The 68,076-nt window shown below is 30.0% G+C and overlaps 9 protein-coding genes across 10 annotated transcripts; 4 read left to right on the top strand and 5 right to left on the bottom strand.

Annotated features, from left to right (window-relative positions):
* Positions 1-119: 119 nt before the first annotated feature.
* On the bottom strand, positions 120-2,538 carry LOC112751859 (heavy metal-associated isoprenylated plant protein 39). The gene is made up of 4 exons (XM_025801145.2): positions 2,498-2,538; positions 1,227-1,574; positions 1,014-1,089; positions 120-651 (listed from the first exon to the last, which is right to left on the bottom strand). The coding sequence occupies exons 2-4, from the start codon at positions 1,230-1,232 to the stop codon at positions 332-334; spliced, it is 402 nt and encodes a 133-aa protein (XP_025656930.1). The 5' UTR covers positions 1,233-1,574; positions 2,498-2,538; the 3' UTR covers positions 120-331.
* A 695-nt stretch (positions 2,539-3,233) lies between these two features.
* On the bottom strand, positions 3,234-5,018 carry LOC112751858 (heavy metal-associated isoprenylated plant protein 39). Its single transcript, XM_025801144.2, has 3 exons — positions 4,746-5,018; positions 4,315-4,390; positions 3,234-3,569 (listed from the first exon to the last, which is right to left on the bottom strand). Exons 1-3 carry the CDS (start codon positions 4,749-4,751, stop codon positions 3,301-3,303), a joined length of 351 nt encoding a protein of 116 aa, XP_025656929.1. The 5' UTR covers positions 4,752-5,018; the 3' UTR covers positions 3,234-3,300.
* A 20,395-nt stretch (positions 5,019-25,413) lies between these two features.
* Positions 25,414-29,434, top strand: LOC112751857 (protein REVEILLE 6). Its single transcript, XM_025801142.3, has 8 exons — positions 25,414-26,070; positions 26,999-27,056; positions 27,463-27,586; positions 27,694-27,861; positions 28,024-28,125; positions 28,428-28,537; positions 28,663-28,722; positions 28,967-29,434. The coding sequence occupies exons 1-8, from the start codon at positions 25,835-25,837 to the stop codon at positions 29,063-29,065; spliced, it is 957 nt and encodes a 318-aa protein (XP_025656927.1). The 5' UTR covers positions 25,414-25,834; the 3' UTR covers positions 29,066-29,434.
* Positions 29,435-35,228: 5,794 nt separating this feature from the next.
* Positions 35,229-36,464, bottom strand: LOC112749435 (putative F-box protein At5g55150). The gene has a single exon (XM_025797685.1). The coding sequence runs from the start codon at positions 36,462-36,464 to the stop codon at positions 35,229-35,231; it is 1,236 nt and encodes a 411-aa protein (XP_025653470.1).
* Positions 36,465-38,187: 1,723 nt separating this feature from the next.
* LOC112751856 (heat shock protein 83) lies at positions 38,188-41,452 on the bottom strand. The gene is made up of 3 exons (XM_025801141.3): positions 40,740-41,452; positions 40,356-40,636; positions 38,188-39,882 (listed from the first exon to the last, which is right to left on the bottom strand). The coding sequence occupies exons 1-3, from the start codon at positions 41,017-41,019 to the stop codon at positions 38,380-38,382; spliced, it is 2,064 nt and encodes a 687-aa protein (XP_025656926.1). The 5' UTR covers positions 41,020-41,452; the 3' UTR covers positions 38,188-38,379.
* A 5,365-nt stretch (positions 41,453-46,817) lies between these two features.
* LOC112751855 (uncharacterized) lies at positions 46,818-48,089 on the top strand. The gene has a single exon (XM_025801140.3). The coding sequence runs from the start codon at positions 46,945-46,947 to the stop codon at positions 47,704-47,706; it is 762 nt and encodes a 253-aa protein (XP_025656925.1). The 5' UTR covers positions 46,818-46,944; the 3' UTR covers positions 47,707-48,089.
* Positions 48,090-48,540: 451 nt separating this feature from the next.
* Positions 48,541-55,465, top strand: LOC112751854 (glutaminyl-peptide cyclotransferase). The gene is made up of 12 exons (XM_025801139.3): positions 48,541-48,562; positions 49,250-52,131; positions 52,599-52,655; positions 52,747-52,782; positions 53,228-53,292; positions 53,579-53,642; positions 53,888-54,005; positions 54,138-54,235; positions 54,361-54,431; positions 54,672-54,699; positions 54,902-54,956; positions 55,144-55,465. The coding sequence occupies exons 2-12, from the start codon at positions 51,850-51,852 to the stop codon at positions 55,257-55,259; spliced, it is 990 nt and encodes a 329-aa protein (XP_025656924.1). The 5' UTR covers positions 48,541-48,562; positions 49,250-51,849; the 3' UTR covers positions 55,260-55,465.
* Positions 55,466-55,585: 120 nt separating this feature from the next.
* Positions 55,586-58,360, top strand: LOC112751853 (probable serine/threonine-protein kinase At1g01540). 2 transcript variants are annotated; one of them, XM_072218105.1, is made up of 6 exons: positions 55,586-56,463; positions 56,661-56,991; positions 57,093-57,242; positions 57,362-57,461; positions 57,557-57,763; positions 57,850-58,360. In XM_072218105.1, the coding sequence occupies exons 3-6, from the start codon at positions 57,238-57,240 to the stop codon at positions 57,898-57,900; spliced, it is 363 nt and encodes a 120-aa protein (XP_072074206.1). In that variant the 5' UTR covers positions 55,586-56,463; positions 56,661-56,991; positions 57,093-57,237; the 3' UTR covers positions 57,901-58,360. The 2 variants fall into 2 exon arrangements, 1 of the variants encoding a protein (XP_072074206.1); XR_011872902.1 differs by having other exon boundaries at positions 57,093-57,461.
* Positions 58,361-58,364: 4 nt separating this feature from the next.
* LOC112751852 (probable polygalacturonase) lies at positions 58,365-61,320 on the bottom strand. The gene is made up of 6 exons (XM_072218104.1): positions 61,139-61,320; positions 60,606-60,929; positions 60,015-60,135; positions 59,725-59,899; positions 59,369-59,439; positions 58,365-59,146 (listed from the first exon to the last, which is right to left on the bottom strand). Exons 1-6 carry the CDS (start codon positions 61,178-61,180, stop codon positions 58,449-58,451), a joined length of 1,431 nt encoding a protein of 476 aa, XP_072074205.1. The 5' UTR covers positions 61,181-61,320; the 3' UTR covers positions 58,365-58,448.
* Positions 61,321-68,076: the final 6,756 nt, after the last annotated feature.

Genomic DNA, 68,076 nt, shown 5'->3' with positions numbered 1-68,076 from the left:
AGGTTAATAAAACGTGTATAATTAATTATAATCAATGATGAAGGAACTAAAAAGCCGAACCAAATAAGACTACTAACTATAACAGAGTATACGAGAAAAAAACTTGTGCGCCATAGAACTGAACAAAAACCTCTCAAAACTTCATTAGTTATTACTAATAACGAATAACATATAACAAATCAAAACTTGGCATAAAATTTTACATCCATGAATTGAAGTACCAACATATATACTTATCCAGCACACATTACATTCACTTATTCTCATTGATGAGAATTTCAATTTTCATGTGATTCTTCATCATAATCATTCCATAATAATAGTATTTAATCTAGCAGATCACACAGCCATTATTATATTCTTCTTCTCCACCACTTGTAGCATATTGGTATGGTTGATAATGATATTGTGTAGTTGCGGGTCTCATTTGGTAATAAAGTGGATAAGCTTCATATATTTTTGCAGCTTCTGGTTTCTTATTCTCTTCTGGCTTCTTAGCTTCTTCCTTCTTTTTCTCTTCTTTTGCTGGCCCAACTGATAATATTTCTGTGTGACACCATTTTCGTAATTTCCCTACTACATGTACCGGATCAATTTCACCAATTAAACTCATTTTCTTGTCCTTCATGTCCATAGATACTGATTCAACCCCTGCAAAAATAAAATAAATAATTACTACAAATTAATTAAATGTTATTTATTTATGTGCTGAATAAAATAAGGGATCCCGCTAGGGAGACAATAGAGTATTTGTACAATGTGTACAATGGCTATTGAGTTACAAAATGAACATCTCTCATACTATCTAGAATAATCATCCGAGTACTAGAGCGCTCTAATACCATGCATGAAACCACTCATCCCAAAAGCTTCAACTGATGGGAAAAAGTAACACTAATGATTATATCTTTAATACTCTCTAAACTTCCATTGTATACATTGTATAAATATTCCATTGGTTCCCCATACTTTTCCTAAAATAAGAGATGCGATGGTAGAATTATTTCAAGTACCTGAAATGCCAGAGACAGTTTTCATAGCTTTTTGCTTGGTTTTGTCATCGTGTAAATCCAACTTCAACACAACTTTCTGTTGAACAACACAGATCAATAAAAGATTTTATTAGGACTAATATTAACATATCATACATGAAACTAAATAATTAATAATAAACTAAATACTCATATTATATACTTTATTTAATGTATTATAAACTTCTAACTTACCTTCATTGTATGCAACTTGTGATCTCTAATCAAGTAGAGAGGCTAATAAGAAAGATTGAAGCTAAGTTGCAAAGGAATATATGTGTATTAGAATTGAAGTGAAGGTGGTGAATTAAAGCAAAGTGTGAGGGAGATTATATAGGAAGAAGAAGAGGGTAGAGAGAGAAGAGGGGTCAACTGAGTCAAGGGGAAAAGTAGTAGGAAATTGGTTTCGTGGATGGATCCCAAGAACTCAATAATGATGAGGATAGTCATAAGGAACTTTCTTAGATGCTTGCTTGGTTGGTATTCATTCATTCATTCTTAGCTGGCACTTGGTAGGTCCATTGATTGGTAAAAGACTGAAAGCTAAAAAGTAAAAAAACTATGATAGCTATAGTGGTTAAAAAGTGGTGTCTAATATTTTAAAAAAATATTAAAATTAATATTTAATTTAAAAATTATAAAAATAAATAATTTTAAAAAATTTAAAATTTATTACAAAAGATAAGTCTGATGAAATTTAGATACTATAAAATTTTATTTTTTATGGATTAGAAATTGTATTTGGCAAAAAAATTGACACAGAGAAATAAAAATTAAAAAATTAAAATTAAATTAAATTTGTATAATATATTTGGTATAATATATGCAGAATTAAATTATGTTTTAGTATTTTATTTAATTTAAGATAAGTACATTTATTTTATTTAAAAAAAATATTATTAAAATTTTAATTTTCGTCTTCATTCAATCTTTTATATTTTTATTTTTTAAAAATATTGAAAAAGGTGAAAAACTAAAATTTTGTATTTTGAGAATAAAATTATTATTAAATATAATTCTAAATCACAGTCTTATAATTCAAATTTCAATATCTAAAAATAAATACATAATGTTCTGTTTTTTTTTTTTATTCTGTTTTCCTTTTCAAAAATTTTAATTTGGAGATATGCTATTTGAACAATTTAAGGTGTGATTTGAGAGGAAAGAATATACAGATCCCAATAAATGAAACATTGAAAAATAAATAAATAAATAATAATGATATACAAATTTTAGAGAAAGCTGAGATATTTCATATGAAAAATATTTGATAACAAAAAAATATTAGTCAAAATCAGTCAGAACTTGCTTTATTTAGCATTCATTAATTGTAATGAATACTAAATAAAGTAATAAATGGTAAATAAGACAAGTTCTGTCTTTTTTTTTTTTTTTTGTCTCTCTAACATTGTCTATTTCATATTTGTGAATTTACTGAGTGATAATGTGTGTATTGAATTAATTACCTTTGATAAATGAGAATGCTGCCTTATATAGGAGGAAGCAGAGCGCCTTACACAATGATAAAATATTAGACTCTGAACAGATCACTAACTAAAAACAGTTATATTACTAACCAAACTTACTATAAATAGAAAGCTAAACTATCTATATAACTAACTGAACCCATATATCACTTATTCTATCAAGTTTCAAGGGTACTATTAACAGATAATTTCCCTTTTTCTTCCTAATATTATTAATAGAAGTAGATAGTGGTAACTGTATTTGCAATAGCAGCAATTTGAAAGAAATAAAATAAAAAAACCTCTATCAACCACTCGTTCAATTCCTCTGAAATAATTATACAAGAAAAATTATTAAGAGTCTTAATTTAAATTAAATTTGTATTTTTTTAAAAAATTTTAAAAATATATAAATTTATTTATTTAAAATTTTAAATATTAGGAAAATGAAATAAAACTCTGAATCATCATTCGTGAATGTCGGTTGCAATAGTCACTGAGAAATATTTTAGTATTGATTCCAAACTATATAGTAGCAGCAATATAAGACCATCTATATAACTGTTTTCCCATCGAGTTAATAACAACATTGCAATCAAGGAAATTACCTTTCACTCCATTGTTGACACACACTATGATGTGTTTGGTTTATGTTTTTAAAATTATGTTTTCTATTTTCAATTTTTATTTTTGTATTCACAAAATTCTAAAAAATATTAAAAATGAAAAATAAAAATACGAATCAAACGTACTCTTAGTGTCTCGTATTTTATTTGATCCATTTGTCTATGATATTACAGAACTTAGCAAATGACACATGAATTAGGATTTTCCTCCATACTTGAAACATAATAAGGTGCTCTGGCTTGATAATAATGAAGAGGATAGGTTTCAAAAACTTTGATAGCAGGTTCTTCTGATGATGCCTTCTTTTCTTCCTCTTTGGCTGGTCCAACAGAAACTATCTCTGTGTGACAACATTTTCGTAATTTCCCTGCTACATGGACTGGATCAATGTCCCCTGTTAATGTTAATTTCTTCTCTGCCATATCCATTGATACTGAAGCAACTCCTACAAATTGTAATAATAACAACTTAATATGTTAAAATAATTGAAATAAAGTAAAAATCAATTTGGCTGCGTTTGTTTACAGAGATAGGACACTGAGACAGGGACACAGAGACACAAAATCGTGTTTGATAGAGGAGATATGGACAGAAACAATGTGTCCAAAACATTGAATTAGTGTATTTTGTGTCAATCCTAACAGGAAGAACACGAAAACACTAACAAGACTTATTTTTTATTTTTTTATTATTTTTATTAATTTTTTATAATTATATTTTTTATCTCAATTTTTTTGAATGAATAAAAATGAAAATAAATTAGATTTTCATAATTTGTTCTAGTTTATCATCAAACAGAATATAAGAACACAAAATTTTATGTTTCCGTCTTCTTTTATATCTTGTTCTCAGTGTCTTATCCTGTCATATTCTCAAAAACAAACGCAGTCTTTATTCTTGAAGCTAGCTAGCTAATTTATGTATGCATGTCCATAAGTCAAATATATACATGATATTAATTAAGAGTTTAATTTTGATGTATTGATAATGTAAAAATTAAAATAGTTTACAAAGTTATTCAATTATATTTGTTCATTTGGATAATTATTCATGCAGTCAATGTAAAAAATTATTTTTGCTTGTATAGCATTACATAATTAGATCCACTTGTAAAACTGTTTCATATTAATAGTGTATTAATATTAAATATATTAATTAGTCAATAATAAGTTGAAATAATTATTGAATACCTTGGATGCCAGAGACTGCCTTCATAGCTTTTTGCTTGGCTTTGTCACCGTTTATGTCTAACTTGAACACTGCTTTCTGTTAATTAATAGAACAAATCAAATTAATAATAGCTCTTAGTTTGAAGCTTTCTATAAGCCAAAATAAATCTAAGCATGTTATTATCATATACAAAAAAAAAAAGTCCTGATGCATGGAAACAAAGCAAATTAATTAATTAATTCAGTTAAAGAGTATCCTTAGATTATTGATTGGTAAAAAAAAAAATTTTTTTTATTCAATTTTTTTTAGTATTCTTAACTTATAAAACACTTGTACAAAAGATCCTAATTAAAACTCAAGATGCACTGATTAGATGATGAAAAATGGGAGACACAACATGCTAGATTATATTGGTTAAAGATTGATGATGCATAATATAATTCTAACAAACCTTCATTACTATCTTGTGACGAGTTTGATGATTTGTAAGAGTTTAAAGCAAGATTATTGAAATGAAGTTTCAAAGGGTGAAATGAAGCTATATGCTAATTAATTAAGATGAGCTTGGAGAACTTGATGAAGTAACGGTCGTATTAGTGTATATTAGATATGAGATATGGTATGTTAATTCAGTTGAAGGGTGGTGAAGAACGAAACTCTTAAATAGTGTGAATTGCCCTATACTATAGGTAGTACAGCTATGTAGGATTATTAGGAAAGTGATGAGAAGCCAATGATGAAGGACTGAAGGAGTCAAGTCAACCCCCAAGTCAAGAGACAAACAATAATAAATTGATATTATTGTAGCCTCTTTATTAGTGTTTATACTACTATTTTTTCGTGGATGGATCCTTTCAGTTGGGAACTTTCTAGCTAGCTACCTGACTAGTAAGGGAAAGTATGAGGAGCCAATAGAATATTTGTAAAATGTGTACAATAGAGTTTTTAGATGAGTAGTATTATAATATGGCATTAGAGTTCTAGATTCGAAAGATCAAGAGTTCGATTCTCGGTGAAATTCAAAATCATTTTAAGCTTTTGGGAAGATGCTTATTATCTCTAGTACTCGGATTGTTATTTTAGATAGTATGGAGGATGTTCATTTTGTAATTCAATAGCCCATTGTACACATTGTACAAATAGTCCATTGTCTCCCTAGCGGAACTCGACTAATAATATACCTTAGGAAAATTATAAGTTATTCAGAAATATTTGATATAATAAAAATTAATAATTAAAATTACTAAAATATCAATATTTTTAAAATACTTATCTAATATCTTAATGACTTTGTTGCTTTTCATCACTATTGGCAAGAGTGTAATTACCAATTAAGTAGGTATAGGTAATTTAACAATAGAGAGTTTAGTTAGTATTTTTTTTTTAAATAGATATAATATTAATATTACTATTAGTAAAATATTTAAATTTGTTATTTTAATAAATAGACAGCAATGTATTAAAATTTTAAATTTTATATTTTTTAGATTTTTTTAATGGATGATTTTAATAATTTTAAGATACATGTTAACCAAATTTCTTAATAAATTTAATTGGTCTTATGGTCCAATCAAAGCTTAAATGTGATTATTGTATGTTTAACTAACAAAAATTTTGAGATCTCGTATTGTATATGCAACAATTTATTAGCCAACAATAAATTTTTAAATAAATTTTATATCTGCAACAGATTAATCATTATTCTATCAGACTAGAAAATACTATAAGCAACAAAAAAAACTAACAAAAACCTTGAGACTAATAATACTTAATAATACTCTTGAGTGATAAAGCATTTAATTATTTCCCTAGTTTGGCAAAAAGAAAATGATCATGAAAGCTTTACCACAACAATTCATGATTTGTCGCATGCAATCATGCATCATGCATCTTTGATCCAGTGAAAACTAGCTGACTCGGTCCATATTCAAAGCCCAATGGCATGCATGGGATACGGACATGGACTATAATTATAAAAAATATGACTAAGCAAGCACACACGTTTACTTTTTGTCAACACATTACTATTAAAAAAAATGAGTAATTTTATACTATTAGATATAATTTTATACTATTAAAAATACTAATAATAATTAATTGATGATTATAAATTACAAAATTTATTGACTTTGACACTCCTCTAATAAAATTACAACTATATTTACAAAGGAGACCACCACCTTAATAAAGACACTAAAAATATCTTTTTTTTTTAAGATGTTTACATATGTTATATTATTATTGGACATCTTTATTAAATCGGTTAATAATTTATTTTTTAATAAACCAGAAAAAAATTAATTTATTATAGCAACAATAATAAACTCAATTATCTGCATTATAATTAATTAATTATTAGAGCCGGTTTGATCCAATCGAATTACACAATCTAAATCGAATATCTTTAAAATTTTTTGATAAAAAAACAAATATATCCCTGATTTTTTATTTTACGGACATTTAAATTCCTAAAAATTTAAAAATACAATTAAATCTCTAAAAGAAGTTGGGTTTATTATTATTGTTATAAAAAAATTGGTTTTATTCTAATTTGTTAAAAAATTTAAAAATAACAGATTCATTAATACGTCCAATAATAATGCAATACGTAAACATTTTAAAAAAAAAACGTTTTACGCATCTTTACGGAAATATCCCATTTACAAAACAGCACAGGATGGAAATGCATTCATTAAAATCGCATATGTTTTGAAGGTACATTTGTCCCATTAATTGACAATTACCTTTATTGTCATTCTATTATGGAGCTAAATTTGTTGAATTCGTTGAGCAGTGAAAGTACCATTTAATTTATTTTTGTCCACATTAGTCAGTCAATCATACTATCATAGATTCATTAACATTACTAATTACAATATGTTATTTTATTTTATTTATTAAGACCCTGTTGTTCTTGAAAATAAAATAAAATTGAAAGTTTGAAACAAAGACTAGCGCAAGTCAAGGAAACACAAAGCCCACATCATGCATAGGATGGTTTCAAGGTCAAATTTTTATTTGGGGCCTAAGATTTCTAGAGATGATTACGACTTCAGAGTTTAGACCCCAAAAGCAAAACATATCTACACGTACAAAATAAAAATTAAGTATCTGACAAAAAGAAAAGAAAAGAAGAGTGTATAAATATCTAGTGAAGACATGTCCAAAAAAAAAAAAAAACACCTAGTGAAGGGATTATGGCCTGCTTAATAAAGCCTTTTTGAGCTTTTCTTGGGAAGTGTTTGTATTTGTACTCATACTAGTGTTAAACCCGTGCGATGCACGGGCTTATATTTAAATTTGATAAGTTAAATTAAAATAATATTTTATAACTATATATTTTTTAAATTTAGTATAACACTATCATCGTCGTTATATAATAAACGTGTTAAATATGTTGTTTTATCTTTATTCAAAGTAAAATATAAATAGAAGAGTTTGAAATTTATAATATTCTTGAACCATAAGGAGGAAGACATAAAAAAATAAGAACATATATAACGGTAATAATAGCATGTTAATTTTACCCTAAATTTTATATCAAAAAGCTAATAAAAATTTATCTACAACCTAGTATCTTACTAACTTCATTAGAAAAGCAATTGGCATAGGATGTTGTGCTCCTTGTTACACATTTCATTTCAAATTTGAAAAAAGAGTTATAGATAAATTAGTTATAGGGTTAAGTACTGTTTTCATCCCTAAGGTCTGGGGCGAAAATCAAATTCGTCCCCGACCTTTTTTTTTATTAAAATCATCCCCAACGTTACAAAACGTTATAAAATCGTCATTTACTACTTTAATTTTATTATCTTGACCAAATTACCTTTATAATTAATAAAATAATATTAAAAAAACAAAAACAAAAAACCCTCCCCCACCCCACTCCCACCCCCATCCCCATTTCCATCCCCATCCCCATCACCGATATTTCTTCCTTTCCATCCCCTTCCTTCTGCTTTTTTTGGATTCCCCCTTCCTCCCCCTCTCCCACCTAAAAAACTCCAATTCTTCTTCTCTTCTTCAACAACAGCAACGACTAAATCTAACAACAACAATTCTTCTTCTCTTCTTCACCAGCAATAACAACAAATCCAGCAAATTCAACAATAACAAATTTAGCTTCCTTCTGCTCTTTTCGGACTCTCCCTTCCTCCCCCTCCCCCTCTCCCACCCAAAAAACTCCAATTCTTCTTCTCTCCTTTAGCAACAGCAACAACTAAATCTAGCAACAACAATTATTCTTCTCTTCTTCACCAGCAACAACAACAAATCCAGCAAATTCAACAATAACAAATTCAGCAGCAACAACAACCACAAAATAAATCACTAAAATTTATATTTGACAACAATTCAACAATCATCAATTGCACTTCAAATCCAAAATCAGCAACCATAGAAATTAAAAAGAATAAAAAAATGTTTATGTTCTTCAAAAAAAAGGAAGAACGAAGAAAAGGAGGAACGAAGATGAATCCAAAACCCCCTAAAATAGCCAAACACCACCAACCCATGCTCTCTCTACTAATGGAGAACATGCATTACGTCTTCCGAGACTTCACCAACACTCTCCAATCCTACGACTCTGAGCTCTGAACCGATCTTGGAAAGGACTTCCAAGTCGATAAGATCATCAACTTCTCTTCTCCACTTCTTCGTCGTTCACGCCTTGCAAGCCAATCGCAGGGACAGAGTCACCGACTTCTTCACTGTCCATGGCAGTGACCTCTTGCAACGCTCATAGGATTGGATTCGCTGGTTTGGTGCATTTTGCTGTCGATGGAGACGGCGATGTGGGACTGGGCGGCGAGGTTGTGGACCTCATCGGGGAGAAGAAGGTAGAAAAGAAGACGGGGGCGGAGATGGTACGGTGGCGGAAAGAGAGAGAAGAAGAATTGAGGTTGTGGTTGGGAGGGGGTTTCGAAAAAATGGGTAGGAAGAAGGGTAAGAAGAAGGGGATGAGGGGCTGAGAGGGAAGAAACTGAAGAGATGCAGGATTTGGGTTCGGGTTGGGGGGTGGGGAGGGGGGGAGGGTGTTGTTTTGTTTTTTTTTAATATTATTTTTATTAATTATAAAGGGTAATTTTGTCAAAATAATAAAATTGAAGTAGTAAAGGACGATTTTATAACGTTTTGCAACGTTGGGGATGATTTTAATAACAAAAAAAGGTCGGGGACGAATTTGATTTTCGCCCCAGACCTTAGGGACGAAAACAGTACTTAACCCTTAGTTATATCTATAGTAAATATTTGTACAAAAGTGTAAATCATAACATGCTATTAAAATGAAAATAATATTATTCTTACATAAATATTATTAAAAACCTCTTTGAACACAACATTTGTTGTTGATGACTTTGGATTACCGTCTTCGTCTAGAATTAAAACCCTGAGGCCACTGCGACTCTTAACTCTTGACAAAGCAACATAAAGTTGTCCATGGGTGAACACTAATTTTGGCAAATAAAGCTGTACATGTGATAATGATTGACCCTGACTCATGTTAATGGTCATTGCAAAGCATACTGTTAATGAAAATTGTCTACCAAATGAGAGAAAGGGTCATCAGTAGTTGTAATCAATAGATCATCTGAAATTTCAACTTCTGATTCAACACCAACAACAGAACCAATATTTCTATTTCCAACATCAAGTATCCAATTAGCAAATCTCTTCATTTCACCTTCATCTTGATCCGAAGAAGACATTATAAGCCTCATATTCGTATGCAGTTTCAGAACCTTACAAAATGACCACAGATGGGATGAGTTAATAGCGGATGCCAATATATCGTGTCTACTTCCTTTCGGAATCACCGGAAGTATCTGTCTGAAATCACCTCCTAGAACAACAACCTTACCACCAAATGGTTTATGTGTCTTATGTTGATCGGTAACTGACATAAGATCCCTAAGCGTCCGATCAAGTGCTTCAAAACGGCAGTTGTACCTTCCCTCGCATACAACATATTGAGAACTCAAAATTGGATCATGTTTTGGACTTCTCTGATCTCTCCTCATACCACATCATGGCGTCGCAATGCCGACAAAAAAATTCTGGGTCACCAATATCTATCACATCTAATAATCACCAAGATAATAAATTGTTTCAGTTATATCTGCAACAAATACTTTATATAAAAATATACCTTTCTTTCACCATGTTAAGTATAAAAATAATATTTATAAAAGATTACCGAAGAATGCAATTTATGGATTAAAAAGATGAGATCATATAATACAATTTCATTGTGCCAACCTCAAGATTTAAGTTTTACATACACGTTAATTAAATAATAAGAATTACAATAAATCAATGTTCAAATACAAAAATTATAATATATAACCATATCTTAGTTTGAATTTTAAAACTTGAACACTAAACGATAATTTTTTGTTTATAAAAAGCATAATAATAGTAAATAATAAAGTACTAATATTGCTACTTCTTAAATTACCTGTATTCTCAGCAACATCGAATATGGCCGGGTATTCAATTTGCATAGATCATCTAATATAATCGTGTTTTTAGTAATATCCTCAACTTCTTCAAAAATTTTTGAAAGATTTATAGTCAATTCCTTCAAGAATGTTTTTCTTTGTATCAGGTGTCTTTCTTTTTCAGCTATGCACACTTCTTCTAAGTTTTTAGTATCTAAATTTGAATTAGATGTACTTGCTCCTGTAATCATTAGAGATAATACATCAAGTACTTTATATTATAAAAAAAGAAAAATGAATATATGTTAAATGTTTGAATCAGCTGAATTATGAATATATATTATGAAGGTAGTATTAAAGATAAAAGAAGTAAAATTTTAGTTTTGTGATAATTACAATCTATCATGCTTATCTTACCAAGTCTCTTTTGAAGTAGCATAGTCTTCCTATTCAGTCTTGCATTCCTTTGCAATCTAATTCGATTTGTGTACTCCCATGAATCTATAATAATTATTTTGCATATACCAAAGTGCATGTTCCAAAAAAAATCATTCAAAAATAAATCTGTATTAATGCTATTTGAAATGTTCGACAACACCGATTGAGAATGCACACCATTGAAACTATCACTCGAATTTCCTGTAATTTTTTCATAAATAAATTTAGTAACATATTACGAAGACAATGTAAATTAATAATTTATTACTTGTCAATAGCTAAATAATATATAGAAAATATTATATTTTATGGGCTTTTATTCGGCCAAAATACTCATGACATGTTAGTTATTTTGTATACACAATAAAAACTAAATATATAGAACTGACATACTTAAAAATACCAAATAAAAAAATATATTATTCTAACTTAAAAACAAAAATGATAAAATAATTAATTTATTTTCTTATATAAAATATACCTTGAATTGTGCTTCGCTTTGTATTTTCTTTGTCTTTTAATATCAATTTTCTCTTCAATATAATCTTGCTTTCCTTTGGACTTCTTGCATCTTTCAATATATACCTAAAAATATTAAATAAATAAATTTTTTAACCAATTAAAAATATATATACATTATACATAATACATTTTTATTATCAAATTTTTTATATTATTAAAAAAATAAAGTAGTAAACATATGACGGCGTTTATTTTTGGTATACATGTTCATCAAAATATAGATACAGGAGTACACAGGAGTACATGTATGGTGTTTGTTTACTGAGATAAAAATGATGGAAGGTATAGTCATACACAAACACCCATTAAAAACATGTATTTTGTATCTCTCTAAAATGTTGAAACACTAATTTTTAATTTGAGACACTAATTTTTTTACAATTTTTTCTCATGTCTAACTTACCAAATAGAATATGTAAAATCGCACAGGTTTTATTTTCAATGGCCGCTTTAATTTCTTTTTTATTCTCATTTATTTAGTTACGTAAACATATTTTACAGAAAATAATATATATTTTTTTACAAAAGTATCTTTTTTCAAATAAATATAAGTTTAATCTCAGATCAATAAATTCAACTTATAGTTAAAATCTTTTTTTTTTATTTCCTTAAATAAAGAGATTGAAAATGAATAACTTATAAGTAAAAAGAGAGAAAAAGATGAAAGTACTTCTATTGTTGTGCTGAGATAATCTAAAAAATAACAATGTAAACGAAGTAAATAGAAAAAAAATTATAAATGTGACAAATAAAAAAATTTAAATTTAAAAATCAAAACGGTTAAGAAACCACTTAATTAGGAATTAGTATAAGAATTTTAAATTTTAAATTTTTAAATAGAGTCTTCTAATTAGCTAGTGTAAATTTAAAATTTTTAAATAAACTTCTTTAATTAAACGTTTGTTATTCATTAAGAATATAGGAATTTGTTAATTTAAAAATAATTTTTATTAGTTTCGTTATAAATAGTATCAATCCTATTATTTATCGATAAAAATAAATAAAATTAAATACAATCTAAAAATTAATAATTTTATAAATTACGTAAATTTAGAAAAAATACTTAAAAAGAGAGAAAAAGATGAAAGTACTTCTACAATCTAAAAGATAATAATAAAAATTTATAAATGTGGCAAGTAAAAAAATTTAAATTTAAAAATCGAAATGGTTAAAAACTTAATTAGAAATTAGTATTAGAAATTTACGTAGGTCTGATTGTAGGTCTGATTGTAGGTCTGATTTCTGCGATTTTGTGAATACCAGCCATTGGAATAAGTAGAGAAATTTTAGATTTTGGATGTATATAAAGAAAGAGTTTGATGTACTTTGAATTGTGGTGCTACACATATCTCATAACTTATACTTTTATAGTTGAGTCATAACTAAAATTTTTTAAATTTGATTGACTTTAATTTAAATTTAAATTAAATTTGTAGATAAAGTAAATAAATATATTAACAATTTTTAAAATTCTAAATTAACGTAAATATATTTAAATTTAGATATGTAGCTGCAATTTTTGAAAAAAATCTACAAAAATTTAAAAAATAGTGCTAAAAAGAATCAACAAATTTTTAAAAAAGTGTTAAAATTTTAAAAATAATAACCTAAGTAAAACAATTTAAAATTTTAAAAATAACAACCTAAATAAAATAATTTAAAAATTATAAAATAACAACCTAAATATAACAATCCAAATAAATAATTTAAAATTTGAAAATAACAACCTAAGCAAACAATAATTTATAATTTATAAATATATATCTAAAAATTTATAGTGACGACACCTAAGCAAATAAACTCTTATACTCAACGTATGAGCGCCACGTCAGCATATGAGCTCCCCATTTGTATTACTACTAGTGTTAAACCCGTGCGATGCACGGGCTTATATTTAAATTTGATAAGTTAAATTAAAAATAATATTTTATAACCATATATTTTTTAAATTTAGTATAACACTATCATCGTCGTTATATAATAAACGTGTTAAATATGTTGTTTTATCTTTATTCAAAGTAAAATATAAATAGAAGTTTTACATTGTGCCAACCTCAATATTTAACTTTTACATTCACATTAATCAAACAATAAGAATTACAATAAATCAATGTTCAAATACAAAAATTATAATATATAACCATATCTTAGTTTGAATTTTAAAACTTGAACACTAAACGATAATTTTTTGTTTATAAAAAGCATAACAATAGTAAATAATAAAGTGCTGATATTGCTACTTCTTAAATTACCTGTATTCTCAGCAACATCGAATATGACTGGGTATTCAATTTGCACAGAATCATCTAATATAGTCGTATTTTCAGTAATATCCTCAATTTCTTCAAAAATTTTTGAAAGATTTATAGTCAATTCCTTCAAGAATGTTTTTCTTTGTATCAGGTGTCTTTCTTTTTCAGCTATGCACATTTCTTCTAATTCTTTAGTATCTAAATTTGAATTAGATGTACTTGCTCCTGTAATCATTAGAGATAATACATCAAGTACTTTATATTATAAAAAAAGAAAAATGAATATATGTTAAATGTTTGAATAAGATGAATTATGAATATATATTATGAAGATAGTATTAAAGATAAAAGAAGTAAAATTTTAACTTTGTGATAATTACAAGATGCTTATCTTACCATGTCTCTTTTGAAGTAGCATAGTCTTTCTATTCAGTCTTACATCCCTTTGCAATCTAATTCGATTTGTGTACTCCAATGAATCTATAATAATTATTTAACATATACCAAAGATTGTTTTTAATAGATCAATTGAAAAGTTAAATATTTGGTCTTTAAGTAATAAAAGCATATTAACATACGCTGGCTTTGTAACTGGTCGATATTGTTTGATGTTTGTTGAAGATGTTGTTGACTTGTCTAATGACATGGGCTATCATATGCTTCACGTGTGATACCCGAATTACTAATATCACTAATATTGGAACATCGTTCTTTTTCATCTACAGAGTGTAGATTAGTAGTTGGAGTCCTTGATCGATATGGTGTTGGGTTATTACCTAATAAGATAACTCGAGATATTAGTTTTGAACATATTTTCTGTTAAAGTTTATAATTGAATAAATAGTAGGAAAATCAAAATACATAAAGTGCATGTACATTTACATAAGCAAGTTCCAAAAAAAATCATCCAAAAATAAATCTGTATTAATGCTATTTGTAATGTTCGACAACACCGATTGAAAATGCACACCATTGGAACTATCACTCGAATTTTCTATAACTTTTTCATAAACAAATTTAGTAATATATTACGAAGACAATGTAAATTAATAATTTATTACTTGTCAATAGCTAAATAATATATAGAAAATATTGTATTTTATGAGCTTTCATTCGGCCAAAATACTCATGACATGTTAGTTATTTTGTATACCCAATAAAAATTAAATATATAGAACTGACATACTTAAAAATACCAAATAAAAAAATATATTATTCTAACCTAAAAACAAAAATGATAAAATAATTAATTTATTTTTTTATATGAAGTCTACCTTAAATTGTGTTTCGCTTTGTATTTTCTTTGTCTTTTAATATCAATTTTTTCTTCAATATAATCTTGCTTCTCTTTAGACTTCTTGCATCTTTCAATATATACCTAAAAATATTAAATAAATAATTTTTTTAACCAATTAAAAATATATATACATTATACATAATACATTTTTATTATCAAATTTTTTATATTATTAAAAAAAAATAAAGTAGTACACATATGACAGCATTTATTTTTGGTATACATTTCCATCAAAATATAGACACAGGAGTACATGTATGGTGTTTGTTTACGGAAACAAAAATGATGAAAGACATAGTCATACACAAACACCCGTTAAAAACATGTATTTTGTGTCTCTCTAAAATGCTGAAACACTAATTTTTAACTTGAGACACTAATTTTTTACAATTTTTCTCATGTCTAACTTACCAAATAGAATATGAAATTAGTGTCTTCTTATGTCTATGTAAAATCGCATTTATTCTCATTTATTCTCATTTATTTAGTTACGTAAAATATATTTTACGAAAAATAATATATATTTTTTTATAAAAGTATCTTTTTTCAAATAAATATAAGTTTAATCTCACTATCAATAAATTCAACTTATAGTTAAAATTTTTTTTTCATTTGCTTAAATAAAGAGATTGAAAATGAATAACTAAGAGAGAAAAAGATGAAAGTACCTCTATTGTTGTGCTGAGATAATATAAAAAATAACAATGTAAACGAAGTAAATAGAAAAAAATTATAAATGTGACAAATAAAAAAATTTAAATTTAAAAATCAAAACGGTTAAGAAGCTACTTAATTAGGAATTAGTATTAGAATTTTAAATTTCAAATTTTTAAATAGAGTTTCCAAATTAGCTAGTGCAAATTTAAAATTTTTAAATAAACTTTTTTAAGAATATAGGAATTTGTTAATTTAAAAATAATTTTTATTAGTTCCGTCATAAATAGTATCAATCCTATTATTTATCGATAAAAATAAATAAAATTAAATACAATCTAAAAATTAATAACCTTATAAATTACGTAAATTTAGAAAAAAATACTTAAAAAAGAGAAAAAGATGAAAGTACTTCTACAATCTAAAAGATAATAATAAAAATTTATAAATGTGTCAAGTAAAAAAATTTAAATTTAAAAATTGAAATGGTTAAAAACTTAATTAGAAATTAGTATTAGAAATTCAAATTTAAAATTTTTAAATAGAATTTTTTAATTAGCTAGTATAAATTTTAAATTTTTAAATAAAATTTTCTAATCAAACGTCTGTTGTCCATTAGGAATATAGAAATTTGTTAATTTAAAAATAATTTTTTTTAGTTTCATCATAAATAGTATTAACTTTATTATACTTTTTCTAAAATTTAAACAGTATTATATTTTTTTTAAATAGTATAAATAACTTCACATCTTAATAAGACTGATAATTCTATTTACTTTATTATAATCCTTTGTAATTAGCATAGTAGCTTATAAATTATATAAATTTTTAAAAAATATTCTCAAACCCAATTGCTTACTTAAAAATTAAAAAAAAAATATATTTGAATTTAAATTTAAAATTCTAAACATAATACTTTAATTAAAAATTATAATTAGATTTTTTTTAAATAAGTACACATTAAAAATTAATAACTAACTTAATTATATCAACAATAATTCAAAGAAGAAATTTATAACTTTATGACATTAAATATTAAATTAAAAATTATCATAATATCAACGGTGAGAATCAAATTAAAAATAAAATCACAAGTAATAACCAAATAACTTCAATTTATATTTAAAAAAATTCTAAATTCCAAACATAAAAATCGAAAAGAACAAAAAGAAAAATAACTCAAGAAAAGACAATGTTTTCACCAAAACAAACATATGCTTGGCATTATTCTATTAGATAGACTCTAAAAGGGATTCCAAAACATGTGCATCCAAATTCTCAAGTTTCTTTCTCAATCTTGATCTTCTTGCAAGTTGAGGTATTTCCTTCCACCTTCGAATCTTCCGACTCCGAGGATAGTCGCTTAGTTGGTATAATAGCATTTTCCAACAATTCGGATTCATCATTGGCCGCAACTTCGTTGGAATTCAAGCAACAAATTCTGTACAAAAAACAACATTATCAGTCATCTTCTTAACTTTATAAGAAGGTGAAAAATGTGGATTATCATATATGTGAACTTCAACGATGAAGAGAAAGATCTTATCAATTAGGTTGAGCAAAAGTGTAGGTGTATCCAATAGATTTCCTTTCTTTAGGGTATTACATAATATATTAATAATAAATAATATAAAAAGTACCAATAAAAATATCTTCACTAATGTTTTTAGAAATAAATATTGGTTAGATCTTACCAATAGGAGTGAATCAAGTATCTCTACACAACTCTTTCCCAAAACTTGTTTTGCCTCCTTGTCAAAGACTACATTACATGCACAGTCAGAATCATCAATGACACCAAACTTTATTCGATACCTGCTTAAAAAAGAAAATAACATAAAAAAAAAGTTAAATATAGACTTATTCAATATCTAATCCAATATACATAGACTTTAATTTAAAAAAATAAATAAATAACCTTGGAGTCATGGATAAAAGGATATTAGTAGAAAACTCGTGTCTTCATGTCAAACAATCTCAATTGAGTATGGCAATGGAGAATTTTTGTAACTTGATAGTGTTCATAACCGTATCACTCGTATATGTACACACAAATTGTCGATGGTAGGATTGATGTCAGCAATTTTGTGAATACCAGCCATTGGAATAAGTAGGGAGATTTTGGATATATGTAAAGAAAGGGATTGATGTACTTTAAATTGTGGTGCTTTACATCTCTCATAACTTATCCTTTTATAGTTGCATCATAACTAAAATTTTTTAAATTTGGTTGACTTTAATTTAAAATTTAAAAAATAACAAACTAAGTAAAACAACCCAAACTTAAAATTTGAAAATAACAACCTAAACAAATAATAATTTAAAAATTCTAAACTAACGTAAATCTTTATTTATAGTAATATTAGTATGTAACAACCGAAGAATAATTAACGTAATTTTTTTTAAAACTCTAAATTTCTTTAAAAGAATTTATGTAGCTGCAATTTAAAAAAAAATCAATAAAATTTTTAAAAATAATGCTAAAAAGAATTAACAGATTTTTAAAAAATAGTGTTAAAATATAAAAAAGAACAATCTAAGTAAAATCTAAATAAAATTTAAAAAATAACAACTTAAATAAAATAATTTGAAATCTAAAAAATAACAACTTAAGTAAAACAACCCAAACAAATAAAATAATTTAAAATTTAAAAAATAACAACCTAAGTAAAACAACCCAAACTTAAAATTTGAAAATAACAACCTAAGTAAATAATAATTTATAATTTATAAATATAAATCTAAAAGTTTCTAGTGACGACACGTAAGCAAATAAACTCCCAGACTCAACGTATGAGCGCCACGTCAGCAAATGAGCTTCCCATTTGTATACTATAAAGATTTCATCATAAATAGTATTAACTTTATTATACTTTTTCTAAAATTTAAACAGTATTATATTTTTTTTAAATAGTATAAATAACTTCACATCTTAATAAGACTGATAATTCTATTTACTTTATTATAATCCTTTGTAATTAGCATAGTAGCTTATAAATTATATAAATTTTTAAAAAATATTCTCAAACCCAATTGCTTACTTAAAAATTAAAAAAAAAATATATTTGAATTTAAATTTAAAATTCTAAACATAATACTTTAATTAAAAATTATAATTAGATTTTTTTTAAATAAGTACACATTAAAAATTAATAACTAACTTAATTATATCAACAATAATTCAAAGAAGAAATTTATAACTTTATGACATTAAATATTAAATTAAAAATTATCATAATATCAACGGTGAGAATCAAATTAAAAATAAAATCACAAGTAATAACCAAATAACTTCAATTTATATTTAAAAAAATTCTAAATTCCAAACATAAAAATCGAAAAGAACAAAAAGAAAAATAACTCAAGAAAAGACAATGTTTTCACCAAAACAAACATATGCTTGGCATTATTCTATTAGATAGACTCTAAAAGGGATTCCAAAACATGTGCATCCAAATTCTCAAGTTTCTTTCTCAATCTTGATCTTCTTGCAAGTTGAGGTATTTCCTTCCACCTTCGAATCTTCCGACTCCGAGGATAGTCGCTTAGTTGGTATAATAGCATTTTCCAACAATTCGGATTCATCATTGGCCGCAACTTCGTTGGAATTCAAGCAACAAATTCTGTACAAAAAACAACATTATCAGTCATCTTCTTAACTTTATAAGAAGGTGAAAAATGTGGATTATCATATATGTGAACTTCAACGATGAAGAGAAAGATCTTATCAATTAGGTTGAGCAAAAGTGTAGGTGTATCCAATAGATTTCCTTTCTTTAGGGTATTACATAATATATTAATAATAAATAATATAAAAAGTACCAATAAAAATATCTTCACTAATGTTTTTAGAAATAAATATTGGTTAGATCTTACCAATAGGAGTGAATCAAGTATCTCTACACAACTCTTTCCCAAAACTTGTTTTGCCTCCTTGTCAAAGACTACATTACATGCACAGTCAGAATCATCAATGACACCAAACTTTATTCGATACCTGCTTAAAAAAGAAAATAACATAAAAAAAAAGTTAAATATAGACTTATTCAATATCTAATCCAATATACATAGACTTTAATTTAAAAAAATAAATAAATAACCTTGGAGTCATGGATAAAAGGATATTAGTAGAAAACTCGTGTCTTCATGTCAAACAATCTCAATTGAGTATGGCAATGGAGAATTTTTGTAACTTGATAGTGTTCATAACCGTATCACTCGTATATGTACACACAAATTGTCGATGGTAGGATTGATGTCAGCAATTTTGTGAATACCAGCCATTGGAATAAGTAGGGAGATTTTGGATATATGTAAAGAAAGGGATTGATGTACTTTAAATTGTGGTGCTTTACATCTCTCATAACTTATCCTTTTATAGTTGCATCATAACTAAAATTTTTTAAATTTGGTTGACTTTAATTTAAAATTTAAAAAATAACAAACTAAGTAAAACAACCCAAACTTAAAATTTGAAAATAACAACCTAAACAAATAATAATTTAAAAATTCTAAACTAACGTAAATCTTTATTTATAGTAATATTAGTATGTAACAACCGAAGAATAATTAACGTAATTTTTTTTAAAACTCTAAATTTCTTTAAAAGAATTTATGTAGCTGCAATTTAAAAAAAAATCAATAAAATTTTTAAAAATAATGCTAAAAAGAATTAACAGATTTTTAAAAAATAGTGTTAAAATATAAAAAAGAACAATCTAAGTAAAATCTAAATAAAATTTAAAAAATAACAACTTAAATAAAATAATTTGAAATCTAAAAAATAACAACTTAAGTAAAACAACCCAAACAAATAAAATAATTTAAAATTTAAAAAATAACAACCTAAGTAAAACAACCCAAACTTAAAATTTGAAAATAACAACCTAAGTAAATAATAATTTATAATTTATAAATATAAATCTAAAAGTTTCTAGTGACGACACGTAAGCAAATAAACTCCCAGACTCAACGTATGAGCGCCACGTCAGCAAATGAGCTTCCCATTTGTATACTATAAAGATTTCATCATAAATAGTATTAACTTTATTATACTTTTTCTAAAATTTAAACAGTATTATATTTTTTTTAAATAGTATAAATAACTTCACATCTTAATAAGACTGATAATTCTATTTACTTTATTATAATCCTTTGTAATTAGCATAGTAGCTTATAAATTATATAAATTTTTAAAAAATATTCTCAAACCCAATTGCTTACTTAAAAATTAAAAAAAAATATATTTGAATTTAAATTTAAAATTCTAAACATAATACTTTAATTAAAAATTATAATTAGATTTTTTTTAAATAAGTACACATTAAAAATTAATAACTAACTTAATTATATCAACAATAATTCAAAGAAGAAATTTATAACTTTATGACATTAAATATTAAATTAAAAATTATCATAATATCAACGGTGAGAATCAAATTAAAAATAAAATCACAAGTAATAACCAAATAACTTCAATTTATATTTAAAAAAATTCTAAATTCCAAACATAAAAATCGAAAAGAACAAAAAGAAAAATAACTCAAGAAAAGACAATGTTTTCACCAAAACAAACATATGCTTGGCATTATTCTATTAGATAGACTCTAAAAGGGATTCCAAAACATGTGCATCCAAATTCTCAAGTTTCTTTCTCAATCTTGATCTTCTTGCAAGTTGAGGTATTTCCTTCCACCTTCGAATCTTCCGACTCCGAGGATAGTCGCTTAGTTGGTATAATAGCATTTTCCAACAATTCGGATTCATCATTGGCCGCAACTTCGTTGGAATTCAAGCAACAAATTCTGTACAAAAAACAACATTATCAGTCATCTTCTTAACTTTATAAGAAGGTGAAAAATGTGGATTATCATATATGTGAACTTCAACGATGAAGAGAAAGATCTTATCAATTAGGTTGAGCAAAAGTGTAGGTGTATCCAATAGATTTCCTTTCTTTAGGGTATTACATAATATATTAATAATAAATAATATAAAAAGTACCAATAAAAATATCTTCACTAATGTTTTTAGAAATAAATATTGGTTAGATCTTACCAATAGGAGTGAATCAAGTATCTCTACACAACTCTTTCCCAAAACTTGTTTTGCCTCCTTGTCAAAGACTACATTACATGCACAGTCAGAATCATCAATGACACCAAACTTTATTCGATACCTGCTTAAAAAAGAAAATAACATAAAAAAAAAGTTAAATATAGACTTATTCAATATCTAATCCAATATACATAGACTTTAATTTAAAAAAATAAATAAATAACCTTGGAGTCATGGATAAAAGGATATTAGTAGAAAACTCGTGTCTTCATGTCAAACAATCTCAATTGAGTATGGCAATGGAGAATTTTTGTAACTTGATAGTGTTCATAACCGTATCACTCGTATATGTACACACAAATTGTCGATGGTAGGATTGATGTCAGCAATTTTGTGAATACCAGCCATTGGAATAAGTAGGGAGATTTTGGATATATGTAAAGAAAGGGATTGATGTACTTTAAATTGTGGTGCTTTACATCTCTCATAACTTATCCTTTTATAGTTGCATCATAACTAAAATTTTTTAAATTTGGTTGACTTTAATTTAAAATTTAAAAAATAACAAACTAAGTAAAACAACCCAAACTTAAAATTTGAAAATAACAACCTAAACAAATAATAATTTAAAAATTCTAAACTAACGTAAATCTTTATTTATAGTAATATTAGTATGTAACAACCGAAGAATAATTAACGTAATTTTTTTTAAAACTCTAAATTTCTTTAAAAGAATTTATGTAGCTGCAATTTAAAAAAAAATCAATAAAATTTTTAAAAATAATGCTAAAAAGAATTAACAGATTTTTAAAAAATAGTGTTAAAATATAAAAAAGAACAATCTAAGTAAAATCTAAATAAAATTTAAAAAATAACAACTTAAATAAAATAATTTGAAATCTAAAAAATAACAACTTAAGTAAAACAACCCAAACAAATAAAATAATTTAAAATTTAAAAAATAACAACCTAAGTAAAACAACCCAAACTTAAAATTTGAAAATAACAACCTAAGTAAATAATAATTTATAATTTATAAATATAAATCTAAAAGTTTCTAGTGACGACACGTAAGCAAATAAACTCCCAGACTCAACGTATGAGCGCCACGTCAGCAAATGAGCTTCCCATTTGTATACTATAAAGATTTGGTAAACTAAAAAAATTGTTTGTTTGAGTTGTTAGTTTAACTCGTTTGCTTAAATAAATATCGCAAATTCGAAGATTTCCTTTGTGAGCGGCATCCCTTCTCCCGAAGTTACGAAGCTATTTTGCCGAGTTTCTTAGAGAGAATTGTCTCGCGCCCTTAGGTATTTTCTACCTATCCACCGGTGTCGATTTCGGATACAGGTACCCTTTTGTTGAAGGTCGTTCGACCGGTTTGAACAGGAGAGGTACGCCATGCTAACGTGCCTTGGATGATATACATCTCAGGGTCAGGCACCGATGAGCATATTGAACTATCCATGTGGTTGAGAGCCCTCACAATCCAGGCACAACGACGCAAGGGAATGTTCCCTTTTTTCAATTTTAGGGTACTCCGGAAAACAGATCCAGTGGAGACGGGATGAGGCCTGTAGCTCAGAGGATTAGAGCACGTGGTTACGAACCACGGTGTCGGCCCTCCTCGCCCACAACTGGCCTTAATCTCATCATATATATACTGTAACTCATTAATTAGTTCAAAATTCTTGAGTGTAGTTTAAATTTGCCATGTCGTGATTATTGTTTCTCATTGGAGACAAAATAAACAGGAATTTGTTTTTATGCTCCTCTTGTTGCAAGTAAACATCACTTGTTTGAAGATAAAAGTACATTTAATAGGTTATATACTATACATAACACAGATGTAAGGGACTAATTCGTCGCAAATCGAAGTTTTATTTAAGAGTTTATCGTTAGTCAATAGGTTATTGTATATGTAAGGCAGAATTTGAATCTCCAATATTTACTTAAACTAACTAATAAGCTAACAACTACATCAACCTAACTTGAGTTTTTTAGGTGTTATTATGTTAAGTTTAACAAACTTCATAACCAATATGTTGGAACAAATGAGACAAATCCTAAATCACTCACTTTTTTAAATTTTCTTTGTATTTGAGTAAATCCAAGTTGTTGCTTGCATTGCACTCACTCACATCATGGTCCACTAGGTAACACCCTCTTGTTTCCAAGCAATGTAACTGTCCCTTCCATTTTCGATTTCTACATCACCAACAAGGAATCTTCATTCAAGTGGACCATCATCATTCCAAATCTAGTATCTGACATATGAAAGTTAGTTAATTATTAAGGGACTACCGTGTATATATGTAGATTTTGTGGCTAAAAAGAATTATTGTTTTCTTTATTAATTGGAAAAATAATGTGATTTAATCAAGGTTAAATCTTTGATCAACTTAATTAACTCGTCATTTACTCTTAAATATGAATGTGAGGTGAATGTTACGATTTAGCAAACATTTGCAGGTATCAAAGTCTTTGTTAGTCACTTATTCAGCTTAAAATTCTACCAAGACTCTTAAGAAAAGAAAAAATATTGTACAAGAGAAACATAAATACGAAGAGATAATTTTATTGTATAGTTATTCAATGAAACTCAAATTAGTTAAGGCTTCTAATTATTCAGGCAAATACAACCATAAAAATATGAAAAAATATAGGAATAAAATTAAAATCAAATAAGATAAGTTAACTAATTTTGGCAATGCTCTCATCGCTCACATAGTCACATAGCCACAAGCCCACAACCTCTCCATGGACCCAAAAATATAAATAAAGGAAATTCTTAATAACACAAACAAATAGGATTACCCAATTGATTATTATGAGTAGGGGTGAGCATGAATCGGTTTGGTTTGATTTGGGTTTGTGTTTTTTTGTATATGTATTCGAACCAAACCAAACCGGTTAAGAACGGATTGGTTCGGTTCGGATAATGGAGTACTCGATAACTTTGAAATTTATAAAAAAAAACTAATTTTTTATCTAAAAAATTCAACAAGTACAACAAATATGTAAAATCAATAGAAATAATCCAAATATGTTAACAACCAAATACATTAAAAACTAAACTCATTAAAATCTAAACATATTAATAGTGAATAATCGTTGTCTAATGAAAAAGTCATATATATATATTTTATTTTTTTATTTAATTAATACATGATCGGATTTGCGGGTTGGTTCGGATTCCACACCCCTAAAATTGATATCCGAACCAATTACTAATAAAGGTTATCGGTTTGGTTCGGATTGGACCCAATTACCGTTGGTTCCAGAACCAATTTAATTGGTTCGATTTGGATTCGAACGAATAATCGCGTACCCACTACTCATGTTCACCCCTAATTATGAGTTTCAAAGGACTAATACCTAAAAAAAGGTTTTATGTTGAAAAATCAACACTCAAAAAATAGTTTTATAAAATCTTAAATTCTCCCATGTCCCATCATCATAGTTAATTTTTGTAGTAATATTTTTCTCAAAATTTTGTTCCCTTGGTACTTAAACAACTTATAGAAGATTCTTATTAGTAAAATATACGATAAAGTGTCATCCAATAAAATATTACAACTTACAACCGTGTTCTGAATTGAAATTTGATAATAACAAAAGTTTTATAGTAATACATTTTTTTTTATTTTTAATATCCTTGTATGTTGTGTCTTAAATTTGAAATGACTAGGAAAAATAAAAAATCGATTTATCCACAATTTAGTTTTTTTAATTTTTAATTTTTCAAAAACAAGCCACAACCTTTAACCTAATAAGACAAGTTGTAATTCGCCGCAGCTATTAGAAATTAGAATTTAGAACTGCGAATTTCTCTCCAAAAATATTGTGATTCGTGAAATCCAATTCCAATTCCAATTCGATGGTATCCAAAAACCCGAACCCGCCGGAGGGCTTCTATTTGGACCCTACCGGTGCCGCTCTTCCCGGCCTCGCCCCCTTCGCCTCCGTCACTGCCGCCGCCACCGCCACCGCTGTATCCGCCCCTAACTCCGCGGAGGACGCCGCAAAGAAAATCCGAAAGCCATACACTATCACTAAGTCCAGGGAGAATTGGACTGAACCCGAACACGACAAGTTCCTCGAAGCTCTTCAACTGTAAGTAAAGTTTCCTTTTTTTTTCCCCTTTGTTTTTTGTTGCTATTTTTAGCTTTATTTTGTTCTCTTGATTTTGATTCTGAAAAAATGTAATCGATGAATTTGACTGTTTTTAGGTGAGAGTATGAGACATTGGTTAGTTCTAGTGTGGTGTGTAAAATTCATGTGAATATTTTGTTTGCTAAGGTGTAGACTTTAGGGTTTTTAGGTTGGGGGAAATTTTAGGGTTGGTTTGATTAGTGGGTGAACTGAAAATGTTGGAAAATGAACAAATGGAGTAGGGTGAAGTTTGATTTTTGAGCTGAGTTAGGATATTGGGTTCATCAAATTTGTGCCTCTGTTCTTTTGAGCTGTGCTTAAGCTTTTCCACTAGCTACACTTAAGCATTTTGGGTTGTTGACTTGGTTACTTCTTTTTGGTGTTCAATTCTTTGATGCCTTTCATTTTACGTGGTTGTATTAACTGTTTTGAAGTGTAAGAAAAAAATTACTAGGAGTAGGATAAGAATTTCCCGTTAAGAAAAGAGACGGGAAACAAAGGAATGAGTATACCAAGTTACAAAGTTGCCAAAAAATTGCTAAGCAGATGCATAGTCACTTTGCATAGCAGTTATTGGACTTTCGTAGAAACATCTATTAGCAAGTAAAGAGAACGAAGTAGCTAATTCTTTCCAGTGGCAAGTTTAGTGACACCACATAACCTTAAAAATATGGACATTCTTCTCCAATTATTATATCTTTTGATATTTGAAATTTTATATTGCTTGCAATGTATTGGTAGAAGTAGAAAGCTTCATTAATTGCTTGCCTTACATGAAAAATATTGTGTTTCAAGTTAAATCATAGTGAGTTTCTTCGTTTGCTTTCTCAAGCTTGGTGTCATTGTCTTGCAGTGTCCTGATATTTTGATCTTTTCTTTCTGCATCCAGGTTTGATCGTGACTGGAAAAAGATTGGAGCATTTGTTGGATCAAAGACAGTTATACAGGTTATTCCAAACTAAAGGAAAACAAAAAACTTGTCTTCTTCAGAAATGTTTGTCTTAAATATTTCATGTTTCTGAGTCTAGGTTTTGCATTCAAATGAGTAACTTGTTAACATGAAAAATGTATATTGGAAGAAGCTTCTCATAATATCTTGGAATGTGGTTAGTTGGTTACAGAAACATCAATACATTGGCGGAAGAAAACTTTTTTTTATGTAACTTAGAAGAAACATCTTTTCTGGGGAAATATATTTGATCGTATTTCATGCCGTTTGCTGGTTGAGTGTCAACAGCTTAACCAGTGGGAAACATTTGTATGCATGTACTGTAGATGTTTATGAGTTGTTGAGGCTTGTTCATTGTTATATGGATAATTTAATTCAAAACGTAATGTCTGTTGACTTTGTAGATTCGTAGTCATGCACAGAAATACTTCATAAAAGTTCAGAAGAGTGGGACAAGTGAGCATCTTCCTCCACCCAGGCCGAAAAGAAAAGCTGCGCATCCTTATCCTCAAAAGGCTTCCAAAAATGGTCATCATCATTCACTATATGTTTGTTTGTGTGTATGCTGTGTTTGTGCCGTAAACTCATAATTTAATGCTATATTATATTTAATAATCTGTAATTGTTTAATGCAGCTCCTTTACTCTCACAGCTATCAGAATCTTTTCAATCTTCATCTGCTTTACTTGAGTCCGGATATGTCCTGAAACATGACCCCTCCACAATGCTTAAAACTCCTATTATGAACACTGTGGTGCCTTCATGGTCAAACTCCACCTTGCAAACCACTAATTTACTGCATGGTATTAAATACTACAGTTTTTTGTATATAAATTTTTGTTTATATATTCTTTGACAAAATTTTCTGAAAATTTTGTTTATAAACCATGATACTCATTATCAGGGGGAAAAAACAGAGAGACAGTAACAATATTTTGTTTTCCCCTATCAAACTTGTTTTGCAGTACCAAAAGTGAACGACCCTTCTGGTAGCAGTGAGAGTACCCCCAGAGTGCAGCCAGGTGATGAATCCAATGGACAGGGGAATAGTAGCTTTCCACTAAGAGGTAATGTTTTTTGGTTTTAGTTTACAATTATCAAGGCTTTAAAAATATAGTTTGTATTGATGGAGGCAGATAATGTTATGTTTAAGCGTATATGTAAGTTCCACTTTGCTCAACATGCAAGATCCTATTTGAAAATTTATGTGCTCTTGTTCCATGATTAACTCTCTCTCTCTCTCTCTCTCTCTCTCTCTCTCTCATCCAAGTTTGTCTTTTGTTGTACGGTTACTCTTTTATTTTATGCTGTCTACATTCTATATAGATTAACTGCCATTATAATGAATTTCCGCACTCTTCTAATGCAGTGCTTCCCGATTTCACTCAAGTATACAGCTTCATTGGCAGTGTATTTGATCCAAATACAACTGATCATTTGCACAAACTGAAAAACATGGACCGTATAGATGTTGAGACGGTATGTTTATGTTCTCTACTTCTCTCAGTCTAGTCTATCCTATTCTGCTCGGCAACTGTATAAATGAATTTATGATTTAACAGTTCTGACAAATCTATTCTTTCTATGACCTTGGCTCTATTTAGGTCCTGTTGTTGATGAGAAATCTCTCTGTCAATTTAACTAGCCCAGATTTTGAGGACCATGTAAGTATTCATGCTACTGAATCTCTGGCTTGCCATATCTTTGAAAAATAAAATGATTACATGTCTTTACTGGACCTGTAATAAGGATATATGTCATCAAATGAAACAAGAGATATAGTTGGAGAAAAGAAAAGTCTAGATGAAATTAGTTGAATTGAGAAATAGTTATTAATAATTGAAAATAGTTTAACATGTTTGTTGGTCAGCTTCCTTACAACTGCGCATGTTGTTGTAATTCATGCAGAGGAAGGTTCTTTCAACATACGAGGTTGAACTTGATACAGATGACTACATCAATGCAGATATACTTCAGGATGATCAGTTGAAGAGTGCTGCTACCTAGATTGGTGTTGGAAAGGGAAAACACCTCATCGGAGGTTCACAATTTTGCATGATTATGCAAGATTCCTTGGAAAGGAAACAAGCTGAAAGGCACAAGTCACAGCCTAGTATAATGTCCTACTGTGATTTGTAATTGCTATCTGCACAGCATCTTGGCTAAGCAAAGCCTTAGTTTCCTTCATTCATTGTGGTGTTCTTTGTATATATCAATTACCATTACAATGTTGTAAAAGGGAAATAATAATGAGTGTATAGTTTTCCTAGTTTTGTGTAGGGTCTGTACACTTGTACAGTACTTAAGATGTATGTATGTATTATATTATGATTAACCAAACATCAAATATCTACTTGCAAGGTTTAATTTGATGTATTTTGTTTCCTCGATTACTTTCTTTATCTATTTGATTGTCATCACTAAAATGTAGAACCACATAAGTGATATGTTTGCAGTTTGCACACCATAAGACCCTTTGAATCTCAAAAGGGTTTCATCCTACTGAACCATTTTTGTCAGTCTCGCGCCATATCTACCGACGAATCACTTCTTCCTCTTATTTATAATACTTGTATTTAGTTAAAGAGTGTTCTAATAATTTACTATGTATTTTCTACAAATTTTTTAATATAATATCATTAACTAGTATTTTTAAAACATTTGTTAGCAAGACTTGATAATTTAATTAATACCTATAAAAAAACAACAAAGTCTTGTCCCATTAGATGGGATCGACTATATGGATCAAACCATAGTTATAAAAATTAAATTGGGCCGGTTGATTTGACAAAAAATTTGGTAAATCATACCTTAAGCTGGTTTGGTTTACTTTTTGGACCATTCAAGAAAAAGAACCGGTGTGAACTAATAAGAATCGGTCAAAATCAGTGAGAACCGGTGTAAACCAGTCTAACTGAACTGGTCTGTTTTGAAAATTTTCCAAAATGCTGAAGCAAAGGTTCGGACCAGCATTCTCCCTTTGCCACTCAACCATCATGCTTCTTGTTATTATATAAGACAAATAGTAATTATATAGTATACATTCAATTACATAATTTTATAGATATTTAATTTAATTTAATTTTGTATTATCTATTTTTTGAATTAATTATATTTTAATTATGTGCCATTATTAATATAAATATATATTTCACTAAAAATTTATTAATTTGCTTGGATCGATTTCAATGCTATTATTGTAATTAAGGTTATTTGTTTTGATACTAGTGTTAAAATCTACTGATATTATAATTAGATGATAGGCTTTGTGAATTAATTGTTACTTTTATTGTGTCAAATTAAGATATTATTGTAGTATTAGTGACAAATTTTATATTTTTTTATTAGTTATTTTTAGAATTTAAGATTTAATTTTTCATAAAATATTAGTGAAGATATGTATTTCAAATTTTAATTTTAAGTTTTTTGTTATTTTATATTTTTATTTACGTCATACCGGGTTTACCGGTTCAACTAGTGATTTATCGGTTGAACTAATAAACCAATAAACCAGTAGCTTGACCGATTCGATCACCGGTTCGATCCTGACAACTATGGATCAAACGACGCCATTGAGCTCTATCATATATCATGCCTATAGAGAGACCATTTACATGTAGATCTCGATTGACAACCTCATATATGATCTTCCTAGATCTTCCTTTACTTTTCACCCCTTGTCCATCTTCCATCTCATCCACTCTCTTGACTGGGTGCTCTGTGCGTCTTCTTCTCACATGTTCAAACCATCTGAGATGCGATTATACAATCTTTTTCACAATAGATACTACTCCAACTCTCTCTCTCATATATTCGTTCTTTATTCTATTTAATCGTGTATGACCACTCATTCATCTCATCATCTTCATCTCTGTCACACTTAACTTATGCTCGTGCTCCCCTTTGACTGCCCAACACTCTACACCATAAAGTATAGTCGGTCTGATAGCAGTGCATTAGAATTTACCTTTAAGTTTTAAAAACACTTTTTGTGTGACATATAAAATCAGACGCACTCCCCATTTTGACTAACCTGCTTAGATCTTATGATTTACATCATGTTCAATCTCTCAATTATCCTGTATGATGTACTCAAGATATTTAAAACTTTTATCTTTTCGTAGGATGTTTTCTCCAATCTTCACCTCTGTATTAGAGTTTTTCCTTCGACGGTCGAACTTACATTCAGTATATTCCATATTGCTACGGTTTATGCGCAAACCATACACTTTTAGAGCTTCTCTCCATAAATCCAACTTCTTATTTAGGTATTCCCTTTACTCTCTCATAAGGACGATATCATAAGCAAAAAGCATACACCATGGCACAGGCTCTTTAATATGCTCTGTGAATACTTACAAGACTAATGTAAAAAGGTATGAATTTAAGGATGATCCTTGGTGTAATCCTATACCAATAAGAAACTCTTCTGCCAAATCAGCTTGAGTTTTCACACTAGTTGTAGCCCCAGCATACATGTTTTTAATTGTACGAATATATGCGACCCTTACTCTCTTCCTTCCCAAAACCTTCCATAAGACCTCCCTTGGCATCTTATTGTAAGCTTTTTTTAAATCAATAAACACTATAGGTAGATCTCTTTTATTACTACGATACTTCTCTATCATCTTTCTTAACAGGTATATAGCTTCAGTGGTGCGTGAATCTTTCTGGCATAAAATCAAATTGATTCTCTGTTATTTGTGTTACTTGTATTAGCCTCCTTTCTATCACCCTTTCGCATAACTTTATGGCATGACTCACGAGTTTGATCCCTTTATATATAGATCCTTATTCTTTAATTAATACCTATATATAAAATTAATTGTTTGGAAATTCAAATAAAATTGATTTTCCAACTTCTTTCATAGGCTTCACTAATACAATAATATTAATTAGGTTATATTTACACAAAAATAATTATTTATCAGCTATCATATATAGAAATATGTATTTGATATCTTATAAAAAAAATTAATATACTATTATTATTATAAATAAGTTTGAATATTTATCTATTAATATTATAGCTTTGATTATTTTACTAGGTTAAGTTTGATTATTCTAGTGACATTATTTAATTAAAAAAATGTGTCAATTAATATACATAAAAATATATAATCGCTAATTTAGTGATTATATTTTGGTATACACATAATATTTTTTAAATAATAATTACATAATCTAAAGTCTTAACTATTCATTTGCGTATAAATGTTTTAAACACGTCTAATTAATTTATACTTAAATTTTGTATTTTTATCTATGCATTAACAATTTTTATTCACTTCAAGTGCATGTAAAATATCTTAGTGCTATTGTTAGGGAGTACAAAATATTACTCTCAAGAGCCTTTTTGTTTGTTTTTTGGTCTTGATGATAACTTTTGTGTCACATAACACATGGTGGTCTAGATTCTGTCGATGCACGTGTTATTAAACTATTTTTTTTATCTTAGTCTATTCGTAACAATAAAGAAGTTTTACAATTTATAATTTCAGTCCAATAGAGTATATAAAAATTCAGTTTTAATTTTAATTTTTATCATTTTATCTTATCTTTATATTATTTTTTATCTTATCTTTGTTTTTATTTTTTGTAGATAATATTCTATAGATATTTAGTTTTACTTTTATAATTCAATCAATTAAAAAATACATAACAAAATGTTCTTTATTTTTATGTACTCTTTGTATACTCTTTCAGTTTTATTATATATGAATGCCATAAGTTAGCTAATCGGCCTATTAGAGATAAAAGTCGTTGGTCACATCCTTATTTACATTTTTAGATTTTTTTTACCGAGCATGGACGGGTAGTGTAAGAAAGGCGCTCCCGGTGAAAGATCATGCTACGCCATCGTTCCCGTATATGAATAGAGATAATTCATAATTTGTATAAATGACATAGGTGTATTATTATAAAAAAAATTATCATTAAAATAATATTAATTTAATTTTTATTATTAAATTAATTTAATTTTTAAAAATTAAATATTTTTATAAACGATCTCTCTAATATAATTTAATTTTATACAATAATATTAATTTTAATTTTAATAAGAAACTAGTAATTTAAAATTATTTATTTTAAATAAGTACATTATTTTTCTAAAAATAAGTCATTTGAATTAGTACTCAAAAAGAGTACATACAAAATATATTGAATTAAATTGATTTAAATTTTAAAAAAAATAAATTATAAACTAAAAGTATAATATAGTCTATTTGCAAATTCTGTCGCAATCGGATTTATAACACAAAGGAACTTACTATTCATGAATTGGAGGTAATTAATATTCTTATATATTTTTTTTTCTTCTCTTTTTCTCAATCAGCAAAACTTTTTCAAATTTTTTATTTTTATTAAAGTTTTTCTTTTGTTTTTTTCCAACTAAATTTTGAAACATTTAATGTAGTGTACTGTTACAAATAACAACAACATTTTTCTTTGTCTGTTGAAAATGAAAACTTGAGCTAGGGTGTTCTCGTGCAACACCTTAGACCTAATTATAAAGCATTATTATTAAAAATTGAAAATAAGAGAAAGGAAGAAAATATATAGTTGCAGATAACATTAAATGATGAAATGATAGAAGATAAAACAACATTTAATGTCAACATGGTGGATATCTTAGACATTTTTATAATGATCATTAATAAAAAATAAAACTTTTTATTTTATTTTTCTGCCTTGTGTAATTTTTAAACATTAATATTATTATACAAAATTCTTGAAAAATTACCTCCATTATCAAAGTATATTTTACTGAAGTTAAGCAAACTCTTATTAGATTAAAGAGAAGAGGTGAAAAATAATTCTCATTCATCATCTATCATGTACAGTTTAGATATATATACATGTAATGAAGAGAAGGAAAGAAAAAGGCAACTAACTACCAAATTACCAATAGAGTATAACTAATTAAGGTTAAAAAATGTTGTTGGTTACCTATACTTTTTCACTAATTAATTGATAGATTAAGTCAAGCATGTAAGATAACAAGTCTCGCCTGAATTAGATTGTATCAAACCTACATGTTACAACAACAACTAAACCACTTCACATGAGTAGCATTATCATTGTCATGGTTAACTACCTAAGGTAAATTACCATTCTTTGATGATATTATGTTGATAAAATTCATTTAAAATAAAAATATGTTGAGATTTTAGCTGTTACATTTAAAAATAGTAGCTAGAGAATTTGTATTTAAGTAAAATAATAGTTTAGAATCATTTTAAATTACATTAGATCAATTAAAAGAAAATAAATATCAGACATAGTTAATTTTATACGATAAATTTGATTCCAAAAAACTTAAAATACTTTAAATTAATTTATTAAAAATATAAAAAATCTAATCCAATTAAAATTATCTTATGTTTTATTTTATCTTATGAGTAGATTACTTTAGTTTTATTTTATTTTAAATTTCAATTTTTGGTGAAAAAATTTAAATTAAATTCACGAGAAACAACTATCTATTCACTATCCATCTATTTATAATTTATAATCTATCACGAACTACATTATATATTTATTCTACTGTATTATTTCTTTTAAACGATTATTTACATCATGCAAAACCCTATTTAAAAATTTGTGTGCTCATATTCCTTAATTCTCCATTATCGTTATAAATAAAGTTTTAAACATTGCTATTTATAATATATTATTTGTATATATAGTAGTAATTTCTTGAATTTTTTCAATAATTTGATTAATTTATATGTGAATCTATTGTGTTATTATTAGTGATTTCAATTCCCAAAATTTACCATGGACTTCACTAATAAAATAGTATGAATTATATTAGGTATACACAAATTTTATAAACCGCCGTCACGGAGAGAAATATGCATTTGATATCTGACCAAAAAAAATTTTAATATTTTATTATAAATAAATTTAAATATTCATCTATAAATAAATTTGAATAATATTCATCCAAATAGCAGTACTGAATAATAACAAAATGGAGATAAACACGAACAAACACTTTGCAAATAATCTTTTTTAAAAAAAAAAAAAGCCAATGAGTTATAGTTCAAATGGCATAGTTTTTCCATACTCAATTAAGAGGTTGCGGGTTCGAGTCTCCTGTCTTTCCAAATGGCATAGTTTCCTATTTTTGGTAAAAAAAAATCTTTAAAAAAAAAAAAAAAAACTAAAGTAATGAGCTAGAATAACACCAGACAGGAGAACACATGAACTTTACATCGGATAATAGTCTTTGACAACTTCCATCGTCCAAGTCGAAGATGCCAATATTTTGATGTTCGGCACAGTTCCATGTTTTCCAATCTAGTAGGTTTTCATCAGTAAAGTAGATTTGATTTCCTTTGGTTTGAATACTCGCAGGCAGCATTTGAACAGAAGAGTTGAGTCCAATGATCACTACGCAATTTTTCAAACTATCTAGTCTGCACCATTCTTTTGCATTCTTCTTCAATTCATAGATATCAAATTTGTAAATACGAGGAACTCCACGATGAAAGGTAGAATGTCTCACCAACATCAATAAACTTCCATTAGCACACCCAACCAAATATTTAAGCTGCAAAGGACCCCGCGCAGCATCATCGTAGGGAGGTTTGGCTTCATGAATACCACCTACAGGCCCTGACTTTGTGTTTGTATCAAATTCGTATAGCTGGCCACGTTCTTCCACTGCATATATCTTCTCTCCAAAAAATATGACATCATGAAACAATGGTTTTCTAGTTGAAAGATCTAACCATCTCTTATCATTTGGTTTGTAAAAGGCTAACGTAAGACGAGGTCCATATATAGCCACTGCCATAAAATCTTCATTGTCATTACTAGGACATGAATTTATAATAACCTTCCAAACATGGGAACAATTTACGAAACCGCTCGATTCCTGCGGCCCGTAATCATCCATATGGACATCACCGAAATCCCGAATAGTATATTCAAAGCCACGATTGTTAGGATTGTAGTCAATTATATCCGGAAAAGTTGATATTGGAGGAAGATCTAAACGGACCTTTGTAAATGCATCTAACATATACATCGAACCTTGGTATATATCTAGGACGATCAACCATCCACCAAAAGAACCACGGATCAATTTGGTCTGCATCTCTGGTAGCTTGAGATGGTGGATCTTGTCTTCATCAAGAGACTGAATATCAAGTGGTACTTCATCAGCAATAGGTTGCCTGGAATGGTAGCCTGCCTCCTCTTCCTCAGAAAAATAATCACTGAAAGATTCAGGTACCAGCAGCCACAAAATCTTGCTGGAGATCTCTGGAAGTTTCAAGCTCCATTGCTTGCAAACTAAACGTAGTTGGATGAAATCATCGTATGAATAGAAGTGCTTTGAAATTTCCTGCAAGATGTCATGGTGAATGTTTGCCCATCCATCAATGTCACCCATATCTAAGACTCAAGCTATGTTATTCTCAGATATCAAGAGAGACGCAAACTGCACAGAAGCCTTAGACTTGGATTGATAAAAAAAAAATACTTGGACGCTTAACATTATATATAGAGAGAGTCTATCTCTGTTTGGTTTTTTATTTTTATTTTGTTGTGATTTTGATACATATTTCTGCTTCTTTTTTGTTTTGGGTAGATTCTGCTCCGTTTTATTTGACTTTAAATTTTAAATTTTATTGAAAATTTAAAATTAAATTGAGGAGGATAACTAGTCTTTCTTCAGAACACTATAATGTCAAATATGACTAATTGACTTTGGAATCTATCTATCTAATACAGTAATACCTCACATGGTCATATTGGAAATTTGGGATCTGTATCATTATTTATTGTTCAGAATTTTTATTTAACTTTTAGGGTAACAAAATTAATTGTAGTTAATTTTATTTATTTTGTATAAAATATTTTATATAAAATTTTTTAATTGAATGTAAATTTCATAGCATAAATCTAATCCATGTAATTATTTTAATACACCAACCATTATATCTACATGGAGTCAATGGTAAATCGAATTTAATTAGTTCGATAATACTAGTCTATGAAAAAAATTGCATTTCATAAAGTTTAAAAATATTTATTATGTGATAGGTTAGTAACGAGTACATTACAAACTTTTATAGTACTCATAGTAACAATATTTAATTTAATAATTGTTATTAAAATTTTAGTTGTACTCGTTACAAAATAAATAATTCCAATATATATATATATATAATGAATTGACCAATTTAAAAATAAGACAATCTAATAATATTAAAAGCCATTTAATTTAAAAACGTAATTTAAAAAATAAATCCTTCACATACTTACATAATTATGAATTTATAATATGATAAATAATTCTCAAAAAATTATTCTAAGATTTAACTTCTAGACACCGAATTATTTATTTAAATAATTTAATTTTTATCTAACCTAATATAATAAAATATGTTTAAACCTCCTCCTCCTCCTTATTATTATTATTATTATTATTATTATTATTATTCGAATTGGTTTAATTCAAATCATCATGTAATTCGAACCAACTTACTTCGAATTACAGAGAACGCCGTCTTCTTGAGTAATTCGAACTCACTTAGTTCGAATAATGCTCAATTGTAGTTCGAACCATATAAATTCGAATTACATCCATCACGTGTTCCATCATAATTCGAACTCCATTGGTTCAAATTACATATTTTTCTAATTCGAACCAAACTGGTTCGAATTATATAATAATATATTTTGGCTGATTCGTAAATTAATTTTAAGTTTAGCTGATTCATGTAATTTCTTCCCTCCCTTGATTTAATTGTGTTTTTTACCCTTTTTTTTATATGACCTATTTTTATTTTTTCAACTTAGCTTCTGTTACCTCCGAATCATTGTATGCATGACGTGAGAGGCCCTTTACCCCTCATTCTTAAAAGTTTGCCTTTCCAAATTAGAGGCAGTGAAAACTAAATGGTACATTCAATTGTGCTTACAAATTAGTACCTAAATTTTATCTAATTTAATTTTTGTAATAAGCTTTTATTTTAAAAAAATATTTATTTTTATATTTTTTAAATTAAATATTAATTTTTAATTTTTTTTAATAAGTAGATACTACTTTTTATACTTTTCCTTTTAAATACCATAACATTCACCAAACTAAATACTGATGTACAATAATATTTATTCCGAAGGAAAAACCGCTTTTTCTGTTTTTCATTGATGTATATTATATTAATTTGACAAAATAGCAGACTCCATGGGAACACATTTTCACATCACAAGATTACAACACAAACACAGGAACAAAACATAATTTGACCGACTAAGACTCCAATACCCATTATCAACCTAACTCACAGACCCTTTAGCACTTAATCGACTTCTTCCATCTTACTTTCCTCGGCACCATCCTCTTCCAGTGCTGGGATGTCAGCATCGTCCCCACCAGTTTCATCCTCATCGATGCTCAAACCCAGCTTCAACATCCTGTGGATTCTTGCAGCAAAGGTGTTTGGATCATCAAGGCTGAAACCAGAAGTCAAAAGAGCGGTCTCAAAGAGAAGCAGCACAAGATCCTTTACTGACTTGTCATTCTTGTCAGCTTCTGCCCTCTTCCTCAGTTCTTCCATAATGCCATTGTCAGGGTTGATCTCCATAGTCTTCTTGCTAGACATGTAGCCAGCCATGCTGTTATCTCTCAAGGCCTGAGCCTTCATAATCCTCTCCATGTTTGCAGTCCAACCATACTCACCAGTAACCAAACAGCAAGGTGAATCAACAATCCTGTCAGAAACCACAACCTTCTCAACTTTGTCTCCCAATATATCCTTGATAACTTTGCAGAGGTCCTCAAATGACTTCTTCTTTTCTTCCTTCTTCTTTTTCTCTTCCTCTGTCTCATCATCCAACTTCAATCCCTCCTTTGTAGCTGAAACCAGTTTCTTGCCTTCATACTCCTTTAATTGTCCAACAGCGTATTCATCAAGGAAGGGTGAGTTCTCCACTGCTTTCTTGCTTTCTCCAGTGATGTAGTAAATGTCCTTCTGGCCCTCCTTCATTCTAGTAACATAGTCCTTCAAACTTGTCATCTCATCTCCACTCTTTGTAGAGTGATATCTGAGCAAATCAGCCAATTTGGCTCTGTTTTGACTATCCTCGTGGATACCCAACTTGAGATTCTTGGAGAAAGCCTCATAGAATTTGTTGTAATCATCCTTATTCTCAGCAATCTCATTGAACATCTCAATGCACTTCTTCACAATGTTCTTCCTGATCACCTTCAAGATCTTGTTCTGCTGCAACGTCTCACGAGAGATGTTGAGTGGCAAGTCATCGGAGTCGACAACACCCTTAACAAAGCTAAGGTACTCTGGAATGATCTCCTCGCAGTTGTCCATGATGAACACCCTTCTGACATAAAGCTTGATGTTGTTTGGCTTCTTCCTTGTGTCAAACAGATCAAAGGGTGCTCTCTTGGGGACAAAGAGAATGGCCTTAAATTCAAGCTGGCCTTCGACTGAGAAATGCTTCACTGCTAAGTGGTCTTCCCAATCATTGGTGAGGCTCTTGTAGAAGGATGCATATTCCTCCTTGGTTATCTCTTCCGGCTTGCGCAACCAGATTGGTTTCTGCTTGTTGATGAGTTGCCATTCGTGAGAAACCTCCTTGATCTTTTTCTTCTTCTTGGAGTCCTTTTCCTTCTCTTCATCAACTTCCTCAACATCGCCTTCCTCCTCTTTCTTGGGTTCATCGTCCTCATCATCACTGATCTCTTTCTCGGTCGTCTTCTCAGTCCAAAGATAAATGGGATAACTAATGAATTCGGAGTGCTTCTTCACAAGATCCTTAATCCTCCTCTCCTCCAAGTACTCCAGCTGTTAAAACCAAAGACAATACCAATCACTCAGCCATCATCTCCGTTGCAAGCTCAAATTAAAGCAACTTTCAATTAAAAGATTCCTGAAACATTTTAAATGTTCCCCTAAAGTTTAAAAACTAAGCACGCACTTAATGAATCAAATTGATGTGCATAATAATGTGTTTCTAAATAAATTCATACAGAAATTATGTTGTTCCTTACGCTCCTAAGATTCCAATTTCGACGTGTTCATAATTATCCATTATTATTTTTTGTGTTCTTCGAACTCATTGAACTTCATATCAAATATTACTATTGGTGAATTATATAACACGTCAAATAACCTATTAACCCAAACATATCCATATCATATAGATAAAAACACCAATCAAAGAATACAACCATATCCAATACAGAAGAAAACGACAGCAAAAATATCAAACTTCTGAGCAAATAGAAATCAAAATGGGGCTGAGGTGTCTATATTACCTGATCCTCCTTGAGGAAGAGGGTGATTTTGGTTCCTCTTCCGAGTTGCTCCCCACTGGTATCCCTGGTCACAGTGAATGAGCCACCAGCCTGGGATTCCCAAATGTACTGCTCATCATCGTTATGCTTAGTGGTCACAATCACCTTCTCGGCAACCAAGTATGCAGAGTAGAACCCAACACCGAATTGTCCAATCATGCTGACGTCAGCACCCGCCTGCAGAGCCTCCATGAACTCCTTCGTCCCAGACCTCGCTATTGTTCCCAAATTATTCACCAAATCTACACACACACACACACACACACGAACAAATCAGTAATCAAACTCAAAGAAACAGCACCTGACTGAATTCAGAACAAAATTGGAAAGTGCATTTTACGGTACCTGCTTTGGTCATTCCAATTCCGCTATCGATGATTGAGAGAGTCTTGTTGGCCTTGTCGGGGACGAGACGAATGAAGAGCTCCGGCTGAGCATCGAGCTTGCTCTTATCGGTTAAGCTCTCGAATCGGATCTTATCCAATGCGTCGGAAGCGTTGCTGATGAGTTCGCGAAGGAAGATCTCCTTGTTGGAGTAGAAAGTGTTGATGATGAGGCTCAGCAATTGGTTGATCTCCGCTTGGAATGCGAATGTCTCAGCGTCTGCCATCTGTACATCCGCCATTGTTAACGAGCTCGAATGAAATTGGCAAATTGCAGGGAAAGATAGAGCGCGAAGCGTGGAGAGAATGAGAATAGCGAAGCGCAGAGAAGATTGGTTGTTGTTTTGCGTGTTCGGCGAATAAGGAAGAAGAGGGAAGGGGTTATTATAGTAGCAGAGAGGTTCTGGATTATTCTACTTCTCTCCGGAACGAGAGAGAGAGATCCTCGTTTTTTACTTTATTTTATTTTCTTAAACGTTTTCTTTCAAATAGCGCGGGTTGGTTTCGTCGGGGGACAAAAACGGTGTCGTTTGTGACGTGGATGCCGTTGCCGTTGGTTAAAGTGGGGATCGGAAATTTCGCGCGAATGGGGTTCGCGAACTTTCTATAAACTTACTCTCGAGTCTCGAATGTTCTTTGTTTTCACAAAGTTGACTAGACCGCTAAATAAAATCTCTACTCTTGTGTGGATAGAAAGGACTAAGAAGTAAATTGGATTAATTTTTTTATATTTTTAAGAAATTAATTTAAATTATTTTAAGTTTTTTGGAATCAAATTTATCATATAAAATTAATTATTTCTGATTTTACTCTTTTATTTTCTTTAAATTGATCTCATGTAATTTAAAATGATTCCAAACTATTATTTTAATTAAATACCAGTTCTCTTTTATTTTTTAAATGCTTTTGCATGAAATCCAAAATTATAAATTACTAATTTTAAATGTAAGAGCTAAATCTCAACATATTTTTATTTTAAAACATTTTTATTAATATAATATCACCAAAAAATTATAATATACTATCTATGTAAAATGATTTAGTATTGGTGTCTAAAAAAGAGGTCTAATTTATAAAAAAAATATATATTTAATTTAAATACAATTTCTCTTACATATTTTTGTACGAAATTTATGGTAGATTCACAATATATATGTGCTCCACTTTGTTTTCAAGTGTTAAGCTTCTTTTCCTTAAAAAAAAAAAAAACGAAAACAATTTTTATATGATTTTTTTTTCAATACACACTACAATCGTTTTATACACATTTTCTAACTACTACAAATCTACAATATTACACTCAGAAATTTACTTTCCTACTTACCTTACTAAATTTATATCACATAAATATCATATTTATCTTGTATTTTTTATAGTATTTTTTTTTGTGACTAAATAGAAAAGAAAGAAAAAAAAAAGAGATAAAACTAAATTAATTGGTTAGGGTCATATCTAAATCTATTAGATATTGAAGCTCACTCCATGGTTGGCTCCAATTCGAGTGAATGTCCGCGACAGAAGCAGCTGCTTTAGCCATACAATCTGCAACACTATTTGCAGTCCTCTGAATTAAAAGAATAGAAACTCTCCAATTCCAATTCATAACCTCCTGTATATACTTTGCAAAATCCCATTCCAGAATATCCTTACCAAGCATTCTTTGGTTTACCAAGAAAAGAGCTTCTAAACAGTCTGTTTCACAAATAACCTCACGAAATCCACTCTCCCAAGCAAGAAGTAAACCTCTCCAAATTGCATACAATTCAGCAAAAAGAACACTGCACACTTCGACTTTCCCAGTGCAACCTTTCAACCAACATCCATCAGGATTGCAAATGATACAACCAAAACCAGAATAGCCAGAAGGAGCAAACCAACTAGCATCACAATTCAATTTAACAGAATAAACTAGAGGTGGAACCCAATGCAAACAAAGTGAAGGAGGAGACAGAGATTGATGCATAGCAAAAATAGTGTGAAACTTCCTTAGTGAACTACGAATCAAACTCACCACTTTACTAGCACTCCATGAATCATCTATATTAAATAAGTCATTATTCATGCTTCTCCAAATCCACCAGATGGTCGAAAAGAAAAGAAAAATATCTCCACTCCTTGCACCTCTGTAGAGCCAATCATGTAAATTCGAGTTATCTGAATACAGGCCTAAAAGGTTCCAGACCTCCTTGGCATTAGGGCACTCCCGAAGACAATGAAGAATGGATTCAGAACTATTTTGACACCGATGACAGGTGCTAGATAAAGCTAAACCACGACCCAAACGAAACTCTGCCGTAGGAATAGCATTATGAAGACTGAGCCAAATCAAGAACTTGTACTTCTCAAGAATATGCAGTGGCCATACCCACAACCAATTATCATGCTCATTCCAGTCAAACTTTCTTTTAGCTAGCCAACTGTACCCACTCCTAACTGAGTAGAGTCTAGAAGATACCACACCCCACGACCAACCCGAACTCTCTCCAGCATTCAAATCCGGATTATAAGCATTCAAACGCTATTTGACATTTTCTGGAATGATAGAGAAAATATCATGGAGATTCCATTGACCATCTTTTCAAACGTCTCTAATAGTTAAATCAGAGTCAGATGTATGTACAAAAGGGACATCTTGAGCAATTGGGCCCTCAATACTCCAATTGTCAAACCAAAAAGATTGATCAAGTGACCCAACGCACCAAGAGAAGGCATCCTTAAGAGCACCAAAAGCCTTTGAGATACTCTTCCAAACATGAGAAGCATTGCAAGGGACAGGGCCATCTAACACTCCTTCATTCCTCAGATACTTCGCCCTCAATAGAGCAACCCAAGGCTTGTCCCGACAATGAAAAAGTTGTCACACCAATTTACCAAGTAAAGATAGTATATATACATTTAAATTTATTTGCTAAAATTTATTCATCTTAATCTAAATTATTTTAAAATTAATATATTTTACTTAAAATCAATATTTATATTAATTATATGCCTTTTGAAAATTATACACCTATATATTTTTTATTTTTAACTCATAAAATAATATTTATGTTTTTTAAATATATTTTATTTTATTGTAAAGTGACAAATTTAATATAAAATTTATATAAATTATTTTTTTTACTAATTATAACATTATCCAAATCATATTCATTTTTTCATAATCATATCTAACAAAAAAAAAATATACAAATACAAAGTACATTAACACCAATTTCATTTTATTCAAAACTAATCCTGCAAAATCATATTCATACCAACATTCATTCTGTAAAAGCCTCACCAACATTCATTTTGTAAAATGTAAAGCCTCATTTTTTTTTTTGGGTTAGATCATCAATAAAAGTAAAAATCCAAAAACTTCTCATTAATTGAGGTCAAAGCCCATAAAGGCAGGCCGGTATTGGTTTACTGCTTAAAGAGAATATAGGTAAATAATTCCTAACCAATTACCCTTAACTTTAAACAACTGCAATTAATAATTAATAATTTTTTAAAAATATAATTTAAATAATCATTAATCAATAAAAATTCATTAGTATGTAATGCAATTTAAAAATAAATTTATAATAAAATTAGCTACCACAATTTAAATAATATATCTTGTGTCACATCTTTCTTTCATACTGTGGTCACACAATCAACCAAAATATCTCCAAATCTTAGAAGCAAAAAACTAAGGAAAAATAGTCAAATTTTAGATGAAAACTCACTTGTTTTTTAAATTAATTTTTAAAATTTTTTTAATTAAATTTGTCTTTTAAAAATATTAAAGTATTCATATTATTTGTTTTATTTTTTTTATTGACAGTATCAAAATTTATTGATGTAACATATTAAGTGATTTTACAAAATTTGAGACATTTGAATTTTTCAATTTGGGATTGATTTGATCTAATTTTTTAAAATGATCCTGTTAACTGCTTAAGATGATTATGTGTGTTATAGTGTCACTTAACGTACCAATCAATAAGTTTTGACACTGTTAGTAACAAAAGTGACAAAAAGACTAAAATGACTCATTTAAAATATTTAAAGAACGAATTTAATTAAAAAAATCTTTTGATGATTAATTTAAAAAATAAGAAATTTTTTAAAAATTAATTTAACTGTTTACTCAAAAAACTAATAATTACTCAAGAGTCAAGACAAACAAAAACTAATTGACGCATTTTAGCACCATTGCTTGACAGAAGGAACACTACATTGCCATGGATTCTTTTGAGCAAAATTTCACTCCACAAAGCCATACTCCAACAAGATTAGTGGATACTTATTCAAATGAGAAATAGAAGGCTAAGCAGCAGCAACCACTAGTAGAAAATGGCATGAAAATCACTGTATATTTTCAATGTTTTCAAATAATTCTCTAGTTACTTCAGCTTAAGTCCATGATAATGATATATTTTGAGCTTAGGTCTTTAATTTGACTAAGATGGGAATAATATTTTCTTTCTAAATCTCTGTTCAAAGTGAGGGGACATAATCATCATTTGAAGGTGTGTGAGGCTAGATTGCAGGAGAAAAAAAAAAAAATCTCTTACTCCTTATGCATTTGTTGAAAAGCATAGTTTAAACAGACTTAAAGACAAATTGAACCTTGTCACACAGCATTATGAGCTGAATAGCAAATAAATTTTTGTAAAATAGTCATTATATATATTTGTAAATTGTAATAGGAATACAACTTCCATATAGTTTCATTTCACTAAAATCTCCTACTTATGTAGATTACAATACTTTTTTTACTATAATAAATATTGGCTTCAAAGATGAATGGTATATAACTTGGTTTGGTAAAATTATTCGTAGAGAAAAGTCTAAACAACTCATTTTATGTTTGTAGCAAATTTAAAAGTTAGATATACTTTTGAAAGCTCATAAAAAAATCTTTTAAATTTGGTTTGTACTTATCAAAATTTAAAAGTCTAATATAATCCTATATAATAATAATTATTATCTAAAATTATCTTTATTAATTATCAACACCAAATTTCATTTATTTATCCACACACACTTTCAAAATCTTCGTATATTTCTAATTTTTCATCATAATCTTCACAAATTTCATGCACTTCACACATCATATATTTTTAATTTCTCAATCTAATCTTCACAAATTCCACCCACATCACCCAGACAAACACTAGGTATGAACTTCTTCTATTTATATTTTTTTTTGTGCTTCTTTTTTTTGAAAAACAAAAATACTAAAGAAATCAAATACAAGATAAACATTATGTTATTGTTGGCTTACTAGAGTAGAATAATGTTTTATGTTTATTAGTATTATTAAATAATAATAATGTTTTATAAAGTTCATTATTTAATAACACATAATAAGTATTTAGATATATTTGACATAAAAATTAATAATTTTTTTTTAATCTTTCAATTCTTATATGAGCTTATAGAATAATTTTTTAATATTTATATTATATAAAATTTTAAAGTTTGAAAAAAATATTTTTTATTATAAATATGTCTATTATGATTATTTTTTTATTTTAAAAAATATTTTATTAAATAAATATAATTGCAATGCTTGTATTTATTAAAATTTATTTTTATTTTGATTTTATTAAGGTACTGTTTGTTTGTATCAATAGAAAATGTAAGGAAGGAAAATGCAAGGAAGGAAAACAGATGAAAAAGTTCATTTTTTATTGATTGGATGACAATGGAAATTAGAACGAAAGAAAAAATAGTGGCGTGGAACCCACTTCTAAGTTTTTCTCTCAAATTTGCAATGAAAATGGATGATAATTTTAAAATAAAAGTCAAATTACTAATTTATTCATAGTGTTAAAAAAAGTAAAAGAAAAATGAAGAATATTAATATAATTTTACTTAATTATAATTTTTTATTATTTTTTTTTATTAATTTTTTTTTCATTTAAATAATATAAAAAAAATCAACTTTTTTTTTAATTTTTTTTTATTTTTCATTTTTCATCCAAACAAAGTGTAAATATAGGTGCCGTGAGTTTTTAAAAGATTATCCTTTAAAATACAATTTTCATAAGCTGTTAAAATAAAAAATAAAAAATATAAATTATTTTCCCAAACCATGTTCTGCTTGCCCAAGAGCAACTAAGTGGAGGACATCCCAGTGCACATCCCACATATCTGCCTCCAAAAACAAAAGGCAAGGCAGTGAAACCAGGAAAATGGAGGACGTAATAACAGAAGCACCCCCTCCTTCAAGATTCTTAGAGGAAGATCTCAACACCTTCACACCCCCATCTCCACCCGTTACCCCTTTTCCCTCCCTCCACTTCCCCCAACACCAACAACACCAACAACAACCCCTAACCCCCAAACTCCTCATCATAGCTCTCTCTCCCATTTCCCTCTCTCTCTTCCACCCCCACCTTGTCCCTCCCTCCGTTCCCCTCCTCGCATCCCTTACACTTCCCAACACCAACCCCATCACTCTCTCTCCCCTCACTCCCAATTCCTTCCTTCTCTCTGTTCCCTCTTCAATCCCCTCACACCACTCCCACGCCATCGCTAAAACCCTAATTGGCCACCAAATCCGCCCCGATTCAGTCCTCATCTTTGATTCCCTTTCTCCGTCAAATTATCGCGGCCGTCTGCCGTCTGATGAGGCGGTCGTCTTCAAGCTTGACACCTCCGCCGAGCGGAAGGCCGCCGAAGGGGAGAAGATTCTAGAAGGAGTTGAATACTACCCTTCTGGAAGCGTTGTGGATGGGCTTGCCGCTGCGTTCTTGGCCAGGTGCCAGCTGTTGAACCTCAGGGCGAGTTTGTGTGTTTCCTGGCCTGAGTTTGATCGGAGCGTCATGGCGTTGATTGAGCCCTTGCTTCGGAACGGAGTGCTGCGCGGTTGCGACGGTTTGAGGTTTGGTAGTCAGGTCATGAGGTTCGGGAGAAAAAAGGCGCGTGGGGTTGAGTCTGAGTTATATACTTGACCGTGACTGAATTTCTTTATAATTTTCTTAAGGCATGGATTGCAGAGCTTAAATTGTTGATTTTTGGTTTGGTTGGAAAAGCAGATTTATTGATTTGCGAATATAAGTTGCCTTTGGGGCATAGTTGTGTTGAAACATTAGTAGTAGTTGCCTTCTTAGTCTAGTAAGTTTTGTGGTTTTGGTATGATTACAGGAACAGGAACAGCAGTATATTGGTGTTAAATTTTTAATTTAGGATTTTGTTCAACACTCAATTTTAGTTGGATAATTTTATTTTACACCTCTCACCCTGTTGTGAATTGAAAACTGTCTCAATGTTACTGCTGTTGTGTTGTTTTCTGAGCTAATTGTTGTGTAGCCAATGGAAAAACTATTTTTCTTGATGTTTGTTGAGTTGAATCTTGAATTACTGTTTAATTTCAAATTTAGGACCATTTACGCAAATAAAACCATTGGAAAGAAAGCTTACGCAATTACAACTTTACAAATTACCAGATGCATTTGCAACTTTTTAATTTATATGTAAACCACTACATTCTGTCGCGGCTAATCGCGGTTTACACTAAGAGCATAAACTGCTACACTTTGTAGCGGTATGGTAATCTGCAATACTCTGTAGCAGATTATGAAGGAAGGGGCTCATTATATAAATTGCATGAAGCTGTAGCAAATTTTAATTTTATTTGTGAAAATTTTAGTGAGATAGAGAGAGAAAGTAGAGAGGAGTTAGAGAGAAAAAGTTGGGTTTTGTTTGAGTTTTTTTGGAGCAATTTTTGCCAGCGGAACCATGGCAAATGAAAGACGCTTGTACCGGCTCAACGGCATTGCTCACGTAGCCGGCGATATTAATGAAGATGTAAGTTTCTTTATCCTCTTTTGTTTGGATAATATTCGTATATTTATTTAGTATTAATGAACTTATAGATTAATTAGAAAAACAGAACCTTAGTTTAGTTTAGGATTTGAAAATTAAAATTTAAAATTTAAAAATAAATGTAGATATTAAAGTTATATATGTAAAAATAAATATTAGAAGGTGAAATGTAGAATTTGGCTGGTTGTTAGCTGGAATGGACTCAAGGGGTGGAGGGGGACAAGTAGCGACCTTAACCCCCAACAAATTTTAAAACGCATATATTATTACAATAGTTGTATTGTATAAAGTAAAATTTAATAGTATATAGTGATAGTTATTATGTAAATTTAAAATATATTAAAGTCTTTTTATATAATGTATTTTAATGTATTAGGATTTAAATTTCTCTACATATATTTATATTATTTGTATTTTTTATTTAATTTAGACTTTTTTCATTTATTTTGTTAGGATTAATGTTAACGTTTATAATCATATAAAAATACTTTAATATTATTTATAATAATGTTATTTTTTTCTAATTTTATTTAGTTGTTTCTTTTTATTATTTTTTAATTAATTTTTATCCATATTATTACATAAAAAAAACTTTAATATATTTTACATTTACATAATAACATTGTTAGAATTTAATGAGGTGTTCATTATTTTTGTCACAATATGCAGCCAAATCGATGTGTTTATAACGTTCGCAGACAACAGAATATGCCGTTATATGATAGGATCAAACCCTATTTGGAGAGGGCTGGGTTGTACCACTTGGACAGGCTGAACGCGCATTGATTCTGGTTGGATAAGCCTCTAGTCAGCGCATTTATTGAGAGGTGGCGGCCAGAGACCCACACTTTTCATATGCCGTTCAGAGAGTGCAGTAGTGCACTATCACGCTCCAAGATGTGGCATATCAGTTGGGACTGCCCGTGGATGGACAACCTATTTCTGGGCGCCTGACTGACTTCCACCTCAATATCGAGGGGGGCAGACCGGCGTGGGAGTGGTTCCAAGAGTTATTTGGTGAGCTTCCGCTACCGGAGAAAGTGAAGTAGTACATGATCCACTTCACATGGTTCCATGAGAAGTTCAAGGTATTACCCGTTGATGCTTCTGAGGAGACCGTGCAAATATATGCATGTGCATATATTATGATGCTTCTGTCGACTCAGCTGTTTGGGGACAAGAGTGGGAATCGGGTCCACATTCGTTGGTTGCTATTTGTGGCGAGACTTGCCGTAGATCTGTGCTACTACCTTCTGTTTTGCCAACCAGGCCTTCCTGTAACTTGGCTTGAACCCGTGCGTTGCTTTGGTAGCTTCTTGCAGCACCTTTATCGATACCGCCGCATCGGCTCGAACCAGAGGAAAGATCTTCGCACAGATGACATGATAATCAAGCTATCGGAGGTCACTGGATATCGATGTAGCCAAGCATGTGTGCAGTCCGTTGTACCGTCGAACTTCCCAGGTACTCTTTCGCTGCTAAAGGCTGATGCGAATCATCCATGTCCAACCTTTACCAAACTCCTTGCACCTCCCATGATACTTAAGATGATTTGACTCCATCACCCTGTATTCGACACCACGGCGAATGCTGTAGTCCTTTGCACTCAGAACAGTTTCCTCCTTACTTTGGAAAGATTGGCCAACTTGAAATTCAACTGCAGCATTTCCCTCATGCAATCCTTGACCCCAAAGGTTGGAACTATGTCCGGCGGTTGGCTGATGGCTTCTAAGTTCAGAGTAGAGAAGTGTGGAGGATGCTGATGTGTGCCGGAACTTGACGGCACCTGATCTGTTGCTGGGTTTGTCGGAATCTCATTGTCACTGTCCCCACCAATGTCAGCAGGCTCTTCATCCGAATCATTCTCTCACATCGCATTTTCAACCCAATCCGATTCCCCCTCATTCCCAACATCTGGACTTGGACGGGCTGAAATAACTACCCCAACTACACCAGCCGAACGATTAGCCAACAAACAATTAGGTGCAACGACAGGCATCGAGGTAGAAGCACCACCCATCGTAGTCGACTAAGGATTCGGCGTCGATACCTCAGAACTATCGATGCCATGTTCCAACTTCGCAAACAACTCGTGTATCCTCACCGAAAAACTCCGGCGACAATGAAATAACACCTGCATATCTTCATCGGATCCTATAACAAATGTTTCATATTTCACGCCGGTTGACACAACCGCAATAGAAATCTTGTAGAACAGTTTCTTCACCGACTTTATGCCGTACACGCCCAACTTCTGCAATATACTGGTTTTCAGATCTAACGGTGTATTAGATGACATGATAAAGACACTCAGTAATTCTTTATCGGTAAACTTTACACCGTGACTTTTACTATTTTTTATTTTTCCAGAGCAATGCACTAACACTAAAAAGCTCTTCTCACTCTCCATTCTAAAGTTTTCAATGAAAATGACATACTACACAAATGGTTGGGTATATATAGGCATTTTCGAAGCTGTCACGCCCTTCATAAACCCTACAGGGTCTCGCGGATTACGCTTGCAGCTTATCTCTTTATAAACCGCTATAGGGTGTAGCCGTTTATGTTGTTTCAGCCTCTGAACGTAAACCGCGATAGGGTATAACAATTTACATACAAATTAAAAAGTTGTAATTGCGTCTGCTGTTTTGTAATATTATAATATGTTAAAGTTTCTTCTCAATTATTTTATTTGCGTAAATTATCCTCAAATTTAATTATATAATAAAAATAAATAAATTTTATTATTATGTATTATTTGAAGAATCTTTAAAATTCATAGCGGCACTTGCCAGTTGCCCCACAGCTATAGCCTATATAACATGAATCCGCCCCAGCAAACACAAATTACATTAATGCCAATCTCATTTTATTCAAAATTAATTTTGCAAAACCACATTCATGCCAACATTCATTTTGTAAAGCCTTTTTCTTATGGGTTAGATCATTTAACGAAAGTTAATCTAAAAACTTGCATCAATCTAAGTGAAAGCCCATCAAGGCAGGCCGGCATAGGCTTATGGTGGAGTTGGCCGCAGCTGATTAATCCAACCCCGTGACACGGCCTTCTTTCGCGCCGTCACACAGTCAACGAGCTATTAATACCAAATCTGGAAAACTAATAAGTAATAACTACACAGACAGACACAAATTAGCTGGCGCATTTTAGCACCATTGCTGATTTCCGTGCTATCGTGCGCCGCCAAATAACCTTTCTCACTTCACTCTTTTCTGTCTCTTACTCTCTTCAATGAAAAGCCACCGCTTCCATGGGAGCCAGATCGCTGAAGAAGAGGAGGCACGGTGAACATCTCGCAGCGCCACAAGCTTCTTCCATGGCGGCTGCTGCTGCTAATTCTCCACCGCGCCGCAATAAGGCTCGTCGCCCTTACGCCACCGTCTCCGTGCTTCTCTCGGGGGTTCTCTTTGTTTCCGTCGCGGCTCTCTTGTTCATTTCGTCGAACAAGTGGCGCGCATTCGGAAATTATGTTTCCTATGAGATGGTCAACGTGGTCAACGAGTTCCCTCACGACCCAGAAGCCTTCACCCAGGTAAATCAATTTTTTTTTTTGGTTATGGATTTCGAATATTTTGTATGATCACTTTTCCCCCTGTTTAGAATTATATGGTTGCGACTTGCGAATTGGTATGAGTTAATGTATTTGTTTGCAAATAATTTGGATAATGCTGTGTTTGTGCTTCAAGGTTGTTAAATGGCTTGTCCAAAACCTGAAGATTCTAGTCTGTCTTCTATGTCCATATTAGATAAAAAAAAAGCATATCAAACTTTTGTGTGATCATAAAAGCAAGAATAAATTCAACAATGAACTTGAGAACTTCATTAGCAGATAGTCATCCTAATGATAGTGAACAACAAGCTTTGTATTAAGGAGACTTAGTCTTTAAGAATTTGGGAAAATTGTTTAGCATGCATCATATAATTTATGGAATGTCAATATGTTAATTTGGTTATTATTTAAGGTCTAATTGCGGGTAAAAATGGCTTTTCTGCTTTCAGGGCCTTCTTTATGCTGGAAATGACACCTTATTTGAATCTACTGGTCTATATGGCAGGGTATGTTGCTTCTTTCCCTTTCCTAGTTTTCCTTTTACTCAGGCTTTGTGATAGGACAAAATTATAATGTTTTAATTATTTGTTGTTTCAGTCATCTGTCCGAAGAGTTGCTCTTCATACAGGCAAGGTACAGAACCCTGGTTCTTAAACAATTTTGCATGCTTGTTCAGATACTCGGTTCCATATGTTTTCAAATTATTATTCATTCATAAGAATAACAATTGGTGACAAGCAAATTGGTCCAATCAAGAGACATGCCCTTTTATTATGCATCTACTTGTATGTTGCAATGGTATAGATATAATTTCTCTTATATGAAGTAATTTTCTTTATAGACTTTAGAACACTATGAGAAATTTTAGACAAGTACACTACTGGACCTAATTTCAGAAAAAAGTAACTTAAACTGAATGTCAAAGATAAAGATGTACCACCGCTTAGGTATGAAATTGGTAATTAGACATTTCAATTGGGGCATAGATATGTATATTGTTAGTGCATCCCTTGATTGGATATTGCACAATATGGAAGCTATTGTAATTTGTAAACATCTATATTTTTACTGCATGAAGGTGGAGGAGCTTCAGAGGATGGGTGATTCTTTATTTGGAGAAGGTTTAACTCTACTTGATAAAAGGTATATGATGAAAATTGACATTTTCTTTTTTGGTTTATTTTGATGCACTATGCATATGCAGATAAATTAAAAAAAAAAATCTACTGTTGATGATTAGGCAGTAGTAAAAGAAGGAAAGGGTGAATGTCCATGTGTTAAGGAGTGTTGTAGGGGATGTTTACCTAGGGTCTCTTAATGTGTTATTAGCTTATACATTTGATGCCAAGCAGTTTTAGTTGTTTTCTTTAACACTTGCATGTTGGTTTGATACTCTGATTCTAATAAGTTACTGTTGCATATTTTGTAGGCTGTTCCAAGTAACTTGGCTGCAGAAAGTTGGTTTCATATATGACCAGAAAACTTTGGGCGAAGTTTGTGCTTTACCTTCTCAGTCATACAATCATTTGTTTCTTGTCATAAATTAAGTAGCTTCCATTTTTTAGATTCAATAGGACTCTGCAAGGAGATCACAGCATGATTAGATTGTGGTTGGTTTGCATTTGCTACATGATCATGTTCTTGTTCTTTCTTAATCTTTTGTTATTTCATATGTCCCAAGATGACTATTAAACCAACTAGTTAGATTTCTGAAATCTTGCTTTTATAATTATTGTAGTTAGGGACATTCAATCATGAGATGAAAGATGGTTGGGGTCTGGCGACTGATGGAAAAGTCCTCTTTGGAAGTGATGGCAGTTCAACATTGTATCAACTTGACCCTCGAACATTTAAAGGTCTGCCTCTAATGAGATTTTATTCCTTTCCTTTTCTCCATTTAAATGCATGGTCTCTTCCCCAACCTTTAATTAGTTTACCTTTGCTTGTCATGTACTTTCATTGAATTTAACTCACCCTCTTTTATGTAGCTTTATCAAAGCATACTATCTACTATAAGGATCAGCAAGTGTATAATCTCAATGAATTGGAATATATAGATGGTGAAGTTTGGGCGAATGTTTTTACAGTATGTCATTTTATGTTTAACTATTTTTGTAGTTAAAGCTAAAGCAAATTGATCTTATATGCATCATGTTTTTGGCCCAAGATCTTTGTTAAGCTGGACTTTGAGGTTGATATTTTACTATGCAGACCGACTGTATTGTAAGAATCTCTCCGAATGATGGCCGTGTTCTTGGATGGATTCTCCTCCCAAATTTAAGGCATGGCTTATTTTTTCTTGTCTATATACAGACTAACTACTTAGTGCTTATGAGTAAATAGATGATATAATGATTAAAGTAAACACCAATTTGATCATTACATGGCAGCAATGTGCTAAAAATGATCATTCGAGTTCCAACTTGATTATCTATTGAGGAATGAGGACCAAATAGGGGAGAACTCTAACAATTATGTTTGTCATTTGTTGCTTACATTCACATTTTGTCTACAATATGCAGGAAAGGACTAATTGATGCCGGGTATACCGTAAGTAACCTGAACCTTTTGATCTCTCTAAACAAGATTTTTTTGGATCCTATGCATATGTTTGCATGCTTGTGTGTTGTGTTGCAGCTACAATTTAATAATGGGATTGAATTAATAATCCTCTGTTCCGTTTTTATTAGATCAAATTGTTTCAAGAGGTAACTGTTGGATTTGACTCATTGCTTATGCATTTACATTTTAGGCTATTGATGTTTTGAATGGGATAGCATGGGATCGTCAGCAGAAAAGAATTTTTGGTAAGCTCCAACGTTTTGGTTTATTTTTAGTTCATTTAAAAAGAATTGCGGTCAAACTTCCAAAGATTATATATAAGCCCTTCTATTTCTATTTATTTATTTATTTTTCATTCCAACAATATCTTTTTTTGGCTTAGTTTCCGTTATCGTTTTCAGCAAGTTTATGTAATTCATGTATTGCTTGCAGTGACTGGAAAATTGTGGCCAAAGCTGTATGAAATCAAGGTTGTTCCTATAAATAAACCCATTGATGAAGGGATCATTGAGCAGCTTTGCTTGCGTCAGCCATTCAAATTTACATAATGTTACCTCTTTGGATGTTGGGGTTTTTCTTTATTTGCAAATATACTTTGGGAGGGGATATAATATAATATCCATTCTTTTGTATATGGTTGGGATAAGGTTGTAAGTAACATGTGAAAAATGCTATCTATTATGTTACAAAATTAACGTTATTCATATATGTTAACGTACTTTAGTTGTTTAATATATAATTTGTAGTGCAGAAAGTCTTGTATATTGAAAACAATTTTCTTAAACTTATATTACATTTTGATTAATTTTTTGCTAGTTTATGTATTGATATGATGATATCCATTATTAATTTTGTTTTGGTTTGAATTTCTGCCGGAGTAACAGCTAGAAAAAGAATAATATCAGACATACAGTGAGGTTAATTTTTTCTTTTTTTTTTGTTATACAATTAAAAAAGGCTTTCTATATTTGAAAGAATTTAACAATTTTTTTTTTCAAAAATAAAAACATTACCAAATAGCTCAGATCACTTCATAAATCACATACTATAGCAGTCTCCAATTCAAACTCAACCTTACAGTAACTAACTAGCATCAATATTTCCGATTTTCCATGTGGTTTTGTCCCATATTATATAACTGAAATTCAAACGTTGCTAAGTGCAACTCTCACTTTTATCTTTCTTTACCTTTTGTCTTATTCTATCATTCATCATGAAACTGCAGAATCTCTCATCATTGCTATCAACACCAATATTCTTTGGAATACCATTATGGGTTTTGCTTGTATCTTCCATTGCAGCATTCATTCTTACAGTATGTATAATCATATGCATCTGCTGCATACACTATCATCCTCGTCGTCGAGAATCCTACCAAGCACGTTTCTCTTTATCCAAATCAGATGTCTGCAGGCGCCTCAGTAGTGTTCTTCATAGATCTTCATCCCTTGACAAATATAGATCATTGTTGCTTTCATCAGCATCATGCAACTTTTCAGAACTTGAGAAGAACTCTGAGTATTTATCAACTGAAGATGATCTTGATGGTCATGATGGTGCTGAGTTACTCCAATCTGACTCACCAGAGTTCAAAGGAGTTATGTGTCAGCACTTTCAGGTAGAGGAGTTAGAGGATGCTACAAATGGATTTGCTGAAAGAAATGTGATTGAAAGTGGGGACAATGGAACAGTTTATAGAGGTCTGTTAGCTACTAATATGAAGGTGGTTGTGAAGAAGCTACCTTGTCACAGGTATAAACAAAGTTGTTGCTCCATCTGTTCCAAAATATCTGTCACTTGACACAATACATTTAGTTCATGTTATTTTGGAAAGGGGAGAGTATCAGAGTATATTACATAAACCTTGCTAGTGAAGATTATATGTTATTCTCTGCATTCCATAATAATGGTGTGATTGTTTTATTATTTGATTTGTTTACATGTTTTAGTTGCCAACCTGAGGAGTCTTTTGCTTCACAAGTGGAGTTAACTGCACGTGCCAAGCACAAGAGGCTTGTGAAATTGATAGGATACTCTACTAATAGAACTTGCAGGTTTTAATGATTAAACCAAAGAGGTCTATTTATATTATCTTATAGTATATAGTATTCATATTTCATGTACTAACTAATTAACAGGCTAGGCTTTTTGTATCAGGCTGTTAGTATCTGAATATATAGATAATGGAAATCTGCATAAATGGCTTCATGAATTTCAAGGATCACTGAGCCCTCTAACATGGTCTATCAGATTGCACATTCTACAAGCTGTTGCAAATGGGTGAGAATCCGGCCCCCAAATCATGTTATGTAAGAACTTTGTTAAAGAAATTTATGTTTACAATAAGGTGTATAATGAAGAATTTAAATTTACTTCTGCAGAATTGCATACCTTCATGAGGAAGTTGAACCAAAGATTATCCATGGCAGCATAAAATCTAAGAATATATTACTTGACCAACAATGGAATCCTAAGATCTCTGATTTTGGCCTTTTTAAGCTTCAAAGTTCTAACTCTAGTCACTCTATGAGGTAAACATTGGGGGTGAGATTATTCAATCTTCATGAATTAATGTGAAATTGTATTCAATTTCCCATTAACTACTAATTATTTTAAAATTCATTTTTCTTATATTAATGTGGTCCACTAGTAACTTCACTGAGAGTAATGACATTTATGATTTCGGAATACTTATAATGGAGATTATATCAGGAAGGATTCCATTTCCATCACATCACAGTCAACCACAGGTAAACAATATTGGATTCATTAGTTATTGGTTTTGATAACTACTTAGAATGGTTGAGATAATGAACTTGTTATCATGACTACATCAAAATTGCAGGCCTATATAGTGGACTGGTTCAAGTCAATGATTTCCAATGGCAAGATTTCGGACTTGGTTGATCCGAAATTGCCCAAAAAGCCTTCTTCCATAGTTCTAAAGCGAATTATTTTGCTTGCTCTATGGTGTGTAGATCTTGATATGAATCCAAAACTCAAAATGGAAGATGTTGTTCAAATGCTTGAGTCCAACCAACTTCTTTTCTATGTAGGAACAACCACTTTTCGGTCTTTACCATTTTAGAAATTTACAAACTTTTGTCCTGTTTTTGACTCCCTCTACCTCCTTGACAGAAGGAACACCACATTGCCATGGATTCTTTTGAGCAAAATTTCACTCCATAAAGCCACAAGATTTGAGGATACTTATTCAAGTGAGAAATAGAAGGCTAAGCAGCAGCAACCACTAGTAGAAAACGGCATGAAAATCACTGTATTTTTTCAATGTTTTCAAATAATTCTCAATTTACTTCAGCTTAAGTCCATGATAAAGATGTATTTTGAGCTTAGATCTTGATTTGACTAAGATGGGAATAATATTTTCTTTCTAATCTTAGTTCAAAGTGAAGGGACATCATCATCATTTGAAGGTGTGTGAGGCTAGATTGCAGAAAAATAAAATCTCTTGCTCCTTATGCATTATGTTTGTTGGAAAACATAGTTTAAACAGGCTTAAAGACAAATTGAACCTTGTTGTCAAACAGCATAAAGCAGAATAAAGCTGAATAGCAAATAAATTTTGTAAAATAGTCACTATATATTTGTAAATTGTAATAGTAATACAACTTCATTTCACTAAAATCTCCTAAATACATAGATCACAATACTGTTTTTACTATAATGGATATTGGATTCAAAATTTAACTACATTCATAATCATATTACTATAAGAATTAGACACTTTTAAAGGAACAAGTCTTCAACATAACACTTTCAATGGGAAGTTTCTCATCTGGAAAAGGACAATCAAATTTCTTCTCTTCCTTCTGTGATAGCAATTCACAAGGGACAGGACTAACATTGCTTGAAACACCTTCAACATCAGTGCAATTCCATTGCAATTTCTTCATGTCACTATTTGTGATACTCATATTAGATATACAGATTCCTGTAAAAGGATCATTAGGAATCCCTTCAAGTTTTGCTGTATAATTGCAGTAATCTGCTATGACATCTCTATAGTTTATGCCACTAATATCAGGAAGTGCTTTTGGATCAAAATCATTGTCAGCGTGTGATCCATAAGAACCTGTTATCCAAAACACATATTTCATGTTGTTCAAGTTCATTCCCTTAACAAATATGTCCTTAACATATCCTCCTCTACCAACTGCAGTTTTGATCCTAACGGCCGATTCAGTATCGATAGCAGTGAGGTTTTCGGCTCTAACATCTTGGATTCCACCAGACATTTCACTGCCTAATGCAATCATAGCACTATCAGGGGATACACATGTAAGCCTTCTAATTACTATGTGTTGGCTTGGCATTCCAAATTTTATTCCATACTCATCCCAACCACTCTTAACTGCAATACAATCATCACCAGAGACAATATTGCAGTCTTCAATCCTTGTATTGGTACAAGAATCTGTTAAAGAGAAAGAGAAGGAATAATTGGTGGTTGAATTTTCAACCAATATAGTTAGTGTGTAGTAATAGTTGAAAACACTTATATATAATATGAAGCAAACATCTCAACTATTTCTTATTCAAAACAAATCTGTAAGTAGAAAATCTAAAATAGAGAAATCTCTCATAGTTAAGGATTTTGGAAAGAAACGTATAATAATTCAAAAAAAAAAAAAAGTACCAGGGTCTATTCCATCTGTGTTGGGAGAGTCAGTTGGTGCAGCAATGGTGAGTCCTTGAATTATGATGTCACTGCACACAGTGCACGTATGATAAGAAACAACAAAACATATTGTGCATCAAAATTACCCAATAAATAACAATGATTCAACTATTCAAGATAAAATTATGAGTTTGATTTTGATGTACCAACAATGTAAAACATTTTACGCAGTCGTCTAATCACATCTATTATTTTAGATGACCATTTACGCGATCAATGTAAAAGGTAGTTATTTTTACGTATGTGACGTTATGTGATTGGATGCACGGGTAAAAAGGTCGAATCAAAATAACATTCTAAAATTATTCACAAACCTGCTGTAAATTGGATGGACAAACCAAGATGGGGAATTGATCAAAGTGAGATTTGATATCTGAATGTGATCAGAGAACATAATCTCAATCATATATGGTCTAGTAAGTTTCAATTCACCCTTATGAAACTTATCCCACCAATAAGAGCCTTGTCCATCAATTGTCCCATTATAACCTTATGAACAAATTCAAAAATTGGTGATATTAAAACTTACTTCCAATGAGACATGATCTCAACAATATCTAAACAGGAGTAACCATAATGGGTCTAGTAGATACTGGTTACATACCAGTAACTACAACATCAGTGAGGTTTGTTCCAAAAATGAGACTACTAAACCTTCCATCAGGAGCGTCTCTTCCTCTACCATATGATGGTAGTACAGAAAGTTCAGGCCATTCTGATTCATCCTGCCAATATTTTTCTCAATGACCAATAAAATTTTCTATATTTGGAGAAGATATTAAAAAAAAAAAAAAGAGGTTAAACTAACATGCCAAGAAATCATAGTTAGGTAAGATGTTAGGGACAAAGAAAATTAGATAACCAAATTTATACTTTTATTGTACAAATGTTTAGTCAATGAGCTTTGCCTGCACCTTAACTAATTATACCAATAACTAATACTAATTACCACACCAAAAGGGTAACCATATATTCAAATGTTACACTGTTACATACTAATCCTAATTTCTAACTAATGTCTTCAATAAACATAACATGGTTGAAACTAGTCATTCCACACAAAACTTGTAGACAAATTTGTTCAATAAATAAATGGTTAGGCTTGTTAGTTTCAAATCTTTGACTGTTTTGTTCACCTTCTTTTAATCTTTTCGGCCAGGGATCGGATTGGGTGTTTACTAGCAGGGCTAAATACCTGAGACGCGAGGATGATAGTGTCACGGTGGAGAAAAAGAGTGAAATGGCTAGTGAGATTGAAGCTTCCTGTTAACCATTTCCCAGGTGGCACAACAAGCAATGCTCCACCATCAGAACCATAATGGCTCAGGTTCCCAATTGCATATTGAAAGGCCTTTGTATTGGATGTTTTGCCATCACCAACTCCACCAAAATCAATCAAACTTGCACTGTGTTTTCTGCAACTAATTGCAGGGTACTCAAGATTCTCCAATACACCATTGACCTCTCTGCATTCTGCTACTGATCTCAACAACAAAATTGTGCAGATAAACCCAACAACCTGTGCAAAACAAGAGTTTATCTCAAACATCATTGTAATTCTAATTTAGTGACTTGTTTATTTCAACAAACACAAGAAGAAACTAGTTCTACTTGTCTATATATATATATAGAACAATGTAGGTAGCAATTATCAACGTGTGCATTACCAAAATCACAGTGTGTGCAAGAAAGAAGAAAATAAAACAAAAAGGAAAGAGAGAAGATTACATAGGAGTTTGTGCATTTTGCATACATGTTGATGATTGCCATTGAAGTGTGATGCTACTGAGGCTTCAAGGTTTTGTGTTGTGGCATATATAGAAAGGAAATTAGGCCATAACTATTACTCCATACTCCATACATATATATATATATATATGGTTAGAATGTAGGAATCATGGGTCATATATTTAAGGAGAGATTATCGGAAAGTTATAGAAACATGTTGAAAAGAATTAGTAATGGTAATGAGTCACATTACATACATACATAATACATAAAGTAGATAATTACAGTTACGTGTAAGGGAAGCACGGTATGGTCCTATAATGCTACATGCATGACTATGAGTCTATGTAACTATGTTCATAGTTCATAGTGTCCTCTTTCTTTCTTCTTCTTCTTTTTTTTTTTTTTTTTTCCAAAGTTAAGAGTGTGACTCGAACCCAAGGCTTTTAGGTGAGTACGGATAGACTATGTCATTTGAGTTATAACTCATTGGCTAGTTCATAGTGTCCTTACCGTTATAATTTTTGTGCTTTCTAATTTTTTTTTTATACTTCAATAGAATTTAATTTTGGTGAAATTTTATCTTCAAGTGAAGCTGATAATTAAAAATTATTAGATAATTTGACAGATTTTACTAAATTGTGATCTAACTATTTTTAATTGTTAATTTCATATGAACATAACTGTACGTAAATTTTCACCTTTAATTTTTTATATTGTCAATATAAATATTTTTATATGGACAAATAATTGTGATATTAATAAAAATAACTAATTTTTAAATTTATTACTTAAAAAGTCGTTTAATCCTATAAAATTTTTTACATCTTAAATAAATCAAAATTAAACTCCAATAAATACAGCATGGCTACTTTCATTCAACTAAAGTAAAGGCTCCAATTAATAAACCTAAGGTCTTATTAGGTTGATATATTTAGGGTTTCAGTGCATAGACTCTTAGTCCATAACTGTAGGCTCTTATTAATTGGTGGTGGTTGGATTTCGGCATTTTTGGCAGAAACTATTCTCTTGTTCTTATCAGTAACTTCCTTTCATTGCAAACTATAATGTTAAGATTTCAATACAAGAAACCAAACACGTTATGAAATCACTGATGATCAAAATTGGTTATAGACGGCAACTTAGAGATAGGTATTTGTGCCACAATTATGGAATAGTAAGTTTTTTCCGTAGAAAAATCATAGATTTAAATTTTTTAAATTTTAAATTTTATTTTGGAGAGTAAAATTTGATCTCTTACCATTTATTTTATAGGTGGGACCAAAAAAAATATAAGAAAAAAATTATTTAAGAGTGAGAGATCAAACTTTACTCTTTAAAATAAAATTTAAAATTTACAGAATTCAAATCCAAAAATTATGTACGCACCACTTTTTTTGTACATCTTTTTGTATACATTTCTTTTATTTTATGGTATAAATAAAAACAAAATTATCTTTTTCTCAATTTTTATTAATTACTTTTAATATAAAAATTAAAAAGTGTACAAGAAAGATGTATATAAAGGTAGTTCATATGACAATAACATTCTTCTCTTTTAATTTTCTTTTTTTTTTTTTGGATATTACCTTTTTCTTTTTTCTGGGGCCCAGATTGGGCTTTGTTTGGAAACTGGACCAGAAGTGATGTGACTTATGGGCCTCAAATCTAATGGTGTCTTTTTGTTGGGGTCTACATTGGGCTTCGTTTGGGTACTGGACAGGATGTGACATGGGCCTCCTAACCAATGGGCCAAGATGACCAGTCCATTAGAGTTGAAAATTTTGCACACCCCAAGAGAAACCAAAAATTACTACATCCAGGCCCCCTTCCAAAAAAAAAAGGTAAAAAATTAAAATATTAAATGGTTAGGGGAAAAAACTGTGCTTGAAAATATCTCTTTTGTACTACGGACGAAATAGAAGTTCTCTATTATTTGAATATTTCTGGTCACACACCTGGAGTATGATATTTTTGTTACTTTTGAAAATCTATGAAACTATTATTATCAGTTGAATAGTTAAATTATTCTATTGGTGAACTTAGTCAAAGAATTTCTATATATCGCATTACATCGCCATTAAAACAGATAAATAATAGTAAGAAAAAAAAGAAAACTAGTACTGCTGCTGTTGGTGCACAAAAATCTACAATGAAGTAGTACAACGATTATTTACATGTTAATCTAAGAATTTATTAAGCAGAAAAATGTTTTTGAACTTTAAACTTGGTTTAAGTAGCTGATGATATGAGTCATAAGCTAAGAGAGCATAAAATAAACAATTCAATTTATCAATTCAAATATGGTACAAGTCACATTTACACCTTTGTTGGCTACAATTATTAGTGGAAACATAGTAGCTATGCTCTTTTTAGTGGAAGTGACATTTTAAAAGTAGCGACATAATTATAATTTTATCTTCTCCAATTCTTGGGGGATGGAGAGTGTGACATATGGTCATAATTCATTTGGGTACAGTAACTAGATTATTGAGTGCTATGTTCACCCAAATAAATAACAATATCAAAACAAGAATAAGAAAATTACAAAAAGTGGGAGACACATTATGTTGATGAGATTATTGAACCCACACAAGCACTAGCAAATTGTGGTACAAGGTCAGAGTCCAAAGAACATGCCATCTGTCACATGCACACGTATGAATGTGGGACACGTGTCACTGTTGCTAGATTGTTGTGAATTGGGGCAATGCGTGTGAGAAGCAATGTCTTTTGGGGAGGCACTGTGATCGGCCACGGCATCCTTAAAGATGAGTTCAATTTTGATTAAGTAGATGCATTTTTTTATTATGATCAATTTAATAATAAAGTGTATTAAGTATTATATTCTTAGTAGTATAGACAAAATTGTATGGTAGGGATATCCATATGTGACTGGTACTTCTTATTTATATGAAAAAATGATAAATAGGTCTCTGACCTTTTGTCCTGCAGATATTTTTGTCTTTGACCATTGAAAAATACTTTTAAGTCCTTAATCTTCATAAAATTTGGACAGATCAGTTCTTCAGTCCAAATACCTCCGTCAGGAACTGATCCGTCCAAATACTTCCGTCAGGGACTGATCCGTCTAAATTTTGTGAAGATCAAAGACTTAAAATTATCTTTCAATGATTAGAGACAAAAATATTCGCAGAAAAAAAAGTCAGAACCTATTTATCCTTTTCTCTGTTTATATCCTGGTCTATAATTCAAAGCGAAATCCAAAATAACTAAAACTTATTTTACATAATCTAAATTCACTTCATCAACATATTCAATTTCATTGGTTTGATTTAGTGTGTAGAATTTTAACTATATCTACAAATATATTCATATATTTAAATATAAGATTTTATCAAATTTTAGATAAAAAGAGAGAATAATCATCTACTATTATAGATGAATAAATTATAAAAAAATAATAATTTATCTTTTTTATTATATAAATATTCTATTAAATTTAGATATTTTTTAATTTCAATATATTTAAATTCTCTAAAATCTTTGATAATTTAAATATCAAAGTCCCTTATAAATATCACTTTCAACCTCTCTAAAAAGCTCAGACTGTATTTCTTTGTTAAAAATGATATCAAAGCACTTTACCAAAAAAAAAATCTTGAATCTTACATTTAAACCTAAACAAGACTAATTATTGCATGGTTCGGTTGTAGATAAGGAATGGAAGGAGGTGGATTATTATATTCCCCACCATTGATGAAAACATTTGGACAGTTTAGGCAATGATGTTATTAGAGATTGATTCCTTGGTACTTGCTTCAAGGAAGGTAGCTAAAATCTTAATATTTGATAAAGAGTTCATGAAAAAGAGAAGTTAGCACCATGTTCGGTTGCATCATCATCATTTATTTATGCAAATTTCAGCAGTCGTGTAACTGATTAAGTTTTTGGAGTTATTACAAATATTTTAAAGACATATATGACTTTAATTTAGATCATTTATAATTAGAAGATATATCTTCTTTTTTTTTTTTTTTTTGAGCTAACTTTTAAAATTAAATTAAATATATTATATATGTTTTGTTTTAACTAATCTTAAGTTTTGTTGTATGTCGGTCGGTAACTCCAACTTCAGCTTTCTAGTATTTTTTAAAAGTTATATTTAAGTAAAGTTTTTAATATACTTTCTTTTTCTTGCTTATAAAGTTATTATTTGTATTGATAGCCAATTTATACATCAATTATGATCAACATATAACGATAAAATCATATTTAATCTCAAATTCTAATATAATATAAAAAATTTATTGATTTCACTCGTATATGTTTGTAGAGGATATTATCACTAAAAATTTGTAGGAAAGCAAAATCTGCGATTATTATACTTAATTAAAATTGAAGAGTTTTATTATTATTATTTTATTCATTCAAATTTTAATTATAACAAGACTATAGTTTAATTTATTCATCTGATAGTATATATACATACATTATTAAAATTTCAAGAGTGCTATACATATACAAAACATTTTGATTTAAAATCATATAAATTGGGTCAAATTTAACAAAAAGGACGCTCACCCATACGAGCGTGCTAAAACGCGCGCTATTCAACAACCGTCGTTTTTTTTTGCATTCCTCCTCCTCTACCTCTTCTTTCTTCTTTTCTTTCTTCTTTGCGTTTTTCCTCCTTTTTTTCACATGTTTCATCTTTATCGTCGTTTTTTTATTACTGTTATTATTGCTGCATTTTTTTCTCCTTCTCTTTCTATTGATTTTGCAACATTATGTATTTTTTTCTTCTTTGTTTGATCTTTTCCTCTCAAGAAAAATTATAAGAATATGAAATAAGAAGATGAAGAAGAAGAAGCAGCAAAAGATGAGGAGGTGGAGGAGGAAGAGTTTTGAATTATGTAGAACTTATCAATACACATACACCGAAAATTCTTAAATAATACACCCAAATATCTTCGTGTTACACCCAAATTTGCTGCAAATACAGAAAAATATTTCCTCTAATGCTGTATTTTTTTGTTCTTCTTTTTTTCTTATTTATTTTTTTCTTTTAGTTAAACGAATGTAAGTTCATCCTCTTCCAAGTAATTTTGTACTATTATGTGTTTCTTCTTCTTCTTTTTTATTTGATTTTTTTATTCTTGTTAAAAGAATAAAACAAGAAGAAATCTGAGAAGATAAAACAAGAAAAAAAAGATGAATAAGAAAAAAAAAGATGATGATGATGATGATGATGATGAAAAAGAATAAGAAGAAGCAGTAGAAGATGAGGAGGAGGGAGAAGAAGAGTTTTGAATTATGTAGAACTTATCAATACACATACACTGAAAATTCTTAAAGAATACACCCAAATATCTTCGTATTACACCCAAATATAGAAAAATATTTTCTTTAATGCAGAACTTTTATATTACATTGAATTCAAACCATCAACGATGAACAACAATTTTCACAAACAAAAACAACATTATTCACCTACAGAATTATAAACTACTAAGGAAAACATTAACTAGAATCGAACCACACCTCAGCCACTTGATTGGATTTAAAATAATCAATTTCGTTCTGGTTCAAACAGTCTAAACTTGAATCATTCATTATCTTCAATAACGAGATAATTGATGATGGAGGAGAAGGAGAAAAAGAAAATAGGAGAAGAAATTCTAATAAAAAAAAAGGAAGAAAAGGAGGAGGAGGTGGTTGTGTTGGTGAATGAGTAAAACAAAAAGAAATTTGAGAAGGTAAAACAAAAAAGAAAATATGAATAAGAAAAAAGAGAAAAAGATGGTGATGATGATGAAAAAAAAAAAGAAGAAGAAGAAACAGTAGAAGATGAAGAGGAGAAAGAGAAAAAATTTTGAATTATGCCAAACTTATCAGCACACATACACTGAAAATTCTTAAACAATACATCCAAATATCTTCGTATTACACCCAAATTTGCTGCAAATACAAAAAAATATTTTCTCAAATGCTGCATTTTTCTTTCTTCTTTTTTTTTATTTCTTTCTTTCTTTTAGTTGAATAAATGTAAGTTCATCCTCTTCTAAGTAATTTTGTATCATTATGTATTTCTTCTTCTTCTTTGTTTGATTTTTTTATTTTTATTCTTGTTAAAAGAGTAAAATAAAAAGAAACTTGAGAAGATAAAATAAGAAAAAAAAGATGGATAAGAGAAAAAAAAGATGGATAAGAGAAAAAAAAGAAGAAGAAGATGACAATGAAAAAGAAGAAGAAGCAGCAGCAGAAGAGAGGATGACGGAGAAGAAGAGTTTTGAATTATGCAGAATTTATTAACACACATACACCGAAAATTCTTAAAAAATACACCCAAATGTCTTCGTGTTAGACCCAAATATTTTCGTGTTATACCCAAATTTGTTGCAGATATAGAAAAATATTTTCTTTAATGCAAAACTTTTACATTACATTCAATTTAAATCATCAACGATGAAACATTATTCACCTACAAAATCATAAACTACTAACGAAAAAATTAACTTGAATCGAACTACACATTAGCTACTTGATTAGATTCAAAACAATAATTAATTTTGTTTTGGTTCAATTGACAATCTGAACTTGAATTATTCATTATTTTCAACAACGAGATAACTGATGATGGAGGAAAAAGAAGAAAAGAAAGGAGGAAAAGAAATTCTAATGGAGGAGGAGGAGGAGGAGGAAGAGGAGGAGGAGGAGGAGGTGCAGTAATAGCACGAAAAAAAAAAAAAGTGCACGTACAAATATAAATGACTTATATGAAAAAAACGTTTGAATATGAAAATAATTCTTAAAATTATATAACCTAATAGTGGAAGCCTGAATAAATGTGTTATAGAGTCATCATATATATTTAAGAAAAATATTGAATATTAAATTTTCAGTATTATTATATAGTAAATATTTTTTTTATTATATAATTAAACAATAATAAATACAAAATATTTTTTTAACGG

Source organism: Arachis hypogaea, chromosome 15 (genome assembly GCF_003086295.3).
Source record: "Arachis hypogaea cultivar Tifrunner chromosome 15, arahy.Tifrunner.gnm2.J5K5, whole genome shotgun sequence".
NCBI lineage: Eukaryota > Viridiplantae > Streptophyta > Magnoliopsida > Fabales > Fabaceae > Arachis > Arachis hypogaea.
Note: the sequence above shows the minus strand (reverse complement) of the source record. Positions and strands in the feature narration are given on the sequence as shown.

Bases quoted from the DNA above. Each gene is read 5' to 3' on its own strand.
- LOC112751859 (XM_025801145.2), bottom strand. The intron at 652-1,013 runs GTACTTGAAATA...TTATTTTTGCAG, and splicing joins AACTGTCTCTGGCATTTCAG to GGGTTGAATCAGTATCTATG.
- LOC112751858 (XM_025801144.2), bottom strand. The intron at 3,570-4,314 runs GTATTCAATAAT...TACAATTTGTAG, and splicing joins GGCAGTCTCTGGCATCCAAG to GAGTTGCTTCAGTATCAATG.
- LOC112751857 (XM_025801142.3), top strand. From the start codon at position 25,835: ATGGTATCCAAAAACCCGAACCCGCCGGAGGGCTTCTATTTGGACCCT. The intron at 26,071-26,998 runs GTAAGTAAAGTT...TTCTGCATCCAG, and splicing joins TTCCTCGAAGCTCTTCAACT to GTTTGATCGTGACTGGAAAA. The intron at 28,126-28,427 runs GTAATGTTTTTT...CTTCTAATGCAG, and splicing joins TAGTAGCTTTCCACTAAGAG to TGCTTCCCGATTTCACTCAA.
- LOC112749435 (XM_025797685.1), bottom strand. From the start codon at position 36,464: ATGGGTGACATTGATGGATGGGCAAACATTCACCATGACATCTTGCAG.
- LOC112751856 (XM_025801141.3), bottom strand. From the start codon at position 41,019: ATGGCGGATGTACAGATGGCAGACGCTGAGACATTCGCATTCCAAGCG. The intron at 40,637-40,739 runs GTACCGTAAAAT...GTGTGTGTGTAG, and splicing joins AATTGGAATGACCAAAGCAG to ATTTGGTGAATAATTTGGGA. The intron at 39,883-40,355 runs GTAATATAGACA...TGGTTTTAACAG, and splicing joins TCTTCCTCAAGGAGGATCAG to CTGGAGTACTTGGAGGAGAG.
- LOC112751855 (XM_025801140.3), top strand. From the start codon at position 46,945: ATGGAGGACGTAATAACAGAAGCACCCCCTCCTTCAAGATTCTTAGAG.
- LOC112751854 (XM_025801139.3), top strand. From the start codon at position 51,850: ATGGGAGCCAGATCGCTGAAGAAGAGGAGGCACGGTGAACATCTCGCA. The intron at 52,132-52,598 runs GTAAATCAATTT...TTCTGCTTTCAG, and splicing joins ACCCAGAAGCCTTCACCCAG to GGCCTTCTTTATGCTGGAAA. The intron at 54,236-54,360 runs GTATGTCATTTT...TTTACTATGCAG, and splicing joins TTTGGGCGAATGTTTTTACA to ACCGACTGTATTGTAAGAAT.
- LOC112751853 (XM_072218105.1), top strand. The intron at 57,462-57,556 runs GTAAACAATATT...TCAAAATTGCAG, and splicing joins CACATCACAGTCAACCACAG to GCCTATATAGTGGACTGGTT. The intron at 57,764-57,849 runs GTAGGAACAACC...CCTCCTTGACAG, and splicing joins CCAACCAACTTCTTTTCTAT to AAGGAACACCACATTGCCAT.
- LOC112751852 (XM_072218104.1), bottom strand. From the start codon at position 61,180: ATGGCAATCATCAACATGTATGCAAAATGCACAAACTCCTAT. The intron at 60,930-61,138 runs GTAATCTTCTCT...TGTTTTGCACAG, and splicing joins CAAAATGCACAAACTCCTAT to GTTGTTGGGTTTATCTGCAC. The intron at 59,147-59,368 runs GTACTTTTTTTT...TCTCTTTAACAG, and splicing joins CACAGATGGAATAGACCCTG to ATTCTTGTACCAATACAAGG.